The sequence below is a fragment of the Caloenas nicobarica genome, chromosome 3, assembly GCF_036013445.1.
Source record: "Caloenas nicobarica isolate bCalNic1 chromosome 3, bCalNic1.hap1, whole genome shotgun sequence".
In the NCBI taxonomy this organism is placed as follows: domain Eukaryota; kingdom Metazoa; phylum Chordata; class Aves; order Columbiformes; family Columbidae; genus Caloenas; species Caloenas nicobarica.
Genome location: NC_088247.1, coordinates 116,687,014 through 116,747,961, shown reverse-complemented (window position 1 = coordinate 116,747,961; position 60,948 = coordinate 116,687,014). Strand labels below are relative to the sequence as shown.

Genomic DNA, 60,948 nt, shown 5'->3' with positions numbered 1-60,948 from the left:
CCTCTTCCCCACAAACTGGAATTCATCATTGCACAGCTATTTTACTGGGTTTTCCCCTTTTTTGGGGACCTTTAAAAGCAAACTGGGAAACAGTGATCATGGTGGCCACTGGTGTCAATACTGAAAGAAAAGGAAGTTGAAAAATTCTTGAATAGACTTAAATATTCGTGGCTCTGTTTAGCTGGGGAGCGGGAGCTTATGCAATCACTTCCATCTTCTGGGGAGGAAAAGGCTGAATTGGGCACTTCCCTTGTCAGAACTTCTGATTTTTGCATATTCGGATAAAAACATTAAAGCCTCTGCCCTGTGACTTATTCAAAACAGCTTCATCAGTGAAATTGCTTGCCAATACCAGTCCCCTGTTTGGGTCCTAAACTGATTGATGTTGGTCACTCGCTCGGCCTCAGCCATCCAAGCGCTACCCGGCTGTCATTGCCCCTATTAGCGATGCAGAAATAGCTGTTCCCAAGGCTCTTTCCCCCCGTGATGTGGATATCTTGGCGTGCGGGCTGTTGGAATGTGCGCCGTCAGCGCCTTTTCGCTCCGTACCTCTCCGTCAGACGGGCCCTCTCCACGCAGAGGTGCCGCGGCTTTGATGTGGCTTTGTCAGCTCGAGCTCAACCAAGCCCGGATCGGGCAGGTTCAATGAGCTGCAGGCACAGCAAAGCTGAGGCTGGGAAGGGGACGGATTTATATAATTTTTTTAAAGCGTCTATGTTTGAATGGCAGCTCAAGAAATACACAGTTTTTCGGTTCTTAGAAGAGTAAGCATCCCAAGAACAAACCCACACCAGCAGCGGGAAACTTCTCCTGACTAAACAGAACGTGTCTTCCCAGAGTAGTAAACTGTGAACTGGCAAAGTATAATCATTTCCACAAAAATAAATGTGCCTTGCTGTTCTAATGGGAAAGCCTCAAACTTCGTGTTTCTATTTATTTTCATGACAGTGGAAAACAGTTCACATAGCAAGCCCCAGCTTCCTGGTGCTTCTGGGCTTTGGAAGATGGTTGTTTTTTGTATTCACCGGTGTTAAGTTTTGAAGCTACCACTGAGATATGAGGATATTATTTTAAAATGTCATTATAGCAATTTCATTGAATTCTCTTCCCTCCCCCTGTATGATTTGTGTGGCTCTAATTTTATAACACAATGAGGTAGCGATGAAATGTTAAATGGGAAGAACAGGTTGTGCATGGAGAAAGTCTGCGGTAACAAAAGCTCTGCGTGGTCAATACGGTACAGGCTGGAAATAAAGAAATGCACAGTGCACTTAGGGCTTTGATGAGTTCTGAAGCTTGAGGTACACAGGTTTTGCTCTCCATGGAATCTTCAGAGCACTAAGCAGCTTTGTCAATACATTAAGTCTGTAATTAGAATTTGCCTTGCCTGTCAAATATATGTTCCCAGGACTAGGAAAAGCCCTGTGTGGTGTGGGGTTCTTTTGGTTTTTGTTCCTCTTTCTTTGTGTAAAAGAAGGCAGACTCAGATTTATTCCTACAGATTCAGGTATAAACGTTTCTGTCATTTAGAAGAGGTAGTTGGCTTCGGCACCATTGGGTTTGAGACCTGGGTGAACAGTAGATGTCAGGAAGATGGTTCATTTAACATTAGAAGTACAGACAAGTACTTTGTACTTCTGAGGGAGGTGGAAGATTCTATTAAGTGGCTTTTTTAGACACAATGAGTTTGCTTCATTGCACACTGTACAAGTCAGGGGAATAAATACTCATGGGATGCATTTGATAAGGAATTATTGGTCAGATGGAGCTGATCTTGTTGAGTTCCCATTGAGCAGGCAGTAAACTGATGATTCTCCACCTGATTGGCACCTGATTGTGAAGGGTAAGAGCAGCTCCCAATTTCCCGGTAGTGTAGCAACAAGTTAGAAATCTCCTTTTAGAGCGAGTTTGAAATATCAAGTAACACTAAATAGATTTTACCCCTTTTTTTAGAGAGCTGTAAAGAAGGTACAGACCAGAGTATGTCTTGCTATCAGCTATTTCAAGTGTTCATTGTATTCATACTGCAGCAATCTTTATATAGAATATCTTAAGAGCTTATTTTGTGCTTTACAAAGCATTTTTTACTCTTTGGAAATCAGTGTAATCTATGGATCCCTTCCCATCCAGGTCAGCAGTTTGTATCTGGTGGTGGCTCATTGGCCCACACAACGTAAACTGGTTGCACAACTCCAGTCACATCATCGCCCTCTCAGGAGCACACGGAAGGAACATTTGCCAAAAGACACCGAGAACAAGGGCCGCGTGGCTCCCAAACCCGTGCCCGGTTTGATTCGGAGCCAGAGGGGAACCTGTCACCATCTAACAAAAAACTGACTTCACCAAAATCAGCAGCAGGTCTTGGAAACATAAACCAGCAGCTGCTGCTGGTTTTGCACAACTGACTAGTCCGGGAGCGCCTTCCAGCTCAATAATCTCCACGCTCTTTTATGTTTTCATACAAAAAATTTAATAAATATTACTTTTCAAGATTTATTGCCAGGAACAACACATCAAAGATGCATTTTCATATAACACTAATATCACAATACAAGGAATCTTCATGATCTCAATGGTTAACCACCGAGATGACTATGTTTATAATAAGCCTTTTTGATCTTAAACGTCGTAATAGCACTTTGATTTCCTCACTTGTTAAGGCGGGCAGTGTAATCTATGGCAAACCTACACAGTGATCTTACGGGACATTCTACTGTTCAAGTATTCAACAACTAGCTTATTAGAATACTCCCTAAATGCAGTAGATTACAAAAAGAAGTCAAATCTACAAGTGGTTCAGTATTACATATTCATGGTGAGAAAAAAAAATAATCAGAATTTACAAAAGAAGATTGCTGTGTTTCCAACTTCACACGCTAATTTGATATTTTAATTACATGCAACCACTCACATTTCATCTACATAAAGTAATAGCTCAGTTTTGTTCCCTTAAACTGCTTCTTTAGCAGGTTATCTGCCTGTCACTCGTTTTTCAAGTCTAAAGCAGCAAAAAAAATATGTTCTAGTCTAATTATCTAAACTGCCTCAGTCAGTACTTACAAATAGTCTTAGAGTGATACTATAGAAGGTGTTTCAAACGTTTGACATTGTACAAAAACCAGCATCAAGGCGTGAAAGCCCATACTATTAAAAATAAACTATTTCAGAACACCTTAGTTTTGGCATATAGGCAACATGTAACGAGAAAATAAATTCAAAGTAGAGAAGCCACAAGCTTACAATGCTATCAAAAACCTTCAACTCTAAACACATACATATAAATAAAAAGGAATGATATTTTAAGGCTCTTGATTATTAAGTTAATAAATCAAATATACACAGTGATTAATAAAAAAGAATTATTTACATATCTATACAAACTTCTATTTTTGACACATTTTCCTCTTTAAATTCTTCATTTACCAGCAACTGCTGACAAGTTCCCCCCACCCGCCCCCAACAAAAATACAATAAAAAAATAAATAATAAACTTATTTGTGATAGTTGCTGTGGTTCCGAGCTGCAAAGGCACTTTCAAATACAGAACTAGTTGTACGTCACCATAAAACCAATATACAAAAAACTCAAATTCAATAAATATAAATAAAATGTATTATTCTAAAGAAACTGTAGAAATTGGGACATCTGGCAGGAAAAAAAAAATGACACTAAGGAGGAGTGATAAGGCTACATGATACCTTAGGAAAGGTTTCCATGATGTATCAGCTACAGCTGAATTTACACGAGGGCACTTTTGACTAGTTTTGCATAGATGTGAAATGCAGCACTTGGTTTTCCAGCCAACCACAGCAACTATCCTTGCCAGTGTAAGCCAGCTTGTCAAAACTTAAATTAACACAGGGATTCTAAGTAAATAATAGCCTTAGACTCAAATATTACACAACAGTTTAAGAACTACAAGCTCTTGAGTGCCTTTATAATGATATTTAAAGGCCCTGCACGGCAGCACCCCACTGCTATACGATGTACTCCATTCGATTTAGGCTTTGTGCACTTTCCAAGTCTCTGTTGTCTTGTTTATTTGTCCAGTTTGGGTGTTTTGTAGGGGTGCTGTTGGGGGGCTTCTCATCTCTGTCTACCAAAGTGTACGCTGGCTGTTTGGCGAATCGGGCCTTCTGCTGGTGTTTGTCCATGTCGTCTTCCTCCACCTCTGAATTGTGTGTCCTTATTTTGGCGATTTTAGAGTTTTTGTTTTCGTAGTCTTTAATCGGAACGGTATTTGCTCCGTGTTTCTCGATGGGGTTTTTGATCTGATTCAGCTGCTCCCTTACGTTGTTGGTAGTGTTGTCATCAGACGCCGTGTGAGTGTGGCTGCTCTGCTTTCGGCGCTTCCGAATGCACCAATAAAAAACAGTTACCAGGCAACAGATCCAGGCTACGGTGAGGACCGAGCTCAGTAACGGCACCAAGAAATCTGGAAGAGATATGAGACCGGTTACCCCTGCTGCAAACCAAGTGTTCCCATCCAGGCTTTAGACAAAAAAAAAAAAAAACAGCCCCAAATCTCCATTCTTAAGCCTTGTTTTTTCATTGGGGTCCAGAATGTAATATAAAAGAGTAATCCTGACTTTTTTAGAATACAGCGTGTTTAAAGCGAGTTTAGGACTCAAAACATCTTCCTCATATGCACAGAGCAAAGTCACGGCTTTGTCACACTGCTCAGAGGGAGCATCAGCTGCCCTGTACCCCCTGCGGCTGGCACTGAGATGCCAGCACGTCTGGTGCTGTGTGGAAAGCTAAAAACTGACACTTCTTGTTTAATTTGAAAGGCTGCTGTAGGCAGGGCAAGCATAGGACATTCTGGACACAAGGGAACACTCACCTGTTTTGTTTTTCACCGGCCGCCGTTGCACTCTGACTTCCGCGACTGCAGCAATTAGTGTGTTGTTGCCATCGCGCTTACTGACAAGGTCAATAATCTTATCTGTGATGTCTTTGATTGGGTTTTCATCTTCCCCTATATCTTCTGCAGACTATGGAGAAGTCAAACAATTAATACCACGTGCCAGATCAGATGCGTGGGTAATCCGCTATTTATAAACTTTTGCAATCAGTTAAGCCTCTCAGTACTTTTAATACTTAAACAGAACAGAAACAAACAAAACCCCCAGCTGTAGGCAGAAACTAATAATGCAGAATTTTTGTCCCCATCTTTAAAAAGAAAACTAAAAAGCCCCCAAAAAGCAGTGCTCAAGAGAGTCTAACAGAAAAATGCTTTACTACCCCTATTAAAAGTTGCCACCAGATGGTAACTTTCAGGTATGCACATGTAACAAGGATTTCTTCCCTGTTCTTAAAGGGAATTGGGATGGAAACTAAACCACAAGAAATGCTGACAAAGCCAAGAATTACGATTTTTATGAAATCCACATGTTGCACACATATCCAAGCAATTAACTATGAAGACATTTAAAAATATTCCAGGAATACTTACAATGGCAACATGTATTTCATTATTTGCCAGCTGTGAAGGCTCACAGGTAATATAGATGGAATATTCAACAGAAACATTCTTCAGAATATTCAGATTCCTCAATTCACTGCAAATGTGTTCTGTGGTAAGCCCCTGGAGGATATAAAAAAGGCGTTTAGGTTTTTTTAATATGTATGCACACAAACACACAGATATAAGAAATTATTTATTGCCCTGAAGTAAGAGTTCTCAGGGAGGAGGAGGTGGAATTCCCTCCAAACAGGATTTTGTTCTTCTCCGGACACAAAAGCTGCTACTTACCGGTGCCATCATTTCTTTGTTGAAGGTAAAGGTGATGTTGGCACAGTTGTCCTGGTAGTAAGAATCAGAATTGCATTTGGTCTTGACAGGTTGTTGATTTGAAGGCCAACATTCCCCCACGGCAGCACACGGGTGAGTGAAACAGTGGTCGTCTTTAACAGGAACACACGCGTGGCCAGCTGGGCAATCGTTGTGACCTTTGGCGTTTATGACACAAGGGCGAGGGCCACACCAAACCTAGAAAATATAAATACCGCTGAGTAACCGCTGGTTACAGGACAGGAGACAGCGTAACCTAAACCACAGTACGGCTGTACCTTCGAACAGGTGACTTTTCCATTCGAACACTGACAGGTATTACAGTCATCATCCCACTTGGCCCCATCCGGCATTACTCGAACACTGGTAATGCAAGGCCTTCCTGTAACTGAAGACAGATTGAATGCAATTAGAAACTTAAAATAGGAAAAAAGTGAAGGAAAAAACCCCAGACAAACAAAACAAAAAACAACTCCAAACCAAACCAAACACCTCCCCAAACAACAACAACAAAACAACAAAAAAACCCCCCCCAACTTTCCTGAGTTCATCTACACTTAGCGCTAAGTTTGCTTTTTCAGTAAAGATACTTGCTTTAAAACAACAAATAACACTCCCAAAACCCCATCCAACCACAAACCCGTTAGCGTGCGATTACACAGATCTCGCTACAAGTACAGGGAGCAGCTGGGCCAGCTGGACGTACCTTCTTGGCATCCTGCACCACTGCGACCCGGTGGGCAAATGCAGCGATACCCATTGATTTCGTCTACACATGTAGCTCCAAAAGCACAGGGCGAAGACTGGCATTCATTGATATCTGTGGCGGGAAGGAAAAGAAAGTATTACTCTATAGTATCCTTTTCTTTTGTCAGGAAAAAAAAAAAGAAAATATGAGAGATTTGCCTGCTGGAGCTTTGTGTTCATTTTCTAGTGTCTACTCAGGGATAGATTCTTATTAGCAGCACTGGTATAATCCCAGAGCAGGTTCTTTGAAGTTTCTGCTGTGTGGTACTTAAAAAGATCAAAACCTGACCTCTATGGCCACTTAAGCTTTTCAAGGGCAAGGACACATTTTTTCTCACACAAACACACTTCCTCTCCTTTGACTTGCTCCAGTTTTGTCCCCCTATGAGATTCTTCAACTGATGACAACATTAAACCCCTTTCCAGTTGTATTGCTACTATGGAACTTCTATTTCCATGGCTGTTATTAAAAAAGAGTTAGTGTCCTCCTACCTGTAATTATTATTAAATTACAGGGAAGTGCATACATCACCGCAGGGCTTGTCGGTGGATTATTAATTGACAAGGTTTTTGGCTGGCACACTTTGATCTCAAGCAGCAACCTGTGCCACACAAGCACATTCTAACTGGGAAGGACTACCCTGAAGGGCATTTTGCACACTCAGCTGAACCAAAAGGTTTCGACCCCAGCTGAGCGGACTTTCAGATTTCATTTTCAGGGCAATTTCTGCCCCCCTACATCTGCTACAGATCTAGGTATGGATACAGAAGACACAGGACATCTATCGTTAACTTGATCTACCACTTAATTAAGATGATTGTCTCTCAACAAGATTAAAGTGACACACAAAAAAATAAAATATCAAGGCAGAGTGCCACTGAAACACTTACTGATCCTGCAGTCAGGACCTGCGAAGCCTGGAGCACATTCACAGCGGTACCAGTTGTCTCCGTCCACACAAGTGCCACTGTTATAACTATAAAGAGAAGTCATTATATACATTAAAAAACTGCTACAAAGAATCTAGAATTCTAAAAACAACAAAAAAAGTTGAAAGATAAACATATTAAACTTACCAAGGATGAGGACTGCAGTCGTTTGTGTCTGCAAAGCAAAGACAGACATTAAATATGCCAACGTTGGCTAATGCAGCTCTACTGTCAGTAAAGAATGATCAAACTTCCCCCAATGCCCAAGTTACACTTAGCTCAACTTTAACAAAAATATGCTGAAATTCTCTACAAAATTGATTCCAGGCTTCTACCACAAAATTTGTTAACTACACTGTGGAACACATGTACACAGGAAGAGATCCTTGTAAAGAACCTAACGGGGGAAAAAAAAAAGTGGAAGCAGACAGAGCTGATTGTAGAAAAAGAATGCAGGAGAAAACAAGACAACATCTGTCTCCACTTAGCTCCTTTGCAACTTTCTCATGCCCAGGTCAAGGCTCTATCACATAAAGTCATTAAAAACAAAGATTCAGGTGATGCTAAAGCCTACATCAAACAAGCTTTCCCTTCTGGTTTCAATCTTGACTCCAAGGGCGACAGGATGAGCTAATGTTCTCATCATGCAACACCCTGGCAGAGTTCAAGCCCAGACGACTTACTCTGAGTACACGTGGGTCCTTCCCAGCCCTCCTTGCAGACACAAGTGAATGAATCCCCGCTGACTACACAGGTCCCACCGTTGTGACAGGGGTTTGGCAGGCAGCTGCTGTTCCTCGCTGTAACACAAACAAGATTTGCCGCTAAGTTGTTAGCAAGCTGTCAAAACGGAAACAGGAGGAAAAACGGAGGTCGCAGATTTGCTGCTGCATCTGCTTCCCGGTGATGATGCAGGATATTTACCGATATTACAAGTGGCTCCTTCCCATCCTGCAGGACACATGCACTTGAACGTGTCCCCCTCGTCATAACAAGTTCCCCCGTTGTTGCATGTTGCCTCATCGCACTGGCTGTCACCTGCGAAGAACCCAAACCATCCTTGATACCAGTGTCGTCTTAATGCAACGCAACAAGTTTAAGCAGCCAAACTGAGCACGCCTGTTATGTTTTGGAAACGCTGAACTTACGGGAGTGGCAAGTTTTTCCTTTCCACCCATTTTTACATTCACAGAAGAAGTCATTGACCAAGTCTCGGCAAGTTCCTCCATTGTGGCAAGGGTTTTTACTGCAGTCATTAATATCTAGATATTTTAAGGAGAGAAAACAGGCTAAGCGGTGTTTACAGAATCGACAAACACTTAATGCTTGAAAGGTGCATGTCCCATCCCTAATTTTGGCCTGTGTTTCCATCACGGATTAAAGACTTAAGACAGTCTTTTAAAGCTTTAAGTGCTGTAACAGAGATGAAGAATACTCTACCACATTCCTCCAGTTTGTTTTCATTTTGTTTGTCATCTTGTTTCAGTAAACAAGAAGTGAAAAGGCCTAATCCATAAACTATCAGTCAGAGGATAGAAGCCAAGTTCTCATTCCTTTTCCATTCCTAAGACTGACAAAACGCAAGTGTGATATGCAGATACGCCACTCCTAACACGGTCTGTATTAATGCTAAGGGTTTCTTACAGAAATTATCCAAAGGGTAGAGCAGAAAAATGGAACACTAGGAGAGCCAGGTTCTACTCTAAGTCCGGCTTAGTAACTTGGGTTTAATTCTGATACAGAAGCCTGGGACCCAGTGGAAAAGAAGAGAACGCCTTGTCCTCTGTGATGTTAGAAGCAGAGTTTATGTTCAATTGACATGGCTCTCTATTGTCTTAAAGACAGTACCAGCCATTTCTGCCTCATGTGTTCCCAAGAGCTCTCTCCGAGTGCTGAAGAATGGTTAAACTTACTTGTTTCGCAATATGTTCCTTCCCATCCATCACTACAAATACATTTGTAGGAGTTGATGCCATCGATACAAGTGCCACCATTTTTACAGGGGTTGCTCTCGCAGTCATTAATATCTGCAACATTTTAGAGGAAAAGGGAGGGGGAAAAAATAGAAGGAAAAAAAAGTAGTCAAACTAGAAGTACAGCTACTAGAAGTCATCTAACTGCAGACTATTTGGTGCTACTTCTGTTTCTAAGACTCTTTTGAGAAGAAGGGTTATAAGCAGGATGAGAAATAGCTAAGAAACAATGCACAAAGTGGTGAGCCTGTCACCCTGTCACCAGCCTGTCACCAACAATTACCATTAAAAAAAAAAAAAAATTAAGAGTCCTTAAGATCCACATTAAACCCCACTATTAACTACCTCAGACCTTGTATACATAAGGTTTTTAAACACATACAATTCAAGGCCGGAAGGTTCATTACTGTGAACTTTCCCCAAGGCCTAGCAAATTCCAATCTGCCTCGCCCAAGCGGGATATGAAAACTTAAAGCAGTTCCAAGGTTCACTGTGCTACAAGAAACAAACTTTAAAGCAGTCTGGGAGGAAAGGATGGAATCTTTTTCCAAAAAGAGCAGGGGACAGTAAAACATATTCTCTTTTTAGCTCTTACTCTCATGACAGTAGGTGCCAGTGAATCCTTTGTTGCATTCACAGGTGAATTTTCCACCTGCTTGGCTCTTGCATTTTCCATGAGGACCACAGACATTTGAAGAAATATAACGAACCCCTTCCGGCGTGCTGTTAGAAGCGACTGCCACAGTACAGCTGTCAATTACTGTAGGAAAAGCAGAGACCTGCGTGAGGATTGCTCATTCTACCTGATTCCTTAAGCCAAGAGCAACATTTTAATTTCTAGCAATGGATGTTTAAAAGATGTACATCTCATAAAATCACTGAAGTTGGAAAAGACCTTTAAGGTCATCAAATCCAACCATAAACCTAACAGTGCCAAATAGGCTCGCTGCTTTATAATAAAAGGACTATATCAAGTGTTTGTGCATTAAATAATCACAGCATCTTATCTGAGGATTGCTGGACCACATCCGTGGCCTGGAATCAATTCAACAAAGCAGGCTGTTTGCTGCATGTGTTTTCTGTCCACGCTGACGTAACGCTGTCTTTCAAAATACCTAGTATTTACAAATCGTGCTCATCGTTTCAGACAGATAAAGGCATAAGGCACAGGGCAAAATTCACCCACTTTATACAAGGGCTACTGGTCACATTACTGGAGCTGTGTTATGGCAGAAACTCTTGCCAGTCGTTCCCGTTCCCCGGGCAGGTGACACAAACCTTCACAAGGAGTTGTGCGGCAGTGATCTTTCAGGTGGGAGCAGTTCTTCCCTTCGTAATCTTCAGGGCAGTTACAGAAATAGTCCATAGCAAGATTGAAGCACTGGGCACCGTTCTGGCAAGGATTTGGCTCACAATAATCTATGTCCAGCTGTCAGAAGAAATAAAAAGGAAGAGAAAAAAAAAAAAAAGGAGGGGGAAGGTTGAGTGAAACAGTTGTTTTATCATAGCTTTCCCTCACTACGACAGGCAGACATCGTGGAATCTGACCTTTTTATCTGCTGCCTCAATGAATTGTTCATAACGCACAGAGTTTAGTTAGACTTGCAACTATCTCAGCAGACAGCGCTCTTGATTTTAAACAGCCGCTGAAAGTTAATAGCACGCAACAAAACCTGACACACACACACTTGCAGTCTGTTTAACAAAAAGAATCCTCGGCAGCCCGTCAAGCTTTTTTGTTGGTTTCTTTCCCCCCAATATATATTAATCAAGCACTTTCTTGGCAGACTGACAGCGATATCAAGTACAACTTCATAGCATGGTTGAGTGGATGCAAGGCATTCAGCATACAGATCCAGAGCGCTGGCAGGAATGCTGCTGGCAGAGGGCCGGCCTTTCACTCATGCTTCTTACCTGACAGAGGTTTCCTGAGAAACCAGCGGGACACAGACATTGGAATCCATTGATTTCATCCTGGCAGTGACCCCCATTCATGCAAGGGTTACTCGCACATTCATTGATGTCTTTCTCACAGTGATCTCCTGCATAGCCAGGTGAACAGATACACCGATAACCATTAACCAAGTCCTGGGAAGGAACAAGAAAGTTTAGAGTTAAGGTTTTTTCCCTACCTCTTGATATATTCTTACTAAAGAGAAAAAAAAAAAAGTCAAAAGAAATATATTCTCTTATGCTTTCCAATACCAACATAAGAAACTAGCTTGAATTAAAACCAGGCAAGAATATTTAAGGGAAAAAAATAAACACGCACACAAACACACCAGCACTGGCTTACATTCTTAATTTCCAAGTAGGATACATTAATCCACATTTGGAAGTGGAGTATCTACATTTACAGTAGGTAGTTTGCACAACAACCAGCCCATTCACTGGTGACACTGGCAGTGAAAATGAGTCATTTATTGCAGTTATGTTTTTTGCCCTTGCTGTTCCACACACATACCCTGACATGCCATAGCAGGACACAGCCCCTCCCCCTCAGCTCAAAGCAATGACGACAATTTATACCAGCTAATTGCTAATTTCCACACTATTTGTGTTTAGACTCAAATATTTTAGTTACGGTTGCAAGCTTCAGGGAAACCAAAGTAAAACAAGAATGGCTTACCCGACAAGATCCTCCATTCTGACATTGTCCACGACAGTCATTAATGTCTGTAATAAAATCAGCGTGGTTAGAAGGCAAAAATACATTTACACGAGAAACAGAGTTCAAGTCTCTCTAAAACTGCAGCTAGATAAACCTTTTGTCAAGTTTCCTGCATGCCTTCCTTGAGATAAGGTTATTATAATGGGTGGGAACCTTTCGCGATTCTTCTACTAGAGGCAGTGAAACTTCACATCATTGTTTTAGTCACTTTATCAGAGTATAGCTATGTTGTGGACTAATGAGTTTGATAAAAGTGTGTATTTTCATTCCACATCAACTACTCCCTTTCTAAAAACATCAACCACTGGGACTCTGCCTGATGTTTAAATCTGAGTTTAGAACTCTGTGGCATAGGTTCATACACACACACAAGTGGCCTTTAGTAAACTCAAAGATATAGATACTTACTTATATCACAGTTGTGGCCAGACCAGCCAGTAATGCAGTCACAATAGTAGCTGCCAATCAGGTTCCTGCAGGAGTTGGCATTGACACAGGGTTTGCCCTCACATTCATTCGCATCTGAAAAAACAAGGTAAATGGCCAAATGCAGGGCTTCTAGGGCAGGGGAGAGAATTAAAAATAAAAAGCCTACAGCCAGTTTTCACAGCAATAATCAGTAGTTCATTCAGATCTACAGGAACTTGTAGTATACAGCATGGATTAGCGTGACTTGAACAAACAAAAGTCAATCATACATCAGTCTCTGAAGTCTCTTTCAATTTCTCTGCAATTAGGACATACAGGCTACGCTAATTATTTGATAATTACCCAGCCACTCATTAAGACCGACTTCTCCCCCCCACACACACATCTCAGCCGAGCGTTTTGAAGGACGAGTGCTGCAGCCTAGCCATTGGGATTAGTGTGTTGTGTAAAGAATTCAGACAGCTCATGCTCCGTGAGATCATCCACATTTTGGAACCCAGCTGTGAACTCCTTGGTCTGGAGGAGGTGACATGGCTGAAGAGATACAGCAACTTTCTCACAGGCTAAAGGAAGAAATACGTGTGGGGGCAGGACTGGGAGGCACTCGCACGCACCCTCCCCACTTCGGCTCATTTCTGGGACCTGCTGCTTGGCTTAGTTATTTCTGTCAGCTGCTAGCACGCATCAGCAAAGAGACGACAGAAGGAAGCCACGTTATGCTTTGAGACCCCTGCCCTGCAAACACTGATGCTTAAATATTCTCAGTTTGCAGAATACGTCCATAGGCTTCAGAACCATAAACGTGTCTAATGCAAAGGGCACGGCTGCCCTTGCCTGCTGGACTATGATCCCTCTTGCATTTATCTCCCCCCAGCACCACAGAGCAACACCGGATGAAAAGAAAAGCAGTTCTCACCTAGCTGGCACGTTTTGCCAGTCCACTGAGGTGGGCAAATACACTTAAATCCGTCAACTAGATCTTGGCAAGTTCCTCCATGACCACAGGGATTTGGAGAACAATCATCAATATCTGTAATGTGGAATAAGGAGAGGCTGAGCTCTGTTACCAAATGAGCCGTGTCAATAACTGACAAATTTGATAACTGCTTGCTGCTACTTGGATTTGCCCCAAGGAACAGGAAGACAACAGGACTTCTGCTTGGAATTTCTAGGTCTACTCTGGTTTCAGCAAAAGCCTCCCTTAAAGATGATAGTAGTATGAAAGGGGGTTCAAAGCACAGGGGAAGAAGTTTACACTTGTGGCCTTTTGCAAGTGGAAGTCAGATTTTGATCCAGCAAGTCTCTCAAAACAGTATTTTAACAACTTGCCAGAATGCTACTAAAATTCAGTGTTCTGCTTCTTTCATGAAGCCGCTGGCCTTTCTGTCACCTTGCATTTAACAAAAACCTTGGTATGAAGGAGAAGAGGTGCACTGTGGTATAAATGGCTGCTAGGAACCAATGCTAAGGCTGGGAAAGGTTCAATAGGCTGCCCTGTAAGTTTATCAGGGATTAGAAAGACTGATCTAAACCAGCAAAACCAGCACGTTTTTAACACAATTTTGAAAGGACTTACTATCAGTGCAAGTTGGTCCAGCCCAGCCAGGTGCACACACACATTCAAAACCTGTAGACGTCTCTAAGCAGCTTCCTCCGTTGTGACAAGGATCAGAGAGGCAGGCGTGCTCCGCTGCACCGGGACAGAAGGACATCACTCCTATAGAAACTATAGCACCAGAAGCCACCCTCTGGTCCCTCCACATGCTTCTACTCTAGACACACCCTCATTACTCTTCATGCACTGCAGTCCCGTGAGAACTGCGAATCAAAAGCTCCTGGCCAGCAGGAAATCATCTACCCTGCCGAACTCATCACCACACACACTTGCACCTGTCTGAGTCAGAGCCAGCCAAGGTAACTGGTAGGGATCTCACCGGTGAGCAGAAGGCTGATGTTCAGAGATCCCAGCTGTTCATGACGAAGCATGAACAAGCAAATCTGGATCTTTGTCACCAGCCCTGACATAGTTAATATTATGAATTGACTTTTCCCTAACGTTATAAAATATATCCCAAACCAGCCATTAAAAGCTGGCAAGAATTAAGTGCCAAGTGGCAGCTCAGCAGCTGCATCAGACACTTACCGATTTCACAGTTCTGCCCCGAGTAGCCCTCAGGGCAGGAACATTGGTATTTATCAGGGCCAGTGTTGCTGCAGGTACCACCATTCAGACAGGGAGGGTGGGTTCCACAGTAGTTCAGATCTGCAAGAGGTAAGGAGCATTAAAGCCACGGTTGGAAAACAACAGAAACATCACCACAGGCATGCTTTGTTCCGTTATGTTATAGAATACATCTGCACACGAGTAGGACAGGACAGGGCAAAGTTAAGCACATACGCTAACAACACTGGAACAGCAGAGGAGACAATGTGAAGTAGCTGAAGGATGCAAAGACTCCCACCATATTTCAGGAGGCTCACTCAGTCTCGCATGCACGCTCCCCTTGCTAAGCCTGCCGGTGTTAAAATTCAAGTGTTACACTTGGCTATCCAGAAGATTAGCATACCTTTATCACAGAGCTGACCACCCCAGTTGGTTTCACAGAGGCATTGCCATGGTTCAATGCAAGTGCCATGGACACATCCTGGGTGTGGAATGCACTTATCGCAGTACTGGCCTTGCCATCCATACTGACACCTTCGTGTAAAAGAAAAAAAAAAAAAAAAAGAAAAAGAAAAGTCAGAAGAGGGAAACAACCTAAAAACCCACTAGAATTGCTCTGTGTAGATGTGAGCATGGAACTGCAAAGCTTGAGGAAAGACTGGGGAGGTGAGGGAGAAGGGCAGGATGAGGGGAGAAGCTATTGAAGGTTTGTTTGATAGTTTCTTGTAAACAAACATTTTGGTAGTTTTGCCAAGGTCTCTGTAGCCGGTCTCCTGACAAAAGAATAACTGTTCTGAGAGAACCAGCATGGGGCCATTCAGCACAATAATACTCTTTTGGAGCTTCATACAAATGTGGCAGAGAGGGTGGGTGTGCACTACAAATCAATCTCTGGACTTTGACAGGGTGCTTTATAAATTGAGGAGGGGGAAGAAAAAGTCAGAAATCCTCATGAATACAAGGTTCCAGGCATTTCAGCCATACTGGGATTGCAAACAAAACCATTAACACCAACTCTCAGCCCTCCAAGGCAGTAGCAAAGCATGAGGAGTTCCCTGCCCTATCAGAAACTAATTTTACTCTGAGCTAGGAGACACACGGCAAGCAGGGACTGGGCCACAGGAAGAGATAAAAGCAAACAGCACACATCAGGATTTTACATATGTTCAAAGAGGATCAGTTGTTATAGCTTGTTAAGTTGTTTGTTTCAGAGTCTGATTTATGCTAACCTCTTTTCAGGGAATAACTAAAACGTAGCCAATTTTGAGAAACTCTAATTTCATGTCTGAAGAGGAATTTCTATTATTTAAATTATTTATTGCCACTATCAATGAACTACCTGAATTCTGTACTTAAAAGGAAGATGTTATTTTAAAGTAAAGCTTCCTTAAGGGAAAGCTCTTTTTGGCTTTCATTTAGTTCTCACTAGCAAGGCAGACCAAGGATTCTTCAAATTAAAGTGGATCTATAGATAGAAGCAAGAAAAACAAGTTGAAAAAGAAAAGCGAGGGTTTGTTGAGGTACTGTATTTCATTAACAGGTCCTGAGAGTAATTGATCAGCAGCAATTATGCACTAAGCCGTCACTAAATTATGAAAACAAACCTCATCTGTACAGAAGTCAGCTAAGCTTTCTATTTATAAAACCCCCCACCATTCTTCTACTGGCAATTTCTTCTCATGGGAAAAAGCCAGAAGGATCAGGCCAACGGGTAATCACACACAGCTAGTGGTAAGTCCGACTTCCCTTCTAAAAATCTCAGGTAACAGACTGCATCCTAATTATTTTTTTTTTCTTAATAGCTATTTAAATAGCAGCCTATTCCAAGTCAATGGGAAATTCTGATGAGAAGAAAACAAAAAAAAAGCACTAGTCCAAATTATGTGTCTTTGTGTGCAAAGAACAGGAAAGAAAACTAGATCAGGCAAAGCTGCCTCTCTCAAGTAGCTCTTGGAAAATCCTTCTGTATGGGGAATATAATAAGAATGTATTAGATCAAAATTTAGGAACATACCCTTTTACTTTGTATTGCAATTCAAAGCAACTTGCCTGTGAGGTTGCACACAAGCAAAACTAAGGGACCTGACCTGCAAACACAGGTATCCTAAATGAGAATTTTACTCCTTTCTATCAAATCAAAAGGGTGGGGTTTTTTTTGTTTTCTTTAAAGTGAGTGTAAAGAGAAACAAGTAATTAAAAAAAAAACCAAACACACACAGAAAAGAGCCATGAGCTTTAGCCAAAGATATGACTTTCTTCAAACATCAGCTTCAAAGCATAACAAACAAAATTGGATAAAGGCTATGGGCATTTAAAAAAAAATATATATATCAATTCCAGAACAAGATTCATGGTAATAATTCTTGCAGCAGTTTCTCGTGAGAAATTTGAAGTTAACTTTTCTTGTATAGTGATTCATGAGTAAATATGGTTTTGTTGGCTGGCCTGCATTAAAGAAAGTGACTCTCACCAAAAGGGAAAAGGATATTTTAAGAATGTTTGCAAGTCGTCTATTGTACCAGAACCCAGAGCAGTTTCTGCTGGGATGTTATTTTTAAACCCTGTTGCATGTATAACATGCAGGCTATATGACTCATCAAAACTTAAAAGAAAATAAAATCTTGTTTCTGTGTTCACTTTAAAGATATTGGTCTAACTTGGCAAGCAGAAGTTATCTGAAAGCACCAGAAGGACAGCATTGTTTCAAGACTATGCAAATCAAGTGTGGGAAAGTTGCACCTTAAGTAAATAAGAGCACTAGTGCATGTCTGGGCAGTGAGTGGGAGGTAAGAGACTTAGAAAGAGAAAGGAGAGAGAAAAAAATCTGGAAACAAAGCCTGTTGTTCTGACTAGGAGACAGCAACCCCTACAAGGCATGTTTATTCTGATGACAGAAGCACAAATCACTGGTAGCTTTGACTGATATGCTCCTCTCACCATCGGGCCCCCCAATACTTCCTACTTACTTGCTGGGCTTTTTTCTTTTTTTCATTTAAAAAAACCCCAAACATACATACATACATACATATATATATATATATAGATGTGGTGCTCGGAGGGTTAACCAGCTTCTGTCAGTGCTGCTAAACACTTAAAAAAAAAAAAAAAAAAAAAAAAAAAAAAAAAATCACTGAACACAACCTAAAACAGTCCATCCTGCAGCTTGACTTTCACTTTGCCATGTCTCTTGTGGAGTTACTTCCTCCCTCACTTTCAGAATGTTCCTTGATGATTTTTTTTGTTCTGTTTCTGAAGTGTAGATCACAGGGACGGAGAGAGAGAATGAGCCACTGTGACTATTTAGGCTGATTTCTTATATAGTGTGTCAGACACCCCAGATTTAGTTCTTGTTTGAAGTACAGCTTATCTAGAAAGAAACAGAGTCTGCTTCATGCAAAGCTTCCAGGAATAGAAGATCCACCAATATGTTTGTTAGGCAGAAAAATTACTTGGTTCCTTCAGACTTCTGAGTTTTATTTGTGAATGTCCAAGCTTCACTTCTAACTCTTCCTACACAGGATCAATACCAATATTTTGTAGCCTCAGAAGCCCTGAGTTCCCTGTCACATGCAAACAGATATGATAAAGGGTTACATGAAGCAACTTACAACCTGTTTGTCGATAAAGAATGTCCACATTTAATATCCATTAATCCTGTATTACTAAGGGAGAAAACTCCCCTGTGATGTAAATATATGCTGTCTATTTTTGAGACATTCCAATCGCTGGGTTATGCATAAACTCTGCTTTTCATTGTCTCTTTGCCAGGACAGAGTGGAGTTCAAAGCACAGGAGTAAGATTCGGCATTCATGGGAGCCTACTGACAAGATTTCATCCCAGCTATTAACCTCTCAGCACTCGGAGCCTGGCTCACAATGGTAAAGGAACCGAGAGATTTAACTAATCCCATTCTAAAGAATGCTTGACTTTTGCCTACTGATGGAAGAAACCAGGAGGTGGGAGGGAAGAAGGGGGAAACAGTGAAAGGGAGAAGAAGAGAGAAAAGCCGCACTGTACTTCAAGTAGTTGAAAAAGCCCATTAATCAGGCTGTTAAAAAAAACCACCACACACACACCACACACACAACACAAACAAAACATACCCACAAAATATTTGCACTATTTATGCAGAAACAATTAGTTAGTGCTCATTAGGCAGCATTCACATGATTTATCCCATATTCCCTTCCCCCTCAGTGCCACCATTTCACAAACCAAAAGCTTCTTAAAATTATCAGTGCATTAAAAGCTTGCTCCCCCCTTATTCTGGGCAAGTCAGCATGAATAATGTGCCTTGGTCAAAAACATGACTCCAAAAACACCCTCCCGTCCCAGTCCTATTGTGTTAAGCATCACTTATTTAATTACTTGGGGGAGTTGGGGAAAAAAAGGAGGGAGAGGGAGCATTTACCTGCACTCTCCTGGAATTGTGCAAGAACCATGCTTGGGGCTACATCCCTGACGACAAATAGCTGTTAAAATAACAAAAAAAAGAAGAATATCAGCATGCTGCCTGCTTCCTGCATCTTCACACTCGTGGGAATGTTTTAATCTCCAACAGCATTGTAATCCTACTAAATCCAAGGTTTTAACAAGTCTCTCTTGTATCAACTCTACTGGAAGGAAAACCAAGGTAGGCTGCTCCCTGTGACAGGAAATCTATCAGCTAGTTTTGCAGAGGAGTCTACCTAATGCTGTTGGAAGAATTGTTTCTATGCAAGAGAAACCAGCTCACCGTAGAGAGCTGCAAGTCACTTTGAGTCTACGGGTTTCCTTTCTCCATCTTTTGCAGGTGAACTGGCCCACTCTCCCTGGCTTCACATCTCATTCAAAGCAACTTTTAACTACCCTGGATTTACTTCTGAGCCGTATCTCTGAACGGATCAGATATTAACAGGAGCGTTTATTCAAACTGCAGGTAAACTCAGTCAGCAAGACATGCTGATAATAGTCTGTTCCTATTCAGAGTCCTGCTTTCTCCTTATGAAATTACTGAGGAAGTTGCCATTCCCTCATAAACATGTTAAACAATCTCAGGTAGAACAAACAGCCTGGGATTCAAACACCAAAGCTTTACACTTGCCAGGTCAGCTCTAAAACAAGTCTCTCCTTCCTGCTTGTCTTGAAGTTCTGCACCAAAGGGGAAATCCTTTTTGAAGTCAGCAGCAGAACTCCCATTGAAGTCAATGGGCTGGGTTTTCTTCCCAAGGGCAAAGATGTGGATAATCAGAGAAAGAACACATCTGCTAAGTGCCCAGTACTTGCCAGACCTCTCTACGATTTTAAAACAAGGCAGAAACTAGCCTTCCCCTGTTCCTAGTTCTCTGTGTAAAGAGTTAGTCGCTGCCTCATCAGTTCTTAGCCCTGTTGTCTGCACTAACTGACCACTGAATTGCAACCTGGATACGATGTACTCAAATCCTACCCGAGCCCATGGATCACTTGAGATTTGAACATTTGTCACAAACCTTTGTTGCATTCTGGTCCCATCCAGCCTTCCAAGCAGGTTTTGTTGCCATTCTGGTCACAGGTATGGTGAGTGAAGAAGTCATCTCTTGGTCGACAAAACTTGTTGCAGCCAAAGCCATAGTAATGTTCTGCACAAGTCACACGGATTTGATACTCAAAGTGGGCGACTCCTGCGTTATGTTTCAAAGTCTGCCACTGACGGCTTGGATTGATCATGCCAGAGTGGGACGCCTTCTCGATAATGCGATCGGGATCTAGGAGTCAGAAGAGATGTCAGAGTTAAGACTTCATTTACGTATCGTTACCTCCCACATCACAGCGCTTTGCCTTCGCAGACCAGACTGAGGCAGCCAGTTGGTTTTCTTCATTTTCTGTTTTAGAGAGTAAGATAAGGCTGCCCTGGAGCTACAAACCATTAACTGAAACACACATGCAACATTATCAAACTGAATAAAGCTTGAAATCAAAAGGGACTGTTAGGTTACTGCAAATCACGTATCCCTTTTGCAGCGTAAGGACATTCAGTAAGAATCCTGCAGTTTGTGATTAAAGAAAATGCAGCTGCTTTTACTTCTAGCTCCAATCGATTGGTACATAATGTGGTTTTCCAGGCTTCTCCATTAATGGTACTAGTTTTGTTTATAACTGGAATATTTACAAAACCATCATACTACAATAGCCTAATAAAGCAATGTCTACAAACTGAACACGAGCACCACAAAACGTTTGTGGCCTTCTGGGACTCTGGTTGAACTGAAAACTAGCAACTCTGGCATTCAGATGACATCAGTGATCTCACCAGGTTTTGGCCGAGAAATACCATGGGGGTTCTTTCTTCAGATGTTAGCTGACACTGAAAATTCAAAACTACCACAACTTGAAGCAGAGAACTCAAATTACTGCATATATTTGCCACAGATCCCCTTCTCTCTACTGAGTATTTCAAAGTTTAGAGTTTGTACTTGACATTTAGTTCCAGCAAGAGCCTTCTGGCTTTTAGAGCCCTACAACTGTCTAAATTATGGCTTGAAATAATAATACTTCGCATTAGCGCAGAACATTGTATATATCTGTGGTATTTCACTTTGTAGTTCAGGTCTTGTGACTTAAATGATCTGACACTGCCTTACAACCTGCAGCTAGCAAGCATTTGAGTGCCAAGTGAAAGTTTATCATAAAACAGCCAAAATATCTTTGCAGACATAGTACAAAACCAAAACTAAGTACCAGGGTACCCTGTTCTGTATATGGGAGCATAATCCAGGAAAATTTTAGGTAGAAGGGCAGTTTGCCAATGATGTGTTAGAAAACAGCATGTGAAGTACAGGCACATTCGAGTGTTAGGAATTAGAACTCACTGATGTTCAGCTCGTTTTTCCAACAATCACAAAACAAAATTTGAGGATGTTGCATAAGGCAGCATTGAAGTCTAATGAAGTTGCTACATAAAGCTTAAACAACACATGGACAGTTTTTCATCTAAAATATTTCTAAATGTACTGCTAAGGACCTTTGATTTGTAACTTTCAAAAAGAACTTCCAAACAGGCTCCTCAAGCCTCAGCTACCCATTATCAATTCACCACTAGAGCCTGCCTGCTTGTCTGCAGTTCTGAATAAAGTCAAAGCACTTGCTGCACAACCACAGAAAAGTGTTAATACACACACATTGTAAGCATTTACCCGTTCTGGGGGTATTCCTGGCTCGAGACCGGCATTCATTAAGTGTTTACAGTGTGAAATTAAGGGCAACAACTTCTTATTCACCTTCTGGTATTTCTGGTTCTATGATATTTTCCATTTAAATCAGGTTTTATTATTCATTGGCACTAAGCCCCCAACCCCACATTGATGTGCAAGACTTTCAAATGCACACAGGCCTTTATTAATTTACATCCCATTCACAAATAATGTAGATGCCTAAGGACTTTTCCATACTGGTATATCCAGAGCAATATCATGTCCTGTACCGTGCAGGTGTAAGGCTCTTAGATCTCATCAACAAGATTACTGACTAATTCTAAGAGGTACTTAAGCAGATGCATATCTATTAGTCTTGAATGGGGCTAGTCAAGCGATTATAGTTCCACTCATGCGTGCTGGAGATGGCTTTGCTGCGCTTGCCAAGATTACACCCCGATCTACAGCACAGTTGGAAAGCAAATGCATTTCCCCAAATACCAAGTCCGTGCATAAAGACATCCTGTTTCTTGCGAGTAAAACAACTCTATGCTTTGCTCCTGTAAGTGGAAGAAGGGGAATGACACTCAATTTAGTTTTGCAAACTGCCCCCCCTCCACACACACACTCACTCACTCTTGCTTTTCCAGTCTTTTCCTGTTCCCCATTGGGAACATAACCACTGACAGCTATTTCAGTCCTTGGCACCAGAAAAACAGTCGCCTTGGAAAAGAGATCTGTCCTCTTGCCTCTGCTCTATCATTCTTCTTGTATCTGCCAGCTCATTAGGAAGCACGTCCTTGCTGTATGTCTACAACATCTCAACTCCAGCCACCGGCTCTTTTGAGCCCTTAACCACAGGCTGAACTCAAATGGAAACATCCTTGTTAGTCCACTGGACTTTATTTTTTTAAGGGCCTAGATGAAAACCATCTGCAATTTCGCTTTGGATCATGGCTAAAATGCCTTTCATTTGATACATGTTATAAAGCTGCCACCGTGTATTTAAATTCAAGTAAGGCCTCACAGGCTCAAGATCCCTTTCCAGGAGCCATTACCCACAGTTTTCACAACAAAGTATCAGCGTGTTCCTTCTTGTACAACAATTTCTCCACCCTTCCCTATTCCCACCTGTCAGTACGCACTTACACAAGTGTGCTGACCCAGGCTTGAGGGAAGGCATTGCAACAACTCTTCCAATCCTAACCCACACCAATAATGTTTTAAGTTTTGTAATAAGCAATCCCAAAGCAGCAGACTGGTTAAGTAAATAAGAAGTAGTCGTCGGCCAGACTCGAGAGAAAACGATCTTCCCAGCTCTCCTGACATCATCTGACTCAGAATTCCATGTTTTGATAGAAAGGTTAGAGGAAACATTAACCAAATAGAAATTGATGAAGTGTCCTTCGCTGGCAGAGAATTTGTTGCTTTCATTCACTTTATATGGCTACACTTCAAAGCTGTTAATCCATCTTTTTATTTGGTGGGCAACTGTATCAGAGGTTTTAGGCACAGGGAAATCAGCTATTTTGACTGCCCACCTTAGCTTATCAGTGAGCCAATTTCTGGAAATTTTAACTACACATCACCAGGAAGCAAACAACAACAACAACGACGACGACAAAAGCCCAGACTCCTCTAAGCAGTTTGGGTGGCCAAGGTCACCACAGTTATTTTTTAAAGTCTTTGTTTCAGACAACTTCCAGCTATGGCTTGGTTTACATTGTGCTCTAGTCTCTTATGGCCGACTGGAATTCACATGCAACTGATACCAGTAATTTACAATGGCTCTTTGACATAGTTCGAGATGCGATGTCAGCCCCATTAGCTTTATGTTTGAAGCGACAGTAGCAAGATGGCATCTAGACAAGAACCAGAGTAAGGAAACCATTTAAGTTGAATCTTGGCTCCAACAAAGCACGATTCTCATCAGCTTCAACAGGGCCAGAATTTAACTGCAAGCCACTCTTGGAAGTGAGACAAGAGAGAGTATGTGGTAAAGGGAACGTAGGAGGAGTGGAATGTAGAGGGGGGAAGGAAGCATCCACTCTAGGATCTCCTAACGACTGCATTGATCAGAGGATGATAGAGCTATTGAAAAGTTACACAAAGCCTACTAAACTCACTTTTTTGAGACATCTCACAGGGTCCTTACAATTCAGTAGTAATTAGGGTAAAAAAAAATAGTCATCACTTCATATGATGACAATTATTTAGTTCTAATGATTTCCTTAACAAGTTCTTCAAGACTTATTCTTCAGCTCTGGAAAAGCTGACTGTAAGTAAAGCGATGCAGTACAAAGGAAAAGCTTTGTGCGGTACAGTGACTGAAGTGACCTACAGATGGATATGTGACAGCAAAGCTAGTGCAGGAATGCAAATCAGGAACATATGTAAGAACATGTCTGCACTTGGTCAAATGCACTGCTGAGAAATGAGGCAATTTTGTCTGAAGACAATTGTACTTGCAGAACATGAAAGCAAAGAAAGGGTTCATTGTGTAACTTTGCAAATGCAGTTGTTTCATGAAAAAAGATGAGCTCTAATAATAGTAGAAGTGGCAGAGACCCAGTCTGAAAAAAAAAATCCCAGCTCCTACTGTAAACAAGACCTTCATTTTGAATTCAGGCATCTTGCATTTTTAATACTACTCTGCTGCTGTAGCAACCTATTTTCTGCTCCTCCATAAAACACTCCATAGTTAAGAGCCAAGAAGCCTCCCAGCCACTGCTCCATGACTGCTGGGGTAGGGCCTGAAATGACAGGTACTGCAACAGTGCTGGATGTGGCAGGTTGCAAAGCAATCCTTGGCTGGCAGTGACAGGTCACATCAATCATTTGCAACGGACGACTTCTTTTCGAGAACTAATAGGACAGCCCGTGTATATTAAAAAAAAATTTAAAAGCAGATCTGTGCGGAAAGGTTCCCAGACTCACAGGCATTTCCCAAGCAGTGTACTCCACACCAATTAAAACAAAACTACAGCACTACACATATTTTTACAAGGCCTTTCTTTCATGAAGCATGAAGTCCATTTCATTACTGTGTGGCTGTCACCTGGAATTCCAAAGTGGACTACAAGAAGCTGTTTAAAAATTTGTGTAAGATGGGCCATGGCGCTGCTGCTTCCTTGTTGAAGGAAAAGGTTTGTTGCATCAACAAAAGGTGTACCAGTTCAGGTTCATACTTTCTCCTGTGGTTTTTACCACACACTGTTAAAGCCTTAGATTGAAAATAGAGCTAATTTTGCCCACCTAATTCAGTAGGAGCAGAACAGTTCATATGCCAAGAGCCCCTATACAGCTTCCTCTAGACAACAGGAAAAGCTTAGCAGAAAATTTCTAAAACCAACCGAAGCCATTCCAGGTAAAAGATTCCCACCCTTATTTCCAGCCAGCTCTACCAGCTGGTGTCTGCTAAATATTTTTCAGCCCCTGAATATAAACCCCTAGACATCCAACTCCCAAGGAAAAGCTAGTAGTCACTCCTGTTTCTCATGGATGGATACCTATACCAGCTCTTTCAGAGGTTTTTTTATTTGATTTTGCTTTTTTTTTTTTTAAAGCAGCATGTTCAGTTTTGAGAATACATAGTTTATAGGGAAGTTCCAAGTCAAAAAGATTTAGGCTTCTGAATATCACTCCTAAAAAAAAAAAAGTCCAAACAAAAAAAACCTGAAGAAACCCCTTGACTTCTATCCTCCCCAAGGAGAAAGAGGGAATTAATGGCATGTATTTTTAGGCACCAAACTGTTGGTACCTAGGTGAGCAAGCCACTCACTCTCTAAAGGCAACGTGAGGGAGATAGGCTGCTGCAGAGCCTACAGTAGTTGCTCCGAGTCATCTGGGGGAGACCTTTTCCCTCTCCTCATGCCCTACTCAGAGTGGTCTGGTTAGACTACCAAAGACCTTTCAATGGCCAGGAAATCAAGGTGTCTCAACTAAGTAAACCAGAGGAATGAATACTTACTAGTAGAGTTATCATTGTAATCCCATGCTTCAACAAGCAATGTGTAGGATCTCTGCAAGAGAGAAATAAGAGTTAGTTTCAAAGCCACACATAACTGTAAAGAAAAAACACACACAACCATTTTAGTGAAAAAAAAGATACTGGCCTCTGCTTTAAAATGGAATACTTGAAAACCTAAATAGGTGATAGATTATACTTGAGACAAACATGATCTTCTTGAAACCCCATAAGCTACCTTATCCAGTCTGACTTAGGAGACCTTTCACCTTGGATAGCTCATCTTTGTCATCATTAATGCATCTTATGTACTTAAGCAGGAAGTACAGCCTTTGACACTATGCTGCAGCCACAGTAAAGCACGTGTGCAAGAATTGCACATGGGAGACAAAAAACATCAGGCTGGCAAAGCGTCAAAAAATTCCAAAACCAGCACTTGACACCCCCACCACCAAAGGTGCTTCAAAAGAATTTTAGTTACAGAAAAGTAGTCTTGATGTCCCTTCCCCCAGCCATCCTGAAAGCCAGAAGTGTTGCTAAGATTACTGTGCTCTGCCTTGACAGCCTGATCTCTAGGGACTTTGCTTTTCAGCACCCCCTTTGAAAGCTTTGTCTGCATGAGGGCCATCGCAGCTCCCACCCGTATCAGGTAACTGAGGGAAGAACGGAGGGCTATGGGAAGGGGGTGGGGTGAGAGAGAAGCAGCATTGTAAAACAAAGGCTAAAAAATCAGACTATTTGGAAGCGCAGGGAAAGGGAAGCCGCACTATCCACCCCGTGTCACTTTTACAGACGCACTAATCTGCCAATGAGCTCGCCAGCACTCCAGTAATAATAATCTAAGCATAAACTAACACAAGTGACTCCATGGGCTGGAAAGGTGCCAGCTATTACATCTAAGCCACCTTTATCTTCAATCCTAACTTGAGAACAAGAGCCATTAAAACATCTTCTCCTCCCCCAGCTCTACTCCGAGATATTATCCAGGCTGTATCTTTCAAAACTGACATTTAACCAGCCATATCCAAACTTAGAGAATGATTCAAAAACAAAACATTACCACCACCTCCCCCCCAAAAAAAAACCCAAGAAAAAATATGACTTGAAAATTAAGTAGTATAATAATAACTATAAATGAGGTAATAAACATAACATCTTTCTGCTGAGCAGAACAACAACAAATAAAAGCTCTCCATGAAGGATTTTGATGCTTCGCCATCAAAGCTGCAGATTTTAATATTTATTTCTTCTTAATTTAGTCTGTGCTCAGTCACAATCCGCTCATTTATGGTCTGCACTGCTTAACACCATTTCTGTAACAGAAACCAAAATACAGTTCTGAGAGTAAGCTGCTACAAGGTGCAAGTGTAAGGCAGACCTCGAATTCCTTAAAAGGAGAGAGAGGAAAAAAAAAAAGTTAAGCAGACTGTTTTCTCACGACTGGACACAGCATGCAGCCTCTGAATGAAAACCTAGTTTGTGATGGACACCAGCTTGGAATATCGCCTAAATATGTTTCATATTCAAAGCAGACTAGGATTCCATTTCGTTCACTGATAACTGTGGGAAAATGCTTCAAAAAGTAAGCAAAGCTGGGCAAGCCGAGACATGCGCCCAAACTTCTATGCAGTCTGCATTGGCCCAAACCATTTTTGGTTAATATTTCATGAAAGTTACATTTTATTTGTTACTATTCTAGACCAAGCCTCTCAACTTGAAAGAAACTCTGAAAATAAAATAGGACACAATGTGATCATTTAATACTGTTTAAAGCAGTTTTAAGAAGTTATTATACAAGCCAGTGGTAAAAACAAAACAAAACGCACAAAGAATAGAACTCCTGAGCCATATTACACATATAGATTGCACTATCCTGGGTGCTTCCTCACTGGTTTAATTACCAACATTGAGAAGCACAAGCACAACATGTTAGTGCAAGCTTGAAAAAATATTATGATATAGGGAATGAATTATGGCAACTATCACTACTTCCAATAAAGTTGAGGATGTTTTCCTTTCGGCCTTGCATAATTGTTTTGGAAGATATTTTGTCTAAACTCATAGCAACAGTTCCCAGTTGGTTCTCAGGACTGTTTACCAACACACCTAGCCCTTAAGGAAAGGAAAGGTTGAATCCTTGCTTTAACTGCTACTGTTGCTATATACTTGCATGACCACTTTCCAACACCACACCATTTAAAGAAAGGAGAGGCTTCTGCCTAACTGGATGGAAACAAGATGCAGGGGGAATAGACGCACCCTAGCAATACCCTTGTTTCTATGTGCCCCCTCTCACCTCATCTGAATATTTCAGATGAAGAATCCCTGTTCTGAAAAGGGATGATACAAAGAATGGCAGTTTAATCTCCTGGCTCTGCCCCTCTCAGCACAGCGCAAAGAAAGGACGAGACTTTGTGTTCAAGATGGGACACTTCCAAACAACAGACACAAGACGCCCACAGCCCCACAACAAGAGTAGCAAGTCGCCCTCAGCAATCCAACTATCTCACACTTCTAGCCAGTTCCCTCCATCTTCCAAAGCAGCAGCTCTGTGCAAAGACTGCACTGTTGAGATTTTTTTTTTTTAAAGTGCATATCATCCCCACTCTATAGATCAACAATTCAGATATCTCAGGAATGACTACTTACAGCGTGGAGGTTTAACTTTTCCCATGCCCATAGGTGACCTCTTCACATCTTTGAATAAATATATATATCCAGACACAAGAATTCCACATCGTGCACCTTATCCCATCAAAGTAATGTCCTAGGCAACAAGGCAGCAGTGAACTTTCCAGAGTCACACCCAATTAGCCATTGTAAACCTGAGCTTGACCAGAAGGCAGGAATTCTGGCTTGAGAGGAAAGGCAGCTTGAAAGGAACAGCAAGGCGGCACACTTTGGAGAACATCCACAGCAGCCCAGAGGACTGAAAGGCAGCATGGTCAAATTTAAGCACAGCTCCTATGAATTAAGCTATGAGAGGATGGAAACTGTGAAGCTCACACTCAAGAAAACCCCAAAGCAAGCACCAATGTGCAAGAGCTATTTTCCTCAATGACAAGACACCATGATTTAGGCTAATCCATTGATAATGCAACTCAAGAAAGACTGTGAAGACCCTGAAATCCATCAGAAACTGCCCCTTTTAAGGGCCTGGAAAGCCAATGCAATCTCTTTTCTGGTTATTTAAATGAAATATTAGCAGCTCCAGGTAAGCAGGTGGTGTTTAAAGCTCTCAGCTTGATTACCATCTTCCCTCCCTTCATCCAGACACCCACCCAAAAGGTGTTTTTGTACTCTGGCTTCTAAAGTCATTCTGCGAGTCAGTGGGACAGAGCAAGATTAAAACATCAGGCTCATTAGTGAAAGGACTACCTCCTTTTTGAAAGAGGCTGCAACTAGTCAAACTTCTTTCCCTCCTATCCTTGTGGTTAAACCATGCAAGAGCTTTGCTGAGCATGTGAAACCATGACTAGACAAATGCAGTGGGAAGTTTGCATTCTGAGCGCTGCGCCTGCTCCTCCTCTGCCAAACAAGGAGAGCAGGTTAAGCCCAGCAATGTTCTCCTCATGCTCTGCCAGCTGTGAAGACCAGTTTGAGAAGGGCCCTCGAACCTCACCTGCATCCTAGGGAAGGAGGCTAGGAGACTAGCATGCGGTCACAAGCAGGCCACAGCAAATCGCCGAGAAGTCCAGCAATCCCTCCTCCCTTCAGCTGGAAGGGGGTGAGATAGGGAAGCTGAGGAGTATTTGAAAGCACCCAAGGGCCAGGGAGGAGAATCCCTCTGAGCAGAGTTAAGGCTACTCACAAAATCACTTCCTCTAAATGTCAGCAGGACTCCCTTACCCTTGTTGCAACATGACAAGTCAAGATGACGCTATACAGATGCATCACAACGTCATGCCATGCTCAGCTAGTCAACTTTGACAACAGAGTATTCCTTCAAAGAACTTGAAGACAACTGGTTTCTCATCCAGATGAGATAGGGACCTACATGGGAGAAGAAAGGAAACAACCTAACCCTCCTAACCCTTTGTCAAATGCAACATCGGCAGGAAGCTCTCCTTTGGGCCAGTAAAGCAAAACCCTATAAAGCTGTTACTCTCTCAACCCTGCGTATATAAACAGAGCCCAAGCTGTAAGGATCCCGCACCTCAGAGTCCGTGGCCAAGAGCCAGGCAGAACTTCACGCAGGCAGCCCAGCCAAGAGCCTCATCAGAATATGCCCACATGAAAACAGAGCACATTGTTCCCTTAGTCTTCATTTTGAGTAGTTCCTTCAATGCTGTTAGTGCCAGTAAACGCTTCATTGCCACATAAAGGAGAAAACATGAAAACAAATGTAACTATATTAGCAGCTTCCAGGACAGACTTCCCCCGCCATTCTGCCTTGGCACAAGCCAAGCCAGTAACTGAAGTCAAGACCTTCTCTGCGATGCAGCTGCCACCCTCCTGCCAAATGATGAAGGACACAAAAGTACCGCTATCCAAACTATGCATACGCTTAAGCATCCAGTAAACCGGGCTGATCTCTGATCTGGCAAGCCTGCTGGAATAATGAGTGTCCTGTGAATACATAAAGTGCTGAAGTTGCCATTGTGTGAAGTAAGTCCATGGTTTGTCTGGGAGCCGAGCAATGCTGAGTCTACTGCTGCTTCCTGTTGCTTGTCCTGTATTAGCATTATTTTTGGATAGGCCCCATTATGTTCTGTAATCCTCACTGCAGTCAGTATGGCCACACTATTGTTCTTGGTTAATATTAGCAGTCAATGCCTCTGTCTGGGTGGCCGGACTACAATGTATTCCAATCATAAAACTAGTGTGCATTAACCGAACAATGTAGTGGGACAGAGCGGGGAGACTTGGGGTCCTCCCTCCTCCCCTCCTTTAAAAACTGAAAAAAAAAAAGTTCAGCATCTCTTTTTTTTTTTTCCCTTCTTTCTTTTTAAACTAATGATTTTAAGTGATTTCAGCTACCAGTGTGCATTGTACGACAACCGCGTTTTAATCAGCACCTTATCTCGTTACAGAGTTATTTTCTCACGGAGTCCCACTTGTCAAAGACTAGCAGGCAGGCCAAGATGTCAATGGTTGCTTTCAACCTTCCCCAACAAGCAGATTACCTGCTCTTATCAGTCCCCCTACCTGTTTAAAGCATCCCACTGATAATTAAATGCACCAGTTACAAAAGGGTGGCAAGGTTAATAGAGAGAATACCTAGTAGGCAGCCAAGCAAAACAGTCAGGTTCACATAGAGCAAGCCTGAACAAGAAGCCTTTCTACTTATTTACCTAACTGCATAAGAACTGGGTTGAGCTGGTAAAAGACTCTGGATGTTTGACTATTTACAAACCACTTCAACCACTTCTATCCACATTTTACAGTTTCTTCTGAATACTACAAGAATAATGAGTGTAATTTATGCTGCACAACAGTGACCACAGAACCATGAGCTCCACAGACTAACAAAAACCAAACACAACAGCTTCTAGTTTTGACATCTTTCCCCATGTTGAAGCATACGGGTCACCAGCTAAAATTATTAGAACTGTGTCAATTTACATATAAAAATTCTATTCATCAGCAGAAATGCAAAGTCAAGTTCAGTTTGAATTTTCAAAACCAATCTTGTCATTAGAATTATCTACAGAGAAATACTTTCAAAAACTGTAGCTTAAGGTTTTTGCATGTGCTACAGGGCATCAGACTTCAGAACTGAAGTTGGAATAAGCGTCATGTATAAGAGTGCAAGGCTCTTGTATGGCGCAACATCTCACTTAATTAGCTAAGGCCCAATTTTCCTAGCTTCAGAACTCATTTACTTCTATTCCTGCCTTCAGTCCACAATGAAGCAGTAAGTTTCCTCGAGTTAACTAGAGTTTTAAGCATAAAGCAATCTTATGCAATTCATTTTCAGACATGCAGACTTCCAGCTGCATAAACAAGCTGACAGGGCTGGATGTTTGTAGTCTGAGAAAGTTTAGGAACAAGCTTCAACGCCAGGCCCAATCTCACTGCCACCGAAGTTAAACTGCAGCAGGCCTTTATTATACCAAGAATTAAAATTCTGAGAGCAGGCAGGATAAGGATTTATTTTTAGACATATTATGGTAATATAGTCAAATGGATTTACCAGGAAGATGAAGTTCTGAACTGACCGGAACATAAATAACTCTTAAGAACATGTAAGAAGTTCAAAACCTCTGAATGGATGTATCATTCCTCTGCAGTCCTGGGAAAAAAACCCAGCCTTGTGGATGCTAATTATGCTTCAGATGTCACTTACTACTCTCAGCTCCATCTTGGATAGTAATCCTAGGCAAAACATTGCACTTTGAGTGCTGAAGAGTTATTCTTAAATTATTAGTCAACAATAAATCACACAGTGTGGATTTGGTTAATATGCATTTTGTTATTATAAATATTTCTTCTGATCTGCCCATGCTCCAAGATGACTTATCAAGCATTCTTTAAGAAAAGCTTGAACAATATCTGCATTTGCTTCTACAAGTGTTCGAAAGTTACCTGGAGGGAGGGAAAAACGAAATAAAAAAAAATAAGCTTTAGTTTTATGAATGTGACCTACTGTTTTTATAAAAAAAAAAAAGCAGTTGAATGAAGTGTGTTTCTCTCAGATTCAAAAGGCTATTATTTTAGTATCAGCTGCAGATTATTATTTTGGAAGCCTCTGGTGTCAAGACAGGGGAAAAAAGTTCATGAAGCTTAAAAAACACTAAGGCTCTTTTATTATCTCTTTCTAGCCAGGAAAAACAATGCCTATCCAGAAAACATCTTTTTTATCTTCAGGAACCAGTAACAGTAAGATTTGTCATTAAAAAGGGAAAAAGCTGACTATTGTATTTTTTAGAGTAAGCTTAAAATAAGATGTTCAAAACTCTTTAATTGTATTTTACACTAAAGTCATTTAGATGCTGGAGGGTGGGGTTTTTTTTTTTCACCTCAGTAGTTTCCTGGTGTGTTGGTGCAATTGGCCCCAATATTAAATAATTACAAGGATCATAATTTCAGGATAAACAAGCTGTTTGAAATTGGAGCTATGCATACCAAAGGAATTGCCAAGTTTGACCTCCTTCTTACTTTCAGTCTCACCACCCCCCAAAAGATCTCTCTTGACATAAAAGCAAAGTTTAGTGCTAGGCTTTACCTAGTTAATGCACAGCTCCCTTAAGGTAGGGCACACACCACACTTCGGGTGCTGTCTGATTCTTTAAGGAAGGGAAGAGATTTTATTTATGTCTGAGAAGAGCATGTGTCTACCATGAAACAAAACCTGTTGAGACAGACTTTGACAAGCAAAACATGGAAATCCTTTTGTTCCATACTTTCCTACATGTCTTCATAAACCAAGTTGCCTATCAAGAAAGTCACTAAAGTCTCAAAATGATTGCAAGAAGTAAGCCTACTTTTTTTTTTTTTTTTCCTTAATCATCACTATTATTATTGTTTCAGTTTACTGAAGAATTGCTAGCTACTGCAGGGGTAGCTTTCTGACACACTCAAGTTCCTTTATTCTGGCTGCTGCCTTGTTTCCTAGCAACTTACTCAAACCTCCCATCACTTAAATTAATTTATGGCCCACCATCTCCACACCCATTACTCACAGGGGTACATATCAAAACTGACAAGAGCAAACTGCATGAGTTATTAATAAGACTCACACTTCAAATCTACATTGCAACTACAAACCATATCTAACAATACATTTAAAGCACACAATTCTCTTTTCTTCTTCTCTTGTATGATGAATAAAGACCTCTTAATGCAATATAACTATTTTTCACAAATGGCGTAAGAGGGCAGCTTGACATGAGATTTTTTTTTAAGTAGTCAAGGCAACAAGACTTCTTAACGTTACTGACTCAAGCTGGAACATCCAAGAAAGGCCTCCCTCAGATAGTAGAACACAAACAATACATATTCAGAGACGAGCATGAATTTTCAACTGCAATATGATTAACATTTCAGTCTAGCTCCTATTACCTTTACTGTCATTTTCAGTTACACTCAAAGACAACTCTCATGTTCAGCCCCACTGCTAAATGCAATGCTAGTCTCAAGCTTTTAGTAAAGTCCACATTCACCCATCTAAAGATTTTTTTTTAAGTTCTGAAACTTCAGCATCAGATTTGAGTTGACTAATTAAGTTTACTACTTTATCTGTAGAGCTTTCTAAACAGCTAAAATGATTTGTGCACACAACTTTAGTAAAAATAAGGGCTTTGCCACATTAGATATTCTTTTGTTCAAATGCCATTTGAAAGTCACAATGGCTAGCTTAAAAGCTGTGTCCTATGGAAGTTAAAGCTGGGAAGCAGGCTTGATAATTGCAAGCAGACTATCATCACAATCTCAAAAAAGTACATTTCTGCATGGGAACATGCAAGAGTTTATTCAAAAAGATTCCAGTCTTAGGAACCAGAGTGTGTGAAGTTGTCAAGTTTTACACATTTCAGAGGCTGCACTGGAGTTTTGCTGTTGCTGCTATAGGATTCCAGTACTCAATTAGATTCAGCAGGACAATAGAAGCATTTCTTTTACTAAGATGCAGGCAAGCTTAGAAAACTTCTCCCAGGGTCCCCACCCCCCAGCCCCACCCTCTATGCACAGATTTCCCTTCCCAACCCTATGAAGAGAGGGGCTCTTAGAAGTAATGTGTTTCACATAATTTTTATATACATTCACATATCTTCAGATTCAAGGCACTCAAATTACTGGGAACAGGGTAGGGGGCTCATTAAACAACCAACCAACTATATATATCCTTGATGAACCTAAGTTTTCTGAAAAAACTCAAAATCTGCAACACAAGCACTGCAACTATTGGCAGAGCTTCAAATACCTCAGATTTTTACAAAGCTCTTTATCCCTTTGATAGCATATTTGATAACAGTTTTATCTCATTTCATGTCAGAAAAAAAAAGAGAAAGAAAAGAGAAAGAAAGAAAGGATGGACTTGTACTTCCAACAGAGAGTACTTTTGTTAACTCTGCTATTGTACTTTGTAATACTATCTCCTTAAAAATGCAGACTTGATTTCACCCTTGTGCCTCTCCAGCCCTCAGTACTCCAGAAGTCACAACTGACAGAGGAGGCAGGTAGGAGGCAGCACAGGACGTTTCAAGAACACATGGCTGCCTGCAGCACTTGGCTACAGGACTACAGAGTCTGTCTACACTACAACTGGAAAAGGAATGCTTTGGGGGCGGGCTTCCCCCCCCAAAAAAAAAAAAGTCCAGGCCCTCCCAGTAACCAGTCCTTATCTGACTGGCAAGGGCCAAGCTTTAGAGGGAGTGGAAAGTCTACAAATGCTTCCACCTCGCCAGCAGTGATAGTGACAGAGGATAGGAAACAAGATTCACCCCTCCCCTGCATGCACGTAAGAGCCCTCCTCCCCTCGCAAAAATGACCTTAGGCATCTAGGTTTGGATGACTGGATCTTCAAAACTGCTGAGCATCAACATATCCCAAGGCAGTCGGTGGGAAATTGTCTGCTCAGCGCCTTTGGAGAAGGGGACGGGGGAAAAACAGTTTTGTTTCCTAGGTGATCTCTAAATATAACTTTTAGAAGCATAAATTTGGGAGTTTTCAGCTTTCATACCATAGCATTCCAGAGAGCCACCACAAAAGATAGACTGTTACGCGTCTCTAAGAGCCCCCTAGAACAGTCATCCTCAGTTTTTGCCTGCCTGGGCACAAAACAATGCACCTCCTAGCACACAATGCCATGGGCAGTCTTCTGTGTCCACAAACCCTACAGCCTGCATCTGTGGGTCTGTCCTGGGCAATGGCCGTTTTGGAAAGCTGGTCCTCCCTTTCTGTGCAGTAAATAAAAGATAGAGCTGACCATATTAAAGCTTCAACCCTCTTGAGCACCCCCAGAAGAAACAAGCAGTGCTGAAGTCGAAGCGAGAGTTCATTACATGACTAACAACAAAATGGGCTTCCACAAAAGCAAGGGTCACCCGTCCTCCATCTCACCACTCTACAAGGCTCACCAGTATTTGCTAGAGTGGACAACAGTGGGAAAGTGCCTTGCAGAGAGTCTCACCTCCTTGAGCCATAGAGTTTTGCACACAGCTAGAGGGAAGCCAGAATCTATGGACCACAGAGGCAAGTAGCCAGGAAAAGGTGTGCTGTGGGGAGGAGTGGGTGAAATGGCCCAAAAGCTAAGGCTAGGCTTTTCTCAGTCTTTAGCTTCTAGAGTCCACAAGTACCTCAAAAGCCAACAAGCTTCCCAGGGAAGCTGGCAACTAGTTCACCAAGAGCAGCAGCTCTCATCAACACCAAGCAGCGCAGGGAGATTTCCCCTTGGGAGAAGCAGGAAGCCTTCCCAAACACGCTCCAGGGAAGGAGGCCAGCTATGACACACACTTTTCACACGGGATCCCTCTACAGCCCCTAACCCACTGCTCTTTTGGCTTAAGCCCAAGACTTCACTGGTTTGGAAAAAAAAAAAAAATTTTAAAAAAAAAAATGAACTTCTGACCTTCTAAGTCTCAAGAGACTTATTCATGCTGTAAAGTGCAGAGATACTAGGTTTGCTTCCCTGACCCATTTAGATCCCCCTCGCTGCACATCTGACTTTCAAATTTAACAGGCTGTGCATTGTGAGCCCCAGGGAACAAAAACAAAAACACCACCACATTTTACTCGTTTCTGTGCTGCGGATTCCCGAGGCTCTTGCCAAGATGCCTGCTCCCTCCCCGGTCCTGGTCCCTCTCCCCCTGCGCGAGACGTTCGAGCTCAGCTCGCTATGGCCATGTCAAATAGGACCGTCCAACAGAGGCAGAGCCAGAGCAAGGCCACACACTCACCGGCCAGGCAAAGCTGAAAGGGATAACAATCCGGTTCTTTTCATTATTCCGGTTGTACTTTAAATTGAAGGTATTTCCTCCGATGACAGGAGTGGATTTGGATCCGAAGCTGCAAGGACCACCAGCCGTGACCCGCGATTGATACTCCTTCAGGCAAACTTTAAAATAGGTATCACACTCGTCTCTGGTGCATTTTCTGTCTCCTGGGTTTCGGGTGCCATCACAGCAATTTCCATTTTGCAGTTCACCATTCACATTTTGCATGGATAAGATCTCCAACTCAAACTGTCCCGACGCTAAAGTCACCTGTTAATCCCAAGAAAGAACCGGAGGAGAAAAGAAAAAAAAAAAAACAAGAAACAAGAAACAGACAGTTACCTCACTCTTTTTCCCCAAACACAATCTACAATAACTCTGCAGACAGAAGAAAGTTATCTTAACTGCTTTCAAGAAGCACACCCATAACATTAAAAAAAAGCAAGTACTCCGAGCTTGTCCCTACCAGACACCCATGAGAAAGGCTCATAAATCATCCCAACCATATAATACCATTAATGCTAAAAAACAACCTTAAGTGCCAATTTCAAAAAACCACTGTGTGTACAAGGCAAGCTTCCAAATCATTAGGAAATAAAACTAAACCAAACGGAGAGTACCTACACGAGAGCAAACTCCCAAAAAACCGATGTAGCTAAAGCACCCTGGAAATGCAACCCCTCTGCAGCTGAGATGGGAAAAATAGCCTCCCTGCTCGAGGCTGGCCAGCTGAGATTCAGACCTTGCTCATTAGTCACCCCAAGAATACTGCAATTAGCAGTTTAAAAAAAAAAAAAAAAAAAAAAAAAGAAGTAATTTCGTAAAAAAGCGGTTTGCAGTAATCGCAATTTTTATTCCCGGGGAATTAAGCCTTGCTGCAAGGAAGACTTCTGCGTGTGCCATCTCCGCAGAAAAGTTAGCAGCTGTAACTTCACTGTCGCTACGGCAGCTTTGCAGAAGCGCCTTGCGCACCGCTCAAGGTTCGGGGTCTCTTTTAAAAACCACCTCCCGCAATCACAGCGGGACCCGCGTTCCGCAGAAAAGCTGCAAAATTCCTGCGAACTCCTCGGGAGCCCAACTCCGGCTGGCTGAGGCTTCCCTCCCTCCCTGTCCCCCCGCCAGCGGCTGCAGCCCCAGGTACGTACCTTCGCCCGCAGCCCCAGCAGCGCCAGGAGGAGGCCGAGGGAGCACGCCGCCGCGGCTGCCCGCCGGGGCGCACGCATGCCGCCGCCGCCGCCGCGCTGCCCGCCCGCCTGCAGGCCGCCGCTGTCCGCCGCTCGCTCCGGGACGGGACGGGACGGGGAGGGCCAGGAGGGGAGGAGGAGGAGGCGCCGCCGCTGCTGCCCGCCGCCGCCCCGCTCTAATATACCGCGCCGGCCGCGGCGCGCACCCGCGCCGAACAACGCCGCTTTTCAAGCGCTTTCAATAGCGCCCCGGTCTTCAATGCAAAGCAGCCCAGCCTCCTTTTATTCTCCTTATTCTCTCGCCTCCCTCTTTTCTTTCCCTTTTCTTTTTTTCTTTTTTTTTTATTATTGCGATTATTATCCCGATCCTTTTTATTTCTTTCAGGTCGCCGGGCACCGCGCGGTGGAGGCGCGGCGAGCCCCCCGCCCCCCCGAGACACACACGCACACACGCGGACACACACACACGCACATGCAGCGCACACACCAGCCGGCCACCCGTCTGGCAGCCCCGCAGCCGCTCGGCTTCATCTAGCCCACGGCGGCAGGCGGGGAGGCCGCCCGCCCGCGCATGCGCCCATCCATATGCATGAGGGGGGAAGGAGGAGGAGAATAGCAGGAGCGGGGGAAGGCAGGTACCGGCAGGAGGGGAGGGGGTAGGCGGGTGCCGAGAGGAGGGCCAGCCGGCCGCGGGCGGCACCGAGCTGCGGGCGGCGGCTGCTCCACCGGAGGGAGGTGACGAGCCGTGGCTCTAGGCCGCCCCGAGGGTCGTAGCGTACCGCGCCGCCCCGTCCCGCCTCCCTGTGTCGGGAAGCCGCGCACCGCAGGTGCCTCCCGGGCTACCTGGAGCTGCGGCCTCGCTGAGGCGGCTCGGGAGCGGCGGGCTGAGGCAGCGCCGCGCGGAGGGAGGCGCTTTTCCCGCCCGCTGAGGGGGCGCGCGGGTCCTCGCTGCCCGGGCGCCGTAGCCCTTTCCCCCTCGCCTCCTCAGGGCTGGTTGAAGGGAAAACGAAGCCTTTGGGGGCGGTTTTGCTGTGGAAACTTCCCTGCCCCGGGCCGGCGGCAGCCGCCCGGCTTCCCGCCCCGCGTTACCTGAGGCAGCGCCGCCGTCTCGGGGCGGGGGGCGCGCGCGCCGGTGGCGCGAGCCGTGAGGGACCGTTGAGGGACCGTTGAGGGACCGTTGAGGGACCGTTGAGGGACCGTTGAGGGGGCGGCGGGACCGCTGAGGTGATGGTGCTCCCCGGCAGCGGGATATCTGTTGTTCCACCAGGGGAAAGAAGGGACAGACGGCCCGGTCTCCGAGGTGGAGGCCGCGGCTCTCCTGAGGGAAGCGGAGGTGGCAGTCGCCACCGTGGGACTCGTTGTCTGCTCCTTAACACGAGGCCAAAGCGCCACAGATCTCCCGTGGGGCAGGAGGGAACGAGCTGGACGCGAGGCGCATCCCTCAGCTGCAGCCCAGGCTGGACGGCCCGGGGAAGGCAGCGCTGGCTGAGTGCAGAGGCTCTGCCAGGCTCCTCTGCTCCTGGCACTGGAGCCGCATGTCCCGGCTGTCCAGCTTCCAAGTAAGTGCTGGAATTTGCCAGCCACATCTTTTCAGGAGCAGAGCCCAGAGGAACGTAGCCAGGTGGTTACCTGTGGGGCTCCTTGCCACAGGGCACTGAGAAGCTCAATAGTTTGTGCAGTAACAAAAAGTGTTCGGAGTGGCTCCCAGAGGAAGAGCTGTGCATCAAAGGGCGTTGAAAACCAAAACAAACCAGTCATAAGTTTGTCACTGGTTTGGGAAGTCCCTGAGCTGCTGGTGTAGAAGTTGGGCGAATGTGCTGGGAATTGTCACTGCATCACTGTCCCTTTCTTCCTGAGGTGCTGGAGACAGGAACCTGGCCTACATGACGTTTGGTCTGACCCAGAACAGCTATTCTTATGTTCCTATCTCCTGTTCCACTCTGATCTAACACAGTACATGTGTGAATGTCTATTTTATACACCAGAGTTAGTGGCATAGAGGAAAACAAGATTTCTGACCTAATTTTATCTCCTTTGTTTTCATTTCCTATAGCAAAAGCAAAGTGCATGCTTGTTCTTGGCCGTGGTAAGGTCCATCCTGTTATGGAGTGTCTAAGGCTATGAAGCTGGCAGTACTTGTGGCCCTAATGCTAGAACCATGCTCATGCTTTCATCAGACTCCTGCAGATCACTTCCCATTTGTGAGTTCAAAACTTAGATTACATGCCAATTTTGGTACGTGGTTGCCGAATCCTCTTTCCAGCCTTGTTCAACCCAGGAGTTCCAACAGCATTGGTTGTTCCTTACTTGGAGTCACTAACTTTTCTTTGGCTCGTAAACCTTCATTGTGTTTTATCCACAAAGCACCTGCACTTTAGTGATACGAGAACCAGTGTCTCTCTTATTATTATTTTTTCAGTGGGTGTTGGTTACCTTCTGCAGCCGATTTAAATGTTACTCATTCACAAGTGCCACACATGCGCTCCTCTGGGCCTTTAAATACCCTGCTGCCTCCTGGTATGCTCCGTACCTTTAGGGCAGGTCTGGAGTTGGCCTTTCTGCAAGAGATTGCTCCACCTGTTTGACTCCAGTGCTTAGGAAATCCAGAGTTCTGGTTCCCACAGTGCTTGTGACTCAGCAATGTAGCAGCCCTTAAACAGAATTACTTGTCCAACAACTTAAAATGCTTTGCAAGCACTAATGAATTAAGCCTCCCAATGTCTTGAGACGCAAAGTGTTACCGATAGGTAAACCAAGGCAGACCGCGAGGTGTGCAGAAGCCCACTGTAAGTCCTCTCCCTCACAGATCTGAAAGAAATTTTGACCTCATGGAAGTCAGTAGCAAAATGACATTAATTTATTAAGGCCAGAATTTCCTCCTTGAAGTCCTGTCTCTTGCTTTTCTTCACTGAACTCTCAAGGCAGAACTTCAGCCAGTGAACTGAAAACCAATTGAGCGTGGTGCATTATGCAGCCTGAGGATCTTTTTAAGATGTCCATTTCCCTGCATATACAGCAATGTACAAATTCCTGTGTGTGCACAGGGAGGTTGTATTGTAGTTGCTTTGAGTAGCCCAAAGCTGGTGCATGTAAAATTCCTGCCACTATGTCCGTGTCTCACGAGGCGTGGAGCCGACTTGAGGCGTGGAGTCTTCCTTTGAGGCCAGTGAAGAACTTTTCAGCGTCTGGCACTCAGCTTTTTATATTGCGTAGTTACTTCCTGCTAATCTTCCTCTTCTGACATAATTAGATTACATCCATGTTAAAAGCCATTATAAACATCTGGCGTACCAAGGTCCGATGTTACTGACAGTACTTTGCTTCGGGCCTGAATCAGTGCCCTAAGATAAAATTAGATCCCACTTTGTTGAAGCCACTAGGAGAACGCCCAGGACTTCGGTGGGACGAGGATCGTGGCCTTTAGAGGGAGTGCCTGGCGTACGAGGGTCAGGTGTCGTGGAGTCAATTCTTTGTGTTAGGAAAGTTGTAATTTCCTTTTTAAGGCTGGGTGACTCATTGAATCATGGCTGTGAACAATCCCACAGGATTTCCTTAGATTTGTGATACCCAAAGGTAAGCTTGGAATGGCGCCCCTGGAAGAATTCTTCGTTCAGGGACCTGATCCATCTCATTTTGAAGTCAGTGACTAAACTTCTGTTCACTACTATAATGCAGACCAAGATGGTTGTATAATCATGGAGGCATGATCCTGAATTAGCCTTCAATAAACCAGTAGAAAGGGCTACCAGAAAAGTATCAGTCAAAATGTAGAATCTGTAGTCATAAAGAATTCATAAAGCTTGATGGCTTCATTTCCCAGCAAATGAAGAGGCTGGAGGAGCCCTTTGTTTCTCCGTAGGTTTTTATAAAAGTAGTTTTGCTTCTCTAAATTAGCCACCCTCTAAAATTCACTTGCTGCAGTTTTGCATATAATTCTGGCCAAATGGAGTGAAAGAGTGAAAATTTCCTCCACTTGGATAATCCTTTATCTAGGAGTTAAGCTTCCCGATTGCATGCAGAACAACATATCACTACAGTCAATCACGGATGAGTGAGCTTTTCGATAAGGCCTTTCCTATAATACACCCACAACACTTTATTTTCCTCTCGCTGCGCTGGGACCGACCTCCCCACTTGGGCGAGTGTCGCGGAGGCAGAGATAGGAACTCTGCCGCGCTGCTTGGCTGACACACATCTCAGAGCAACACATTCCAGCAGATGAACCCATTTGCACAGTTGAGTGATCTAAACTTAGAAAGCTAATTTCTCTAATTACAAAGTGAGACTGAACTCCTGTAAAGCTTTTCATCACCTGAGTGGAATGGGAATTGCGCTTCCATAATCATTTAATGTTTAGAAACTCATTAGAAAGCGTTTTGTGGGGAGGCCACACCCTGCGTTAGACTATTTCACAAATGGATCAGGAGAGAAAACTACCTACGATGAGAAAGTTGAGCAAGCAGCAGAGGTTAGGAGAAAGAGTACAGCTTACCAAACCCTGCGCAGTGCATGCCTGCTTCTATAAAAGCTTCAATTCTTCAGAATCTGTGAATTTCTTAAAGCTGTATCTCTAGGCAAGCTTTCCAAATGTGACAAAAGATTTTGGAGAAGAAGGTGCTCTACTGACTAGAGACCCAAGTCCTGTTTGCTGCAACAAGGACTTACTTTCCTCTTTCCCTGGAGCTTGTTGCTTAAGAGAATTAAAATGTCAAAGTTCTGTTGTGCATATTGTGCATGTGACTTTTGTGTCTTTGAAATTCTTACCTTAGGTTTTCTGTACCTTAGTTCCCTGGAATTACAAGGAGGCACTAAATCTAAGTCGGGATACTCTGAGAATAATAAAAATTTAAGACCGAGGGTTACTTAGAAAGTACTCTAGTGAGAACTAGTAAAGTCCCTGAAAGAGTTAAAAGTTATAGAGCCAAAAAATATCTCTATTGTAGAGCTTTTAAGTTTTATCCAGCTGTAATTAACTGAATCCATAACATTATTGCTTTCTGTCATGGTTTAAAATTGAGACCTTACTCCGTTAGAGAATAGCAATGTTTCTCCTTCAGTTCTCTTTATTTATATGTGTATAAAACCTGCTTTCTGGTTGTTTCTCTGTTAACCCTTCAAGGATCAGATGCCTGTGTGTTAACCTGTGAACCCAGTTTCTTTGTCCTCCAGTTATCTTCTCCAGTGGTGGGATTCCCATACACCAGCGATCTGATCTCAAATCCCTGCTTTCTAAAAACAGGGGAGAGCTGAGACTACAGTTTTAGGTCTGAGTAGAGGTATGTCTTATCAAGCTGGAGTAGCTTCCAGTAGGTGCAAAGACTGTGACACTGAGCAGTGCTGGCACATCTGTCACAGACAAGATGACACTTCCATTTGATAAGCAGGAACCTCAGCTATTCTTGTCAGTCGTAGAAAAGGCTGCACTGAAACCTGGGCTGAGCCCTGTCTCCAATAAACAACTGATGCTTTTAAGAGAGCGCCAAGTTTCTAGTAGGGGTTTCCTCACAGTTTTCTGCAATGGTGCTTTTTTTAGCCAATTTTATTGAGTAAGCGCTCAGATCAGGTTTCATTTTCTTGTTATGAAAGCATCAAAATGCCTGAAGTTTTTGTGTAGATCATTTTCGTTGTTAAATGAATATGATAGTATGTGCTCAATCCCAAACGATTTTAAGGGTGCAAGACCGAAGAAGAGAGGGGCATCATTTAGCTAAGGAAATCACTAAAAAGAAGAGGGCTGCAATTAGCAAATTTAAATTTGGGTGTACAGTATATGACTTCTTGCCCTCGTCCTCCATTATTCCATAGCTGATGTAATATTCTGGACCTTGGGTTTCCTTAGTCCTGCATGGGGGATATAAGTGGAGTTGCTTCATTTGACGTGAAGAAGCATTTAGAGGGTTTAGGATTACCAAAGTCCAGATTCAGCCCAAAACATAAATGTGCCTAAATCAAGGAACAATCAGCTTTTAAGTTAGGGATGTGCTTAAGTGACTTGCTGGAATGATCGGTGAGTTGACCCTCAAAGTTGGGTGGGTGGGAGTGACCCTGCTGATCTGCAGGGGAAACGTTTCTCCAGGGTGTTAAGGGTATATACAGTGGCACAATGGCCTGGGCTTATCTAGTACCTTGACACTGTCTGCTCCCTGGCAGAAGGAACCTTTTTGCGTCCGATATTTTTAGATAAAGCACAGATCTCAGAGGGTGCATGGCATCCTTGGTGGTACATATAAAGACAAGGTCCTAGGCAAAGTGGGATAAAAAATGGCTTTTTCTCTGTCCATCCTTTACACAGGAATTAAAAAAAAATCTTGACCATTCCGCATGTTACAACAGGGCCGCTGGCGTGAAGATGTTACATGTATGTGCATTGGTGGTTTTTCTGTTGCTGATCGTGCAGTGAAAGATGTATGTTAGAACCAGCAGCATTTGGAAGAGTCAGAGTCTGCTCCAATTTGGGAGTTTTGGTGTCGAAACACTGCATTTTGAACATGGTCCATGTTAACTTCAGCAGTTTATCACTTCAGCCTCTCCCAGTTCCAATGTGGTGTTAGCTATGAGCAAGGTGCCTGCAACTACTAGCAGGATAGTGGAAGAAAGAGAAAATGAGAAGGAATGGAATAAGAACAGGCTAAGGGCATCATGGAGAGCTGGGGAATAAAAGGCCTTATTCTTGGGTGGGGGAGTATGAGCAAGATACAGTGCCCTGTCATCCTGCCTCTCTGATTAAAGGTTTTTCTTTGCTCTTTCCACAGTACCTGGAAAGTTCTACATTCCTGCCTCCCTGTCAGTCATTTTGTCTCACAACATTTTCAAACAGACAGGAGATGCTTTTCCCTTCAGTTGCTACTTATTTCAGTACTGAGTCATGGACCACTCCAAGTGTGATGAAGACCATCCCCAATTTGTGGCACTGCAGCAGCAAGACATGCTTGGTGAAGACGTGAATGAAAGAGCCTGGCTGTAGAACTGGACCCTTAAAACCCATTAATTTCTTTTAAGGTAATGGCATTATCCAGTGTGTGTCCGTGTTACGTTTGAAAAGGGCCACAGACTCTCACAGATCCACAATCTGTGCGTTGCCCTGAATTGCTGGGGGTTTTATATATATATAATGATGATTTTCAATTACTGTGGCAGAGGGGAACGAATGAGGATCTGCCACAACTTGAATAGAAGCAATTCCACACCTGTCCCTTTAAATGCACATTTGTGGTTGGCTGCCTTTTATTGTCCTCCCTCTGGGGCTGCAGTGTGGGTGTACAGAAGGATTTCCCAGGCTTGTGGGTGACCCCTCATCTTGCTGCTCCAAGCAGTGGCTTCCCTCCTTTCCTTTCTTTCCAATATTTATTGGAAGCACGTGCTAAGGAATCCGTGAGCCTGCGATGCTAATGAGTCCATGGCACAGAGCAGAGCGGGGCACCAGATGCAAAGGGACAGGCACGTTTCCTAATGAGGGAGTCCTGAGACCCATCTGTTGAGTCTCGTGGGCCTTCAATGAAGTTAGCTGCACAAGGTTGCCAGAGGAGGTTTTTTTCTCTAATGCTTTTAGTTCTCAACAAGTGCAATCCTGTATAGAGCAGCATGTCATGGGGTTAGGCTTTGTTGTTACTAGCAGATAATGTGACTTTGAAAAGAATGCCCCAACCCCAGCTGAAAGGAGGATAACCCTCCTCTACCCCCTTCCTTCCCATCTTCCTTGCTCAGATCAATAACAGGTCCCTAGGCACAAAGCCTGCATTCTTTTATTCTCAAATTAGAGCAGCTGCAGCAGCAACACCACAGCTCATTGGAAACCTATTAGCTTTTGAAAGACTTAATCCAGTTTGAAAATAAGGAGTGTTTCTCAATCCTTCACGCACTCGCTCCTGTAAGAGGCAATATTCTTAGCCTGCATTGAGAGTGAACTGGACTTCTTATTATAATAACCTGCGTCTCTCTCTGTGTCCCAGAGGGGCAACAAAGAAGGCAAAATGTCAGTTTCCCAGCTTCAAATGGCCTAAGAACATGGGACTTAGTCTGCATGTCACACCCTGTAACTGAGCTATGCCGCCTACCATCCTGCCTTCAATAGTGACCAATATCTTGTGATTCACTCTCCAATTTCATAGTTTTTAAGGTCAGAAGGGACTATTATGATAAACTATTTGACATCCTGCACAACACAGACATTAGAATTTCATCCTAGGTGGGATAAAGGCTGGGAGAAGCTGGATTTTTTTATGCTGCTCTGCTGGCAACAGTGGAAATGTGAGGGTTTTTTTTTTTTTTTTGAGGGGGCTACTTTTTGCTGTAAGGGTAATTTGTTCTTTTTAAACACGTTAAATACAGAGCTTTGCAAGTAGGAGCCTTTTGCATACTCAGTGAAGGCCTTGCTTTTGAGTTAGGGGAGCTGATTTTAGGTAGAAGGTGTTTGCTCACCCATCTTGGTTTCTTGTTTCGCCTTTTTATCTAACCACCGCTTTACTGTGGATCTCCCTGCAGCAACCCTGTGAGCTAGTTACTGCCATTTTAAAGGCGGGGATCTGAAATTCAACAATTGCTACGTGAAGGACATTTAGGCCACAAATACTTTGTGAAGACCATAGCAGTGAGGAAACAAAGTTTTCTTGAACAGGGTCCTTGATCTTGTGCCCGAAGTCACACTGTAAATCTGTAGATGATCAGGGAGCTTGTTTTTTACATTTTTCTTGAGTCCCAGACTCGTGTGTTTCCTGGGACTTCTTTCTCTGCTCAGTCTTTTCCTGTACCATGCCAGTTCTAAACCTTTCCTCTAAGTGCTCCCAACTGTTATCAGTAATGACGGTACAGAAGTTTTGCCAGTAGTAGCTGGGGTAGGACCACCAACCGACTTCCTGAAGGCCACCGAACAGGAACAGCTTTTGATTTCTACTGACCTGGACCAGATTCGGTGTGGTGACCTAGAGTTAAGGGGCTCAGTATCTCATTACTAATCCCTTGAGCTAGCCAATTCCTTCCACCAAGTCAGTGTTTTCTAAACTGTTAAAAGACTTTTCCTGCCCGCCTGCCCATTAAATCCTGCTCTTCTGTCCGTGTCCTTGGATCAGCCTAGTCACTGAAGTGGATCCATTTCAAGTCTTAACGATGCAAGCTGTGGTCCTGACCACGCAGAAGATGTCAGGCAGCACAGCTGGGGCACCGTGTTGCAAGCAGCAGGACAGACGTTACTTTTAGGAGTCTACTTTGGGGTAAACCTGATGTGCTGCTTTTGGCATACGTTGCCAGCTGGGACATGTGGTGTTTCCTGCTTTTTAGCTTCTTTATCTGAGATTTACAATTTATGTAAGTTTCTAGAAAATTTAAATCTAGGGAAAAGAAACCAGGTGTTTTGCTGGATCATCCACTGGCATTACTATTTGGGTGACTCAAGTAGTAATTCTCTTCTGTCATATTTTAACTTTCTCACTTGCTGAGATGGGTAATCTTGCTTCACAGAATGAATGACACAGAGCGCCATCACCATATTCTAAGGTATCCTTATTATTAAAGTGTTATATTTTAAAGGTACAGAGAAATGTGTTTCAAAAGAGTACGTACAGAAAACCACTATGTTTTACATTAGAATCTGTAATAACCTCATCCACATACACTTAACAGAAACAGTTTCCATTTTCTTAATTTTAGACTGGATACAAAACAGCTTAGAAGTTTTGATCTTTTATATATGTGTTTCCTCTTCCAGGAAAGCTTCTTCATAATTCATTTAGGCTTAAAAGGGTGGGCATATACGTTGTTCCATGTATTTACGTTTTTCCCCCTCATATATATCTGTATGAAAAAGGGGAGTTATTCTTAGACATTTCAGTTACTTGTCCATGATAACTGTTTTCTTAATATTTACTCTGGTGAAGTGGGCATAGCCGTGTTTTTATGAGGAATGTTTTCCTTCTTGCCAAGTAGGAACCCTGTTTCCCCCACTACTTATGCAACTCTACATGTGGCAGTGTCTGTGTGTGCACATGCACTTAAACACACATTTCCCTCATCAATTTTTTCTTAAAACAAAAATTATTCGTAGAGGTCATGTCTGCCTTTGACTGCATTTAGTACACTAGGCTGCAGATGAAAAGAACATAAATCTCGAAACTTCTGCACTTGCTCTTACAGAAGGAATTGTGTATTTGCAGAGGGATACTAACCACATTTGCCCTTACTTTCAGTCAGTGGATCAGGATACTCTAATTCTAGGCCATCTTGTTAAGAGTATTCTCACAATAGTTAATTAGTCTCCAGAATCCTAGGGGGTTGCTCCTCTCCAATCCTGGTGATGTCAGTTAATGCTCTTTTACCATTTGAAATGAAGTTCTTCACGTGGAGCTTGATGCGAAGGCCTGTGTCTAGTAAAGACAGAAGCAAAATCTAACAGTGTCCTTCCGCTTGCTAGCGCTTTGTTTATCTGAATTGTTTCCCAAGTTAACTCCTGTGGCCTAACCCTATAGAAGAGAAGATCTAATCTCTAATTGTCCTCTGGGACTATTCTTGCAAGGTCCTTGAAGAATATATCCTGTTTCCCAGTCAAAGAGTCATTTCAAGGATGTGTCTTGTCTTCTCTTCTCATTTGAAGATTGTTTACCTGTTATTTATGAACTGTGTTTTGTCTATGGACTATTTCTAGTGCGGTGGCATTGTGATGCTTGTTAGAGGAGGCAGAAAGAGTAACATATCTCAGACTTTACATTCAACATCACACATTGTATGCAGGAGGACTTACAGTCATATGACAAATGCACCAAAGCCCAGCCAGCCTTTAGAGGCAGCTGTCATTCTGCCATCAGTGGAAGACAAATTGGGTCTGTAATAAAGCAATATTGAGAGATTTCATAATTACCTGTTCTGATTATATTTTAGAGCAACATGGTATATGTTGTTGGGTGTCAGATGTGGAACAAAATATTGACCATTTCAGGATGGTGCTAAAATAAAAGCGGTTCAAGGATCAGATTGTATATGAGCGTAAATATTCAAACTCGGCTGTTGCAAACAGAATGCTCTTATTCATGCCAGCTGGGATTACAGTTTGGCAATTTTATTAGAGTATGAAGAGGTCACTTATTGTTTCAAAGAGGTTTTTCCTGAAAGGAAGGCAACCAGTGCTGAAGAGCTGAAAGCACTGAGCTGTGTTCATTTGGATTAAAAATAGGTATTTTGGGCCAGCGGAGCTTCAAAATAAGCAAATTCTCAAACCAAACAGTTTTCCTTTTGGTAGCCGAAAAGGAAACCGCACATCCAGGAGGAATGTAGATCAAAGCAAACTCTGCAAATGATGCAGAAACACATAAAATAACAAACAAGGCTGGTGGGAAGAGGGGAGCTTTTGTAAGTAGATAGGTCTGTTCATATTACACTGAAACCAAAGGCAAGATTGCTAAAGAAGATACTTGAGAGTGGCATACAAGGCTATAGCTTTTTTTCTCCTCAGAGGATTTTTTCCAGCCTGTTTTTGCATGTCCATTGTATTTGCAAAGTAACATATAAGGGCCATACTCAGCAGTAGATCTCACTGGTGTCAACTTTTGCCTTTCACCACTCTATCTTATCTCTTACTTTCCTTCTCTCACTAGCTTTCCTGAGCCTCCTCCTGCCTAAGTCTGTGGCAAAACGTTTGGTTTACTGCTTGCCCGTAATGCTGTTAAAGCACATCATCAAATCAACTTCCATAACTAAACTTTCAATATTTAGGTATTCTAGAACAGAACAGTTTTGAAGGTATGTAAGTTTTAGCTGGCTAATTCGGAATCCATTTGTTTAATGTATTATATATGAGAGAACAAATTTACCTCAGAACTGTTGTTGATAGGAAATATAATGAGAAAGATGTTAAATGTTTTTAAACTCATTGTTTTACTTATGTTTAAGTAAATATGCTGCTGCAATAATCAATGCTTGTAAAAATTGAATTGATAGGGATTTGGCAATTGTTGCAGTGAAGTTTCTCTTCAGCTTAATGAGTTGTCCAGCACTTTCTTGAATGCAGCCTCATGAAGTCGTAGGCATATAATTCCTGAACTCCTCAGGGTTTTAATTCACAGAATTCTCAATACAAGAAGAAGGATTTTGCAGAAGGCAGGATGGTCCTTTATCCAACAGCTGTGAAGAGACTGGCATTTCTGAGACAGCTGTGTTCCTTCCTCCAGGTTGTACAGACCTCTTCTTGTCTCTTTTGTCCTTCAAGCTCCTGCCATGTGCCTCTCCAGCTGAAGAAGTTGCATGTGTAGTGTGTAGCATCTATTTGACCTTTGGTAGGACACAACTCTCTTCTTGTGTGGGAAGTAATTTATTTCATCTATGCCAAGAAGTGAGAAGGTGACACTTCTTTACATAGAATTGAATGTGTCTTTTACCTTTTTTTTTTTTTTTTTCTTCTCCATAGAGCAGCCCCTTTTCTCTGCTTTCCAAAGCAGTCTGCCATCAGGAAGGGCAGGCCCCACTGCACCCATCCTGTACAGGTCATAGGATATACGTCGCACCTTCCCATCTTCCCCTTGGCTGTGCACAAAAAGATGTCTGCTCATTGTGTGAAGGGCAGTTTACTGTAGAAATGTGACTCTTCTGAAGACTCTCCCTGGAATAGCTATGGGGTAGGTGGAAAACACTACTTTCCCACTGTACCAATAGAGGCTTCTTTTCACCAGACAAACATTTCCTCCAGCAATTTTCAGTTTCTCTAGGACTCTGGATTTGTTTGCCAGTTCTTTTAAGTTTTTTTTTTAACATGGTGACTTTTAGCCTGGATGGAGACTAGTGAAAGTTTGAGCTCTGTATCCGGGGAAGCTCATCTCTGCGTGTGCATCAGACCATTCAATAGGCTCCATGTATCAGATTGTTAGACAAAGGGGCAAGCCTGCAGCAAAAAGGGATGTTTGTACTGTGGCCAGAGTAAGCTCCCTTAAAAATAATAGCTGAGAGTAAACACTATCAATTCACAAGTTAGATGCTTGTAATGTCAGCCTGTTTTCTAACCCATTAAGAAGGGAAATAAGACTTGACAGTTCACTACGCTGTGATTCTAAGCAGGATGTTTCCCTTAGGAAGAGCGCTTATGGAGCTCTGTAGGCAGGGTGAGTGCACTGCAGGCATTGATGGCAAATGATTGGGAAGATTTGTTGCTCTACAGAAGTTTGTGCATGGCTTGGTTTTAGGTTGTTTCAACCTATCCACAGCAAGTGACAAAATGCAAAGCTGTCAGACCTGAACCGGCAAAATAAAGCTGGTGTTCTGAAAAGAGTGTGTCCATACAGTGGCGTCTGTTTTTCTGTTCAAATGTGGTCTTTATTTTTGTGACTTCAGGTTGCAAAAAATGTGGAGGGATTTTGTTAAAAGAGGATTATCCCCAAGCCAAAGCTAGCTTTGCTAAGGGAAACCTGCTACTAAAGGAGGATTTTTGCAAAATCTATTCCCAAGATGATGCCTGTCAACTACAGAAGAAATTTACATTTGTGACCTCCTTTGTTCTTGGTAAACATATGGGCAGCAGATCTGAAATTCAGTCAGCACTCTGTATCCAGGGGCTAACTGCATGATCCTGGTCACCAGAGGAGAAGATGCTGGACTTGCAGAGGAGGAATTTCATTGATGAGAGAAAGGTTGAAGAGATCTTGATAAAAGGCATGGAGTAGACCAGCCCTAAAGCAGGCTGAACAACTTCTGAGTAATTTTATACAGAGTATTTAAAAGTCGCTAGAAAACCTCTGATTGAGTCTTGGAGTTTTTATACTGTCCCTTTGTGTTTAGCTGGCCTCAGATACACAGAAATCATATTTGAATTGGAATTTTTTTAAGGACAACAAATTGCTTGGTGAAGGCCTTGTACAGAGATGAAGCCTGATTCCTGTGAGACAGCTTCCAGTATGACTGCGATGATCGTGCTTAGCACTGATAACTGACGTCAGAGATCAATTATGTCGATCAGGAGACAATCCCTAGTCCATAAAACTGAGTTTAAGTAGTTGGGACAGAACAATAGCATAGAGACATAAAGTGAGTTAAAGTGTATAAGAAAGCCTGCTTAGGAATAAGCATTTAGCCTATACCTTACACAAAAAACAACCCAGGTAGGAAATGAAATATATACTTGAATGTGAAACTGAAGACATCAACTGTCTGAGGTTCTTTTGCTGAAATACCCCATGGATTGACTACAAGGCTGGTCTTTCATTCTGATGACTCAACCAGTGTTGATAAACATAGCTTGAAAACTGATCTGAAAGGACCTGTAAGGTTTTTATTTTACACATTTTTCACCAGGACACAGCTTTCTAAAACGTGATTCAATATTTGATAACTTTGACCACAATTAAAACTGATTAGTCTATAATTCAAGGTTTTTAAAAAATAAATAAACAATTGGCCCCAAACTTGCAAAAGATCAAAATCCTATAAAGAAGATCCTTAAACATTAGAAACTCCTGCTTTTACATAACCATTAATATAGCTATTGCTTTTATTACACTGTGGTTCCTTCACAATATCTGTTACACTTACGTATGTTAGCACAAGAATTATGTTCTCACTCAAAATAGTCACTGGCGTTCTGTCAACAAAAAGCTATAATCAGAATAATGTTCATATAAGCAGCAATTTCACAATGAAACTCCTGCATTCGAGAGTTTTCTAATAACTGAGTTTGAAAGGGACTATATCGTTACATTCTAGAGAAGTCAGTTACATTAGAAGGAAAGCAACAGGGAAGCACAAACACTGTCATACCGGATAAGATATCCAGTGTGATAACATTTGTCAGTATTGGTCAGTACAAGAGGCAAGGAAATTAGAAAGCAATTAATTATTTGCCTGAAGGAAAAAAAGAATAGCCTGAGCCTTTAGTCAGTTTGGATCAGAATCACAGGGCTTTATAAACACCTAGTTGTATCTTGTCATAAATAACACTAATTCATTTTGAAATGCAGCATTTTTTGATTTCCCAGTTGTTCTTCTGGCAGAGAGTTCCACAGACTAATTATTCATATTGAGACTTTTCTTAAATCACTTTTAAATATTATCTTTCTACTTCATTGGCAAAACGTCTGTTTTGTTAGGAGAGAGACTAAAGAGGACATGCCTCACTTTCCGTATTTTTAATCTGTTTTGTAACTCTCATCTGATTTTCAACTAACAAGGGTAATCCTGGTGTTTTCAGCCTATTTTTTCCACATATTACTTTATGCTTCTAAGCACTTCATTTGCCAGTCTCTGGACCCTTTTTTTCAGTTCTCTCCATCCTGTGGATTCAGTATTTCAGACAAGGAACATACGTAGCAACACCATTGTAACAGGAAAGGAATAAAATTTATACTAAATGCCTATATATTATAAACAACTGTCTAGACAAGATCTTACAACACTTATCGCATCCAAGGCTCATATATTTTTTAGGTTTTAGACTATCAAAGTAGGAGTATAATGAATTCTGTTGCTAAGAAAATGATGGCTTGGATGAGCCAGGTAGGCATGCTCTGCTGCTACTACTTAGTAATTACAACTGAGTGAAAATAAAGGTATTTAAATTACAGGAGAGCTTCAGCAATGAGCATGATCTTTCCTAAAAATCAATAGTGACTCATAGCCTGGTGGTACTACAAATCTGTTGGTTCAGGGCCTGTGGTCTTCTACACGATGATAACGTTACAATTTTAATGTTTTCTGTACAGTTGGGTATCTTTAATTCTGGAGTAAGTGTTTTAGGAAGGCTTTTACTCTCCGTGTTTCAGAGTGTCTTGCTGCTGACACTGAGCATTAGGCAGTGTGAATGGCTCATTTCAAGTGATCTTGGTCTGTGGTGAAAAGAACAGGAACAAGTCCAGCACACACAGAACAACTGACTTTTGTTTACTGAGTCAAAGCTGTAAAACCATAAAGGGAGCAAAAGCTGAAATCAAGGGAAAGAGAAATAATGGAGTGGGAAGGGAAAAGGAAAATCAACATTTGAGGGTTCTTCTGTATGAAACACTGATCTGGGTTCCGGCAATGGGGGAAAGGCATGAGTCATTCTTCCAAAGCTTTGCTTGATGCAAGAAGCCCTTTACTTTAGTTTGGATTTGAAGTTCCTAGAGGTGAAGAGATTGTCAGCAAGAATTCGCCAACACCTTTCCTCCCTCTCAACTTGCAGCCTGATTCATCAAAACCAAAAAGGAGCCTTACATGATGATAAATATACTCTTAGACCAGTAGCTGAAGTCCTCCTTTGTAAGATGCAGGAAAAACTTTCTTAAATTTTATTCTTTAAAAAAAAATGCTTTCCATGTTCCTGGTGGAGTCTCCCCTCTCACTGAAAGCTACGGCTTTCTTGAAAAATCTTTGGTCATTCAGAGCATTTTAAAAGAGATACTCATAGGAAGTGCTATTGCTTTGGGGCATCTGGCTTGTAATCAATCCTTCCAGAGCCTAACTCTTCTGTCGTGACAGCAACCCAGAGCATGCCGAGTGTGGTCCTGGGGAGCCATGTGCCTTATATGTCCATTGCGACTTGCAGGAGGTCAAGGAGGGGGAAGCCAAAGGATTTGTGCAAACGGTGGAGCCAAGCGGAAGGTCAGGGATGGCATTTTGTGGCCATGGGAAAGAGACAGCTCTTCCTCCTGGGTCGGGATGAGTCTCCGTCAGTGCTGAGTCTCAAAGGATCATGGGGCTTCCATGGCTGGCACCCAGTGTTCTTAATTTTGTGGTGAATAATAGGCCTGAAAGCACATAATTTAATCCGCCTGAAGATAATTGTTGAAATAAATCATTCTCTTGTTTAAAGAATAAATCTTCAGCAAGTTTTAAGAGAGCCTACAGCACTGCTGATTTTAATCATTACATAGGCAAGTGTCTATACTGCTTAGTGTTTCCAAACCAGCAGCGCTGCTATTAAAAAGTGAGGCCTGGATTTAGAAGCTGTCACAATTCAAACAAACATTTTTGTGGGGGGGGGATTCCTAAATTCACAGCTGAAAGAGGGGAGGCCTGGTGAGCAGAGACCCCACAGTCCTCTCCAGGTTTAACTAACCAATAAGCCGCACTGCTATTTGGTGCCTCAGTTTCCCTGTCTGAACGCTGGGTTCTGTGGCCAATGCTCTATAGTGCATTGCCATTCTGGAGGGGAGAAATACTTCAGCAGACATGGGTATTTTGGGGTTTTTTTTTTATCTTGATAGGCTGTTGCTGGAATATGGGTTGCATATGACAGGAAATGCGCTGTGGTGTGTCAGACTGTACCACAGAGAGCAATTCCAGGCAATGGTGGGTGATTTTTAACAGACTGCCCTGTGGTCATCCAGTGGGCTGCCCTGGGCTCTGCTGGGGAGTTTCTTGTTCCTGCTTTGGTGGAAATTTTTCAGGATTTGGCTTGTCCACAAGGGATTTTTTTTGGAGTGTGAAAAGGATCAGTTTGGGTGAGGTGCATTCTAGCAAAGTAGAAATTACACTGGTCAACTGAGGTCTGGAGAACCCTGCTTCACTAAACCTCCCTGTCCTTCATTTGGGAGCTGCACTGTGACGGAGACGGTTCACCACAGAGGCAGGATGGGGACCTGCAATGACTCGCTAAGGTGTTTTGTGACCAGCCATGGGTGAGGTGGTGTTTGGCTAGACTAGAGCTTCTTTTGAGACTTGATCATTCGATTAGCACTTGGCAATTCAGTCTTGGTACCCTGGCCGGTTAGTGAAAAGGTGATGGTCAGCTAATTTCTGATCCTCATGTTAGGCTAAATAGCCGAGATATTGGGCCCTTTGCACAGAAACTATGTATCCATGATGGCTTACAGGCAGGTTCCCGCTAGTTACCCATTTACTTCCTGGCCACTGATTGAACACCCAGAGAAAGCTGGTGATCTTGATATTGTCCAATCTTTGTGTTCATTTCTCCCTTTTTTTGGAGAGTACCTGGGGATCTTCTTTCTGGAGCTTTCTTGGGGGAGTGGACACTACTCTAGTCTTTTCCACTTCAGACAATCCCATTTCTCCCTGTCCTCCAAACTGGGAAGTACTTACTCCTCTACTGACGCTGATCATAGTGTTGAAAAAATGAATTCATACAGCTTTTGGCACAGCACCATTTGAATAATTCTAAGTGGTTGGGAACTAATTCACTGTGCCATTTAAGCTACTTTGAAGAAGAGATCTAGCTACATTTTATTTTGGTTGTATTTTGTATGAAATGTGTAGAGTTATTTGAACCAGATACATTAATTTTGTGCTAGGCTGATGTATACCCGTTAAAAAATTGTCCCCCGGCATATGGAATCGAAAGCTGAGGGTTTTCTCAGACGTAGATGCTACCCAGCTCCCTCAATTCTACGTGTCCCTGCCCCCTGTTACGTTACTATATCTAATACATATGAAAACACTGGGTCCCAGTTCTATTTCCATCAAGTCATCCATTTTAAAGGTCTTAGAATTTGTTTTTGTCTGAAGCAAAATATTTGTCACATTAGTAGAAGGGACCTTACTGTGGAGGAAATCAGGAGCAACCATAAGGATTTAAAACATTGTGAAATATATGCACGTGTGGGATATGTTTAGCTCCAAAAGAGGTGTGGGCGTAAACAGCATGTCATGAACCATTCTATTGTGTCTGAGTTACAATAATATACATAAATCATAGAAGTATCATATGTCATAAACACAAGCTTCCATAGAGAGTCATTCTTCCAAATTTTCATTTGCAGAAAGTCTTGGGAACTGTTGTCTTTGATCAAAGTTTAAAAAAAAAAAGTGATCTACTTACAGTATTTGTAAATCAGCCTTGAAAGAATAAATCATAAAAGAAACAGCACCAGAGTAGAAGTGTGACGTTCACAGCTATCTTTAGAGGGAGGTCTGTTCTACAATACATTTCAGGTGACAGAACACAAATATGATGCATAGTGCCAAATGGAAAGAAAGAATAGACCCTCTGCTGCTGGGAATAATAGAAGACTATAGTAATGTGATTATGGTAATAGTCAACAAGTCATAGTCTTGTGCTTTTGTTCACTGTAATTAACTTCTTGGAATGGCACAGTCGCTTTCTCTGTGCTCATCAGATGGCCCTGCTTTTGTGTCCGCAGTCTGTTATTTCTCCTGCAGGGACTGCAAGCCTCCAAGTGCATTACTAAATGAATTCATTGCTGGAACAAAGATTCGGTAGTAGAATAGAGATTGATATCTTTTGTTGTCAGACATTCAATACCATATAGCAATCCAATTACTTAAGCTGTTTCTATCAGTCTTATTACAGCTCACTATTGAGGCATGCTTTAAAGCTGGATAATTCTGTCTTGCAAGAACGTAGTGGAACAGATTAGAGCTTTAATGAGAAGGCTTTCTGTGGGCTAGGGCACTTCCATTGTATGTGTTGGGATTGAGGAATCATACCTAGGCACAGGCCCGGAGTCATTGTTGCAAAGACTGATCAAAGGGAAGCCTGAAATCTGTACATTTGCTTGAAGAAATGTTCTGGGTTATAAAAAAAAAAAATAAAAATAAAAACTGGCAAGATTTCTGCCTGTTATTGCCTATCTGATGAGAATCTGTGGTACACTGGGAAAAGGAAATTGCTTATTGGAATTCAGATTGTGGAATGGATATCTCATTTTGTGTTTGAACTTTTCCTCCACTGTGCTATAGGTCAAATTCTGTGCTTAGCTGTAGCATTTTAGGAATGCTGGCAGGGTAAGTTCAACACAAGGCTTATTCTACATACAACTATACAGCGTGGATGTTTGGAGAGGAAGGTTTCTAGTGCACAAACATAAAGCAGGAAAGAAGCCTTCAATAACTGCATGTAGAGGAGGAAAGGTTAGTCTAGCAAGTCAGCCTTCCCAGGTCTCCATCATTGCTCATTCTCTCTATAGCACAATGCAGGTGTAGACTGAGTCCCAAGACAGCAGAAAGCTGGAATCAGTAAGGCTCAGAACTGAGGCTGAAGTGTAGAAGTGGAAAATAGTTATTTCTCTGGGAAGGAAAAAAACCCCAACAACAATATAAATATAAACAAATATATTTACTTTGCAAATATTTGTGGGGGGAGTTTGTATATGTGAAACACACCTAAGTTTATTGTGGCAAACACAAGCAGTGGAGACTTGGGAGATGCCAGAATAATTTTGTATGTCTCACAAGACAATTTGGCTGCTTCTTGAATGTATGATTTCTGATGGATTTTTAAAACATGATAAAAGTCTCCAGCTTTCTTCTAGGCCTCAGCAGAAGTATCTGTGCTTCAAGTCAGTGCTGTGAACAGAAGCACTTAGGAATTGCTAAGGTTGAAGTAAATTGGAAACAGAGATTACAGAGCTTTTGTATGGAATGCATACACCTTGGTGTCATTTGTGAAAAGAAGTGTATATATAAACTTGCCTGAAATTTCTCCTCTAGATCGTTATCCTTAAATAACTGAGGGTATGTTTTATTTTTTGGAATGATAAATGTGACAAAGTAGGCACTCACTTGGTGTGAGTGGCAAAGCTATGTAATTTGTGCAGGGCAACACTGATTTCCAGCGATTTGAGCATGTGACCTATTTTTCCTAGATGCAAAGAAATGTGTATGATTTGTAATTTTATTATAATAAGTCTGATTTTTCATTTTTTATGGTTGTTTTACACTATCAACAGCTAAATGTTTCCTCATCAGGCACAAAGTTACGAAGTATTACAATGCACACATATTGTCTGACTGTAATATTTTCAAAGCATTATTTAGAAGAACAGCAATTATAAAGACATTTTCCAAAGGAAATTGTATTAGAGTTAGGAGAAGGATGTGAAGTTTGAGGAACACCTGAACGTTTGTCTATGCACATAGATTTGTTTTCAGGTAGTGTTTGTGTTCCTGTGTATAGACCACAAATATTGCTTTTCTCCAGCACTAAAAGTATGACCCATTTCTGAGCAGAAGCTAAACTTTATTTTGTAGCCTCAGTTGCCTGATGTGGGTTGAAGTTAATGTTTCATGAGGCAAAGGACAGCACCTGTTAATTCCAGAACAGTTACTACTAAGATATTTGTTTTGTGTCAGAGTTAAGGTGATTTTGTGGTGAGTTACAGTTTCTTTCTCACTCTGGAGTGTACAGAACAATTAAAGATTTAGGATGACCTGACCTTTATTCTATTCATTGTTGACTTGTAGTGAGTGATGTCTACAGTAACTGTTTTCTTGTAATTTATTCACTCTATTTAGGAATGAGGGGTTTGGACTTGGGATCTTCCAAGGGGAGCTTTTTATGTGCATTTTCATTTATTTTGTCTAAATACATTGAAACTTCCAGGCCAGATACTCTGCGGGTGTAAAGCAGCTTAGTTCCATTGACGTCAGTGGAGCAGCGCCAGCGGCAGATCTGACCCACTTCTTTAATCTGATCACTTATCCATCCCATTTATTTCAGATTACATCAGAGTGAGCAGAGCCTTACCTCATTCACCATGAACTTGTTATAGGTACAACCTTGCAAGTTTTGGTAGAGGACTATCATGGCTGAGAAACATGAAAAAGTTAGAGTATCATCCAGTCCTTGGAACCAAGGTGTCTGACAGACTGAGCTTTACTTAATATGAGACTGTGTGGCATATGAAATTCCAACCTGCTCTTAATAAATTATGTTAAAGATAGTTTCCCACAGAACATTAACCTAATACAGCCTTGTATGTGATCCGAATATCTATTAACTTATTAGTCATGTTCATTCAGTGTTCAGGATGCTCTGTGCCACTATAGCGAGCTGCATCTTTAGAAACTTCAGCATCCCATCTGTCAAGGCTCCGCTGGTACTCACCCTAGAAATTTCCAAGGGAGCTCAGGTTCAGATTTGCAGTCACACCTTGAGTCTGGCCTCTCTAACTGGTTTCTTCAGTTTCTCCCATTTTTGACTGTGATTTGCCATTGGGTCTGTTCTCTGTTGTCGTCCTCTCAGATCAGTATGGGATGGTTACAATGAGCATTATTGCACGCTGCTCTACCAATGAATCTCTGTATCTGACCTCTTCAACTGCTTGAGTGAGCACATTTGAAGGTTTCATCTTTTTTTATTTTTTATTGAGGGAGAATGGAGGTGCCAATGCACAGCTGAAGAACTCTTTTTTTTGCCCTTAATCTGAACCGATGATTGAGCTGACTCTTGGCTTTTCTGCTGATTCTCAAACAATCATTTTATTCAAATATTCTAGTAGCTTCCAGGGACACTTACCCAGAAGAGTAAAATATCACGTGCTTGGGCTTTCTGAGTTCTGTGTGCTCAGAGAAGTTGCTTACTCCTGGAAGTTTACATCAAATTCTTCATTCGTTTCTCTCCCATAATCCCGCAGTGAATGTACACTCTTAAGAAGACCCAGGAACATGTTTTTTACCACAGCAGATACTTTCTCTTGGTACTGCTACACGATATATCTCTCTAGTTTATCTACCTCAATGCTTAGTTTACACGTCCTTAGTGAAGAGTTTTGCTTTTTTGTTGGTTGTTTCCTATGGTCATTGCTAATATTGACAAGGTAGCACAAATATTGCTTTCTCTGTGATCGAACTGTCTTGCATGCTTGTGTCCAACTGAAATGAAACATTCTATTTTCTCAGCAGTCAGATGATTCTCTGCAGCATTATCTAATGTCCTACAACCTTCTCTGAGCTAGTTGTGCAGTGACCATTGACTTTGCACTGGAAATTCTCCAGTACCTCCCTTCAAGAGTTTGCAAATGCCAAAATGATGTGAGCCACTGCAGTTCTAGTATCTTCTTCCAAATACCAGATGTTGTCTTGGCTTCTCTTATTCACAGACTATGTCTCGTTTTTGCAGACAGTGATATTTTTGCCACAGGTCTCTTTTTTCTGTGTGTTGTCTCTCATATCTGTCAGAACTGCCCCCTAAGTTTCAGTTTGGGTAGAGTGGCTTCCTTTTCTTGGCAAGTTCTAGTTGGGTTATTCTTAAACCTTTTAACAGTATTTCTCTCTCTCTCCCCCTGCCCCTACACTATACTATCAGCTTGACCCTCATACCAGCTTGTGTTTTCAGCTATCAATTAGTAACAGAATATTTCCATCTTTTTTCTCTGCTGTTTCAGTGTGGTACTCCTGCACATTTAATAGTCTGCCTCCCCTACCCG

At 42.4% G+C, this 60,948-nt stretch overlaps 1 protein-coding gene across 1 annotated transcript; it reads right to left on the bottom strand.

Annotated features, from left to right (window-relative positions):
• Positions 1-2,496: 2,496 nt before the first annotated feature.
• Positions 2,497-38,361, bottom strand: JAG1 (jagged canonical Notch ligand 1). Its single transcript, XM_065631972.1, has 26 exons — positions 37,844-38,361; positions 36,663-36,968; positions 25,828-25,879; positions 20,178-20,432; positions 19,121-19,181; positions 15,112-15,242; positions 14,688-14,807; positions 14,121-14,234; positions 13,461-13,574; positions 12,524-12,637; positions 12,074-12,120; positions 11,359-11,532; positions 10,723-10,873; positions 10,040-10,204; positions 9,385-9,498; positions 8,620-8,733; positions 8,396-8,509; positions 8,155-8,271; positions 7,619-7,646; positions 7,433-7,518; positions 6,501-6,614; positions 6,073-6,182; positions 5,756-5,992; positions 5,456-5,587; positions 4,844-4,994; positions 2,497-4,435 (listed from the first exon to the last, which is right to left on the bottom strand). The coding sequence occupies exons 1-26, from the start codon at positions 37,919-37,921 to the stop codon at positions 3,978-3,980; spliced, it is 3,657 nt and encodes a 1,218-aa protein (XP_065488044.1). The 5' UTR covers positions 37,922-38,361; the 3' UTR covers positions 2,497-3,977.
• Positions 38,362-60,948: the final 22,587 nt, after the last annotated feature.

Excerpts from the sequence above, each read along its gene's own strand:
- JAG1 (XM_065631972.1), bottom strand. The coding sequence starts at position 37,921 with ATGCGTGCGCCCCGGCGGGCAGCCGCGGCGGCGTGCTCCCTCGGCCTC. Across the intron at positions 14,235-14,687 it reads GGGGCAGAACTGTGAAATCG|CGGAGCACGCCTGCCTCTCT; the intron begins GTAAGTGTCTGA and ends GTCCCGGTGCAG. Across the intron at positions 13,575-14,120 it reads TGGACCAACTTGCACTGATA|ATATTGATGATTGTTCTCCA; the intron begins GTAAGTCCTTTC and ends TCCACATTACAG.